General features: G+C 45.6%; 6 protein-coding genes and 1 pseudogene across 6 annotated transcripts in view; 4 read left to right on the top strand and 3 right to left on the bottom strand.

The window, feature by feature from the left end:
* Positions 1-15,031: 15,031 nt before the first annotated feature.
* LOC129354269 (N-terminal Xaa-Pro-Lys N-methyltransferase 1-like) lies at positions 15,032-17,063 on the top strand. Its single transcript, XM_055023772.1, has 4 exons — positions 15,032-15,046; positions 15,139-15,441; positions 15,516-15,768; positions 16,575-17,063. Exons 1-4 carry the CDS (start codon positions 15,032-15,034, stop codon positions 16,829-16,831), a joined length of 828 nt encoding a protein of 275 aa, XP_054879747.1. The 3' UTR covers positions 16,832-17,063.
* LOC129354254 (NADPH-dependent diflavin oxidoreductase 1-like) lies at positions 17,045-22,510 on the bottom strand. Its single transcript, XM_055023760.1, is given in 15 exon segments — positions 17,045-17,335; positions 17,490-17,584; positions 17,662-17,780; positions 17,928-18,074; positions 18,626-18,734; positions 18,795-18,902; positions 18,978-19,189; positions 19,270-19,397; positions 19,560-19,732; positions 19,734-19,980; positions 20,064-20,162; positions 20,232-20,329; positions 20,508-20,585; positions 21,650-21,829; positions 22,395-22,510. Coding segments are annotated over 14 exon segments (1,893 nt in total). The 5' UTR covers positions 21,785-21,829; positions 22,395-22,510; the 3' UTR covers positions 17,045-17,190.
* An 815-nt stretch (positions 22,511-23,325) lies between these two features.
* Positions 23,326-34,611, bottom strand: LOC129354255 (E3 ubiquitin-protein ligase LRSAM1-like). The gene is given in 26 exon segments (XM_055023761.1): positions 23,326-23,922; positions 24,144-24,410; positions 24,928-24,992; positions 24,995-25,058; positions 25,131-25,229; positions 26,443-26,538; positions 26,787-26,867; positions 26,990-27,064; positions 27,133-27,220; positions 27,404-27,503; positions 27,716-27,786; positions 27,916-27,960; positions 28,032-28,171; positions 28,719-28,841; positions 28,917-28,946; positions 29,015-29,124; positions 30,246-30,336; positions 30,485-30,501; positions 30,504-30,605; positions 30,672-30,756; positions 30,827-30,895; positions 30,956-31,033; positions 31,111-31,155; positions 33,026-33,082; positions 33,183-33,393; positions 34,375-34,611. Coding segments are annotated over 25 exon segments (2,193 nt in total). The 5' UTR covers positions 33,255-33,393; positions 34,375-34,611; the 3' UTR covers positions 23,326-23,799.
* On the top strand, positions 34,203-42,184 carry LOC129354256 (LIM domain transcription factor LMO4-B-like). Its single transcript, XM_055023762.1, has 6 exons — positions 34,203-34,255; positions 36,866-37,120; positions 39,165-39,372; positions 40,830-40,926; positions 41,005-41,148; positions 41,668-42,184. Exons 3-6 carry the CDS (start codon positions 39,167-39,169, stop codon positions 41,674-41,676), a joined length of 456 nt encoding a protein of 151 aa, XP_054879737.1. The 5' UTR covers positions 34,203-34,255; positions 36,866-37,120; positions 39,165-39,166; the 3' UTR covers positions 41,677-42,184.
* A 13,691-nt stretch (positions 42,185-55,875) lies between these two features.
* LOC129354285 (cyclin-dependent kinase 9) lies at positions 55,876-59,265 on the bottom strand. Its single transcript, XM_055023788.1, has 7 exons — positions 59,122-59,265; positions 58,873-58,986; positions 57,600-57,681; positions 57,400-57,490; positions 57,162-57,328; positions 56,916-57,087; positions 55,876-56,705 (listed from the first exon to the last, which is right to left on the bottom strand). The coding sequence occupies exons 1-7, from the start codon at positions 59,160-59,162 to the stop codon at positions 56,191-56,193; spliced, it is 1,182 nt and encodes a 393-aa protein (XP_054879763.1). The 5' UTR covers positions 59,163-59,265; the 3' UTR covers positions 55,876-56,190.
* An 869-nt stretch (positions 59,266-60,134) lies between these two features.
* Positions 60,135-67,466, top strand: LOC129354287 (folylpolyglutamate synthase, mitochondrial-like; annotated as a pseudogene).
* A 576-nt stretch (positions 67,467-68,042) lies between these two features.
* The window catches only part of naif1 (nuclear apoptosis inducing factor 1), a 2,464-nt gene continuing 1,364 nt past the window's right edge, over positions 68,043-69,142 (top strand). Inside the window, exon 1 of the mRNA XM_055023789.1 lies at positions 68,043-68,727. Coding sequence (XP_054879764.1) covers positions 68,283-68,727 — 445 coding nt within the window. The 5' untranslated portion in view covers positions 68,043-68,282. The remainder of the gene's footprint in view (positions 68,728-69,142) is intronic.

Consider the following 69,142-nt stretch of genomic DNA (forward strand, 5'->3'; position numbering starts at 1 on the left):
AGAAAGAAAGAAAGAAAGAAAGAAAGAAAGAAAGAAAGAAAGAAAGAAAGAAAGAAAGAAAGAAAGAAAGAAAGTAAGAAAGTACACCCCTCTGCTCCTCCAGCACTGAATGCAGAGAAAACCAGCGACTTAAACCTGAACTAAATACATAAATATTCATTATTCAAACACAGAGTTAGCATCTGGAGAAAAACTAAGTACACCCTTCAGTCAGTTAGTGCTGATTCTGACGTCACCAAAGACCTTAGAAAACTGTAGGGGTCATAAGGTCAAATAACAGCAACAGGATCAGTTAGCGCTTAGCTCCTCAAATTGTTTCAATAATTTAATACCAAATAAAGTCAAACTGTGTGATTGTTAAAGTACAAAACATAAATTATATGAAATGTTATTTATATGATTATTATCTCAAACATTAATTGAGTGGACAATAAAAAGTATAAATATATTATGAATCTGCCTTTTAAGATTAATGTTACTGAAAATTTAAAGTTGTTTTAATCATGCATTTCCTGTAGAGGCTGTTCTTCTTCTGATTGGTTGCTGTATTTAAGCCCCGCCCATCCACTTCCTGTCCAGGGTCAATGGTTCACCCTGAGCACCAGGGGGCGGTACTGTAGATCTTCCAAGTTGATGTGAATGTTGTTGCCATCAGAGACCCGACAGAACCGATCAGAGAATCCGACACCGGACCGTTTCCCCGACCCAGACGGCTCACCTGGAGGTTCTGGTCACCAGGTCAAAGTGATGCTGGTTCCTCTCTTCTCTTGGGAGGAACCAACGGCAACGTAATAAATGCCCTTCACCTGCCCCGCCTGCTGGTGGCGCTCTGGAGGTCAGAGGTCTCCTGTCCATGGAGTCTGAGGCAGGTGAAGCTCTCCTGTGACCTCTGACCTTTGTTCCTCCACTCAGTGACCGGATGAGTCTCCTCTGCGGGGCGTCTCCGGTGGAGGCGGACCGGTTCTGTGCTGACTGGACCGGACTTATGGAACAGCTGAGCCACATTCATCCATTCACTCAGATTCATCCATTCACTCTGATTCATCCATTCACTCTGATTCATCCATTCACTCAGATCAGGAGGCAATGGAGGGCTGAGAGCTTTGGTCGGGGGGATACGGTGGAATAAGCTTCTAGAACCAAACTCTAGATCTATAGTTCTAGATCATTCCTCTTTAATAACTTCAGTTTCTGTTCATCCACTGATCTGTGCATCATCTGCGTTGTCATGGTAACTAATCTCACCTGGGCAGGTGGGAGCAGGAGGGTCCTGGGATTGAGCCTTGAGGTTCTCCAAGGATTCAGCTGCTTTCAGACGTTTCAGAGTCCCAGAGTGTGTGTGTGTTGGTGTGTGTGTCTGTGTGTGTCTGTGTGTGTCGGTGTGTGTTGGTGTGTGTGTGTGTATGTGTGTGTGTATGTGTGTGTGTTGGTGTGTGTGTGTGTGAGTGTGTTGGTGTGAGTGTGTGTGTGTGTGTGTGTGTGTGTGTGTGTATGTGTGTGTGTTGGTGTGTGTGCGTGTGTGTGTTGGTGTGTGTGTGTGTGTGTTGGTGTGTGTGTGTGTATGTGTGTGTGTATGTGTGTGTGTTGGTGTGTGTGTGTGTGTGTGTTGGTGTGGTGTGTGTGTGTTGGTGTGTGTGTGTGTGTTGGTGTGAGTGTGTGTGTATGTGTGAGTGTGTGTGTGTGTGTGTGTGAGTGTGTATGTGTGAGTGTGTGTGTGTGTGTGTGTGTGTGTGTGTGTGTGTGTGTGTGTGTGTGTGTGCATTCCAGAGAAAAGACAAAGAGAAGGAATCATTATAATGGCTGCATGCAGCCTGATCCTCTGCATACTGAATTTTCCCCCAGAGGGTTTTTTCCATTATCCAGAATGAGGGAGTCGTTTAGCTGATCCAGCCCAGCTTCGCCTTCCTTTATTCCTTCTTTTTTTCCACTCTCTCCCTCTTCTTTGCCGGTTTCTCTTTTTCCTCAGACACATTGTGCAAATGTAACCTTTTGCGAGGCCCGGCCCCCTTCCCCGCCGCTCCCCATCCCCAGGAAGTTGGCTCGCCACTTTGCTGCCAAGAAATATGAAAAACTGGCAGGCTGCCCGTTTCATCTGCAAACACACGGCGGAAAAAAGGGAAGGGTGGATGGAAGCAGCGGGAGGCGGAGGAGGGAGGAGGGAGTGGAGGTGACAGAGGCGAAGGAAACGCTGCTGCTGCTTCGCCACGAGGAAGAGAAAGACTCTGAAGCAGAGAGAAAGCAGGCAGCAGGGAGATAAGGAGGAATTTCACTTGCATGAAAAGAGGCCACATTACCGACTCCAGATAAATCTTCTGTGGACGTTTTCTGAGCCGCAGCTGGAGATGAGCTGGTTTTCGCACACATGCAAATCAGCAGCCGCCGCCGTCCCTCATCTCAGCTGCTCCATGGACACAGGATTTATTTTACTGACAGGAAGACGGAGCCTCAGCTGGATCCAGTTTACAAAAACACTGGATCCCGTTTACACCAGCATCAACACTGGATCCAGTTTACAAAAACACTGGATCCAGTTTACATAAACACAGGATCCAGTTTACATAAACACAGGATCCAGTGTTATCTTGTAAAAACCAGAACAGTCGTGGTGCTGTACAGCACCGGAACCAGAACAGAACCAGCCTTCGTTATCAGATTTATGATTCTTTCACAGGTTCTGTAGGATCAAGAGTCACATCAGGAGTTTTCTTCAGACTCGCTGTTAGGAATCTGAAACAGCCTCTGACTGAAGACAGTCTCAGCAAAATGGCTGCCACAGAAAGTTTTCACAGGAAGCAGAAATCCCTTCATGTTGTTCTGAAGCAACAGATCGAATCGCTCTTTGCCAGCCTCATGGATCCTGTGATGTCGTTCCTCTGTAGTTTGTCCTCCAGCCTCTTCCTGTCGCTCTGCTTTCCATCTCTAATCTTGACCCTCAGCTGCTTCCGTACCGTCCGCAGTAACTCCAGCCGGGAACGGATGAGACGCTGGTTTGACCCGTGAGGTCAATGTTTGGACCGAGGCAGGAGGGCGGAGCTCCCAGACATGGATGAAGAGGAAACTCAAAGTTCACAGGCAGCAGATTGGATCAGCCCATTCCAGCTGGTCCAGTCAATGCATCAGCTTCAGTTTATTGTTAAAATTAGTTTGAAAAGTTTTCAGTCTAAGAAAACGCAGCAGGGTTCATCGAGTCATTGCTAATCTGGTTAGCTTAGCGCAAAATGGACGAGTTTCTGAGAAGACGAAGGAACCAGGAAACTAAACAGACCGACTGATGTCAGACAGTATGAAGTGACATTTACGCTACATTAATGTAATAATTACTGAATAAAAAGGTGAAACATTGTAAAAGTTTATGTTTGCATATTTTGTAGCGTCGGCTGTTTGGGGTTTTCCATGTTCAAACTGGTTCTACTTTTCTCTTTGTTGGATGTTTTATTTTAGGAAAATCCAGGAAACTTTTAAATGATCCAAATGTTGTAAAGAAAAGAAATAAATGGTCACAATCTAGAGGCTGGATCTACTCTGGGTCACATATTCTGACACTGATCCCTGAAATAAATCCGATCCGACGCGGAGAAGCTCTGTGTTCGCTGAGCTGCCAGAATAAACACTCTGGTTGCTTCTGCAACAAGGCAACGTGGAAAACAAACAGAGCAGCTGAGCAGCCAGAGAGCCCAGGAAACTGTTTACTGAATAACATCCAGTTCTTTAGTTCAGGAACTGTTCAGTTTGGCTCCATCTGTCCCCACTGAGGGACAGGATCATTGTCCTCCTCATCCTGCTTGATGTTTTATTGTTTTTCAGCCTTTAAGCTCATAAAGCTCCTTCAGCGCGCAGCAGGCCGACATGTTGCTTTTCCAGGTCTGTTTGTCTGCAGCCTGAAGTGTCTTCCTGTGATGCTCTTCCTGTCGGTTGCCTAGCAACAGAGGAGTGAAGGTGATCCCGAGGGAGTTTGGAGGAAGAGCGAAGAGACGCTTCCTGTTCAGACAGCGTCTCACAGATTGTTCAGTTTCTGTTCAGAAAAAGGAAAATAAGCTTCAGCAGAGGAAACCCATTCAGAACCCACTCAGAACCCACTCAGAACCCATTCAGAACCCACTCAGAACCCATTCAGAACCCATTCAGAACCCACTCAGAACCCATTCAGAACCCATTCAGAACCCATTCAGAACCCACTCAGAACCCATTCAGAACCCATTCAGAACCCATTCAGAACCCACTCAGAACCCATTCAGAACCCACTCAGAACCCATTCAGAACCCACTCAGAACCCACTCAGAACCCATTCAGAACCCATTCAGAACCATAACCATCACAAAAACAATATCGTTTGATAAAGTGGAAAAAAACTGCAGAAAAAAAAGATTCAATTGACTCAGAGAATGATCAAAGTTTTCACGCCTCCATGCGACGCTGTTCCACTTTTCTCTCAATGGGCCCTGAATAGACATATTAGATGTTAGCTTCTGCTGCACATGTTAGCTGCAGATGTTAGCTGCAGATGTTAGCTGCAGATGTTAGCTTCTGCTGCAGATGTTAGCTGCAGATGTTAGCTGCAGATGTTAGCTTTTGCTGCAGATGTTAGCTGCAGATGTTAGCTGCAGATGTTAGCTGCAGATGTTAGCTTCTGCTGCAGATGTTAGCTGCAGATGTTAGCTGCAGATGTTAGCTTTTGCTGCAGATGTTAGCTGCAGATGTTAGCTTCTGCTGCAGATGTTAGCTTCTGCTGCAGGAGAGCTAAGAAAATATGGATAATAAAAGATGATTTTCCATATTTTCATCCATCCTCAGCAGATCTTCCATACTGCTTTTCCCAGCTCTGGGATTTACTTTTAACTGTAGCAAAGCGCTAAATGTTTTACGTTTGTGATGGTAGGACAGTTTCACTCATCGCCTGTACATTCAGGGAAGTAGCCATGTTGTTGAGGTCATCTGTTTAATGTCTTTCCCATTTTGAAGAGCGTCTGTCTTCTCATCTTTTCCCTTAAAGGTGCAGTACATCAGTTTTATATAAAATATATTTTTTAATATATTGGTGAAATATGTCACCATGTTTGTTATGAGACAGATAATCTGTGAACAGATTAATCGCCTCTGTTTTCTCTGTAAAACAACCAATCAGAACCAGGAGGCGGGTCTTTGTGCTGTCAATCAAGCTCTGCAACTAGCATAACCTGCTAAGGTTAGTTAGCATTGCTACCGATGACAGCAGATAAATGATCTCTCTACAGCAGTAAGGTGTTTCTGGACCATTAGCACATTTAGCAGCAGATCTCAGCACTGTTGATGGACAGCGCTGAGACCCGCCTCCTGGTTCTGATTGGTTGATTTTGGTCCATAATAGCAGCAGAGTGGAGGTGGAGGAGATCAGTCTGCTCACAGATCATCTGTCATGACATGGAAAAAGTGACTTCCTGCAGCTTTGCCTGCAGATAAAGGAACCAATCGGATCAGGATCTGATCGGCTCTTAATGTTTTATCTGTGATATTGGTTATTAAAGTTGTTAAATCTCCAGGAATGTGATACGTTCAGGATTGTGATGTGGGTATTGGTGTGTCTGGGCTGCAGAGCGAACAGCCGCAGCTTCAGCAGCCATAAAGTCAGAGATCAGATTAGATCAATAAGTGCATCACATAAAGTGTCAGATCATTTCTGCTTTGTGTAGCATCAGCAGCGCAGCAGAACGCTGAACTCAGCAGGAATATTTCTGGCTTCATGGCCAAATATTCCATAACAAGCTTTTAGCGTTATTATAGCGTCAGACAGGAAAACGGCGTTCCTCCTCCTGGAGCGAACCGGGATCCAGGAGATCCAGGACAGGAGGTCAGAGGTCAGGGATTCCACCAAAGAGGTCATAATGATGTTCGGAGGTGGACACATGTCCGCTAACACGCTAAAATCAGAGCTAACTTAGCGCATTAGCATTTTTGCTAACTTTAAAACATTTAAATTTTCATATAAATTCCAAAGTCTTGCTTTACTTGGAGGTTAACATTCAGCTGAATAAAGTTTAACATCTTTTATGTGTTTATTGATAGATATTGTTTTTATGTCTGATATCTTGTTCATGTTTTGATCAAATTATCTCAGTGTCTGGAGGAAAAGGAATTAAACAGCTTTCATTCACTTCAAAATAAAAGCATGTAACTACTTAAAGAATTATTAACAACACAGATAAAAAATTAACTGAAGGTTTATTGAAACCTTAGGATTCATTTGATTTCAAGGAAGCTAAGGTCGCTACATGATTTCAAATTAGCAAAGACGCTAAAGCGCTAACTGAAAAATGAGCTTCACTATTAGCATATTAGCAGATGTGTGCCACCTCTGAACATCAGCATGAACTCCTCATCTCTGATTGGCTGCACTGTTGAAGTTTTGATCCTACAAAGTTTGATGCTCTTATTTTGAAGTGGAATAAGACTGTTTCATTATTTTCCTTTAGCCATTTTTGGATAAATTATTCATACAAATTACACTACATATCAGTAATATGAACAATATTTATTAACATAGTCAGAGTAAACACATAAAATGGTCCTAATTATAACCATTATGTGAATGTGGTGCTGCTGGTGCAGCTCCAGTTCTCCCAGTCACGTCTCACTTCCTGTTGGTGTGGGAGGAACCAGTGATGGAAGCCAGGACGCATAAATGAGAAGAATCGCAATTAAATGGATCCCAGGAGTGACAGAGAGAAGGAGAGAAGGTCTAAATGAAAGAGAAGGGATCACCAGCGTGGAGCGCCAGCGCCGGGCGGGAGAGGATCAATATCTAATTTCAGTGCTGAGCTCACGCTGGACGCTTTTCCAATAAGGCCAGGATAAAAAACACCAAGCATGAATAGGTGTGTGTCTGTGCTGTCTGCAGACCACACATCCATCTGCTGCTGCCGCCGGAGAAACCGTCAGCTTCTGCAACGGCCAGTGAGCCGGGAACGGAGCCGGAGCCGATTTAAAGCTCCACAGTTTGGAGGTTTAATCCCAAAACAATCCAACAATTAAAAATTTTAAATTTACCAACCCTGAGCTTCACCAAACGCCTGCAGACGCAGTTAGACAGCGGCTAACAGCAAATCAGGATGTCTCAAGCTAACTAGTAGTTAGCATGAGACGGCTAAAGGACCAGGGAATCTTGCAGCTACTGAGTGAAACAAGAGATCATCTGTAGACCAAAGTGCTGCAGAGTTTCATCAATGTAATAACCAGTAATAACCAGTAATGTTATGTTCTGCTAGTTGCTAATTATTAAGTTGATATAATTTATCATTAGCTTCAACATAGCAGAATTAGCTTCTGCTCATTGCTATGTTGGTGTAGCCCTTTAGCACTAGCTTCAAATAATTGTGCTATAGCGCTTTAGTATTTTCTTTAGCAAATTATGCTTTAGCATTAGCATACATTAATTACTATGCTAGCGCAACACTTTAGCATGAACAGAACTAATATTCATGATTAATGCTTTACGTTTACCACAGCTAGTCTTTATGCTAGCACAGCTTTAGCCGTGCTAGCATAAAGCAGATCCATCCTGAGCACTGAAGCAGAACAGAAACTGGATCATGGAAGGAAAAATCTGAGGTTTATCAATTGTTTATGTGAATCTGTTTTCCTACAAAATAAAAAAGCCCTGAATGACTGCTCTAGACAGGGGCGTCGCCAGGAATCTTGGGCCCTCTGATAAAAAATTTAATTGGGCCCCCTTTGCAGCTGCTGTTACAATTTTCTGAGTCTTAATTTCCCTTAAGAGAGGAAGGACTAGAGCTGCTGCTGACCGACTCTCCTGTTGTTAAGTGGTAAAAGGTACAGGGACAAGTTCAATCTTGCTAGTTTTTTCCTTAATTCGTCAGATGCTAAGCTAACTATGCTAAATGGTATAATCTCACACAGTCTATCCTCCTCTAGGAGAAAAACAAATTGACAAGCTTACCTTTTCTCTCTCTCTTTATTTTTTTCTTTTTATTGTTTGAAACCCTGATTTTATCGTTTTTCTTGGCAGCACAGTAACAGCCACAGCTGTTCTTGTCCTGCACAGACTGATGCTGACCAGCGCAGAGCGCTGAGCAGGAAGGAGCCGTTTCCTGCACAGATCGACGTGTTTGTTGGTCTGGCAGTGGGAACATTTCATTTTACTGCTAAAAGCTATTTTAGAAAACACAATGTGGTTAATTTTGTAATTGATAGGGCCCCAGTTTTTGTTTTTATTTCTATGAACAAAAAATAAATAAATAAATTGTGGAGGGGCCCCTGTCGGCCAGGGGCCCTTAGACGGGTCATCACCTCCCCCCTCTATACGCGCCCCTGGCTCCAGAACAGCTGAGCTGATTTTATCCCGCAGGAACACAGCAGATTATTTTCATCTCCATTAACATAATAAATCTTTGACTCCAACATCTTCAGTCTGACTGAGAATCCCCATTTTTCTGTTTTTTAGGATTTTCTCTCCTCCCGGGATGAAAACTGAAGCTTTATTTATTATTTTAGCAGTTTCTACTTCTGCGTTGGAGCACCCCTCAGTGGACGCTGCCGGGAATGACACTCAGAGAGGAAGTCCAGAGGTTCAGAGGCGATAAACCAGGCAGGAAGTTCAAACCTGAGAGCTGAAACAGGAAGCAGCAGGCTGCTAGCTGCTGCTATCTACTGCTAGCTGTTGCTGTTTGCTATCTGTTGCTATTTGCTGCTAGCTGCTATCTGCTGCTATTTGCTGCTAGCTGCTATCTACTGCTATTTGCTGCTAGTTGCTATCTACTGCTAGCTGCTGCTATCTACTGCCATTTGTTGCTAGTTGCTATCTACTGCTAGCTGCTGCTATCTACTGCTAGCTGCTCCTATTTGCTGCTATCTGGTGCTATTTGCTGCTAGCTGCTATCTACTGCTAGCTGCTGCTATCTGGTGCTATTTGCTGCTAGCTGCTATCTACTGCTAGCTGCTATCTACTGCTAGCTGCTGCTATCTACTGCTAGCTGCTGCTATTTGCTGCTATCTGCTGCTATCTACTGCTAGCTGCTGCTATCTACCTCTAGCTGCTGCTACGTGCTGCTAGCTGCTCCTATCTACTGCTAGCTGCTGCTACTTGCTGCTATCTACTGCTATTTGCTGCTATCTACTGCTAGCTGCTGCTATCTACTGCTAGCTGCTGCTATTTGCTGGCTATCTACTGCTATCTGCTGCTATCTCCTGCTATTTACTCCTACCTGCTGGCTATCTACTGCTATCTGCTGCTATCTCCTGCTATCTACTGCTACCTGCTGCTATCTACTGCTAGCTCCTGCTATCTACTGCTACCTGCTGCTATCTACTGCTAGCTGCTGCTGCTGCTCAGGTTTCTGAGTCTGGTCTCAGCAGCTGCCAACAGTTAAGAATCAAACTCAAACAGTGACAGGAAATCAAACCGCCAGCAGATCGCTTCAGCTCGGAGCTGCCCTGCCATCATGTGGCCAGATAGTAGAACTGCAGTTGCAGACTGAACAGGCAGAACCAGAACCTTTTGCTTCCAGATGGAGATGCAGAAGACATTATCAAGGATTGCAGCTCATAGCATCAATGAGCTTTATTTACTTCATTGTTTTATTTTGCCTGTTTTTGTTATTTTTGTAATTTGTGTATGAATTATTGTCATTTTAGTTCTTAAAATACCAACATTTCCAATTAACTTTATATTCTGGTCCATCTGATGGTGATAATTTCACTAGTTTTTCCATATTTGGGTTGACTTTTGGTGTTTTACTGTTTCTTGAATAATTTCTTGGGCGGATACTTTTTACTTTTACTCGAGTAAAAACATGTAGTGATTTATTCTTTGAGTAATTAGTTAAATTAACTGTAGCGTCGTACAAATAAACCGTCACTCACATGCAGTATCTTTCCCACCACTAGGGGGCCCCGCGGGCCGCCAACGGTCCGGTGACCAGTTGTGTTGGACGGATAGGTTCTACTTCCGCTTTTCAAAATAAAACCTGGAAACCAACAGAACGCAGGAAGAAGCAGCATTAGTTTGAAGTGACACGTTTATTTTAGTAGATGACTTCCGGTTTTTGCTCTACGTGTTTCCAGGAAACTTGACAAAGTTTTGGACCGTGAGAATTATTGTTATTGTAGCTTTTTACGGAAAGCCATATCCGCTCCTGCAACATGAATAAGTTCTTCTTGTTTTATGTGTGCCGGGAAATTCAGACGCTAAACTCAAATCTGCACCAAACCACATGTTGAAAAACATAAATAAATATGTAAATAAGTGGGAGGTTTGCAGATTTAATTTGAATATAAATGAACTTTTTGATTTCTTCTAAGACAAATGATAAATAGGGTGAAATGTGTGATAAAAGTAATAAAACTGAAACTAACATATCTGTTGATTCTGATGGGATTTCATGATGATTATAAAAATCTATTGACTGTATTATTAAAGCATCACTTATATTTGTAATGTGTTGGTCCAAAGTGGTATATTTCCAGAAAAAATGAAAGTAGCAAAATTAATTTCAATATTTAAACATAGTTTTGATGATTAGCGGCTCCCCAGTTTTAAGAAGGAAACTGGTTTGTTCAAAAATGTCCAACTTTAAACTGGTTCAAAATACTTCATAAGAACATTTATGAAGTTTGATATGCTTTGAGGGAACAATGAGGAGAATGAAATATTATGAATCACAATATCAGAAACCAAACCTGAAGTTTTTGCCTCCGTCTTCAAATCAGACAACAATGGTGTCAAACATTTGTGCTGCGTTTGTGCAACAATAATTCTTGTTTGTGCTGCTTTGGCCTTAAAGAGATTAATGAAAGGTTAAAGGTCATTTTGATTTTGTAAAAGTGGAGGGGGCTGTTTGACCTTTTGACCTTGAAACTTTCATTAATTTCTTTAAAGCCAAAGCAGCACAAACAAGAATTATTGTTGCACAAACATAGCACAAATGTTTGACACCAGAATGAAGACGGATCAAAGTAAAGACAGAAATGAGAAACACAGGAAGACAAAGTTTACTGACTGATTTTATTAGTTTGTTTAATTTATTAATATAAACCCAGATGTTACAGCTGTGGTTTGGTTGTCAGAGTTTATTTTTATTTATGTCTAATTAGATTCTAAATGGTTTTTGATAGGAAAAACCGGAGAACCCGGTGAAACCTAAAGTCTAGATATAAAAGACCTGATGACCTACAAAGTATAACAATAATAATTATAATAATAAATTAATAATACGTGTATTCCTGTATTTTGTCTGGTCTGTCCAAATTATTTCTCCTGTTATCTGTTTACCCTGCCAGAGCCTGTGTGTGTGTGTGTGTGTGTGTGTGTGTGTGTGTGGTGTGTGTGTGTGTGTGTGTTGTGTGTGTGTGTGTGTGTGTGTGTGTGTGTGTGTGTGTGTGTGTGTTTTACTGGAAGACAGACTCCCCCTGCCGTCCGATGAGGATCCTCAGAGTCTTCCTGACCTTTGACACGGTTTTCTGCGCTACAGTTTTCTGGTTTTTCTTGGGGATGTAACTCTTTAAATGCGTCACTAAAGCTTTCTGAAAAGCTTTGCCGTTCAGTGACATCGCCGCCGTCTGCAGCTCTTCTGCAGAGCCAAACTGCTCTTTCAGATCTTCGTAGAGGTTTCTAGAAAAATGCGTGTTGTTGTCGTTGTCTATGCTGACAGAGAAATCTGTGATTCGTATTCTCTCCCCTGACAGATAACGTAAGATTCTCCTCATCTCCTTTTTGTTGAAGGGTCCTCCATTTTCCTTTGAGCAGTTTAAAACGGCCCTGAACACAAAGCACGCCGTACCGATCTCAAGGTCTCTCATCTGTTCTTCTGGGGTTTCTGCAGGCTTCTCAGTTTGACTCCTATCGATTTCTTGATAAAATGTGACAACTTTACTCTCTGGTTCCATTGACCCAGATTTGTCTTCCGTGGTTGAGATGGATGAGCTGGAGTCCCTGGGGATTTGGGTCTCGTACGTTTGTCCAACGAGATCGCTGATCTCCGAGAGGACGTTGGACACCCTGTCGCTCTCACTGATGCGATTCGTTTCCTCGTCTCTGATCCAGAGGAAGATGTTTTGGAGGAACCTCTTCACCTCGTCTTCTGTTCTTGCGTAGAAGATTTCAGGGCAAATCTCTCTCTGGCCAGAAAGGTCACTAATTTTCTCACTGGAGAGAACAGACTCTGAAAGGTTTTCAGGGGGAACAGGAAGTTTATAATGATGGCTACTGGTGATATCAGTATATAATTTATCTGTCAGTTCCTTGGAAAACTGCTTGATCCTGTCACTCAGCTGTGGGTTCTCCATGAATTCTGCACAGAGCCTGTCAAACTGAGGTTTGATGGACTGGAAGTCCAGTTGAGGGGTTTGGTCTGTTTTGGTTTTGCCGGGTGGTTTTGACCGGACCTGCTCCACTGAGTCCTCTGGGACACACCCAGGAAACATGAGGCGAGCCAATCTGTTTGACAAAGATCTGCCTCGTTTCAGTTTCACCACATTTGTGTCGCTCGGATCCCAGACTGAGCTCTCCAAAGAAGACGTCATGGTGGTGAACTGGTTCTTGGCGAACCTGGAAAATTGTGGTTTTTTGATAATTTCTTCTTTGCAGGAGGAACAGTTTTGCTCTTTGAGCGAAAAAGGTTTCTGATATCACCAAGAATCTTTTTCAGGTTAAAATGAGGAGCGCATGAGCAGCTTGGGTCTTTCTGTCCCACCAAACCTTCAGCCTTACAGTAATGAAGGTCGTCAATAATGGTTTTGCTGATCCCATCTGCAACCTCGTTTACTTGGACATGATCTATGCCAGATTCTGCATCCTCTGCGCCTTTGGCGTCGTCTGAATATTTCTCGATGATCTCAGTGATGCTCTCGCTAACTGAGGCCACGGAGTAGAGAGATTTGACAATAGGAGAAACGCTTCTCCCTGTGAGGTCGAAGGCAGTTTCTGCTTCTGCTGGAGACGCGCCTGATGTTCGCTTCTTAGTGAACGCGCTCCAGTACCTTTCGATGCATCTTGATCTGGGTCTGTTTATGTGTTTTCGGAAACACTGAACTGAGTTGGAAACCATGTTATTGAAATTTCTCAGGTTAGAAATGCAGCCACTTGCAAACACTGCTGGTGACGAAGGAAAACTGGAGGTTCTCCTGATGCCATTTACAATAGATGTTACCTTTTCAGAGACTTCCTGCTCCATCAGGGAGTTCAGCTCCATGCTGCTGTCACAGACCTCTTCCGGTGGAGACACCTCGAGGACGGTGGCCATTTCTGTTGAAATCATGTTGGTCAAATGCACACTGATGTTTTCATCTGGTATTTTAGTCTTCATGCACTTCACCATGTTTTCTTCCAATATTGGCACAAGGACAGTCAGTGAATTTTCCACACATTGTTGGAAAATGTTGGTGAGTATGTCAGCCATGACGCCTGTTATATGTGAATCCCTCAGACCCTGTGACAGCAAGGTCCACTGTGCTGGGGTCAAAGTGCTCAGGCGGGGCAATATGATGTCCTCCAGGTTGTCAATGGAGATGCTGATGCTCCTGTTCATTGGCTCCTCTGATTCTGACATTGTTCAAAGTTTTTATCTCCTTTTTCTCAAAGTTTCAGTGAAGAAACGACGTTCTGCTCACGACGGCTTCTCTTCTCGAAATGACTTCACCTGAAACTGAACTGACCCGCAGCAGGAAGCTGCCTTTGATCCTGGGTGACGTCATAAGCCGTTATGACGCAGCTGTCCCCGCGCGAACCCAGAGACACGCCTACGAGTATGCGCATGCGTAGACACATGACTTTAAGCTAGCGGAAGCTAACTGGAAGAGCTAGGCGTCAACTGTCACGTGATCTACTGAGCTCTGTAACCATGGAAACGTGAATCTGAAGAAAAGTTGTAATTTAAAGTTCTTTTGGATCATTTAATGCATCACTTTACATTATTTACGCACCAAACTGCAGGATTAAGCTGAGTGGCTAAAGTTAGCACTAAGCGCTAGCTGTAGCATGACTCCTACGGAAGCTCGTTAGGGCTTTGCGGGCATGCAGCGTTTTATAGCCGCAGATATAATAACTGCATGTTTGATTCCAGTACATATGCTGGTAAAGTATTAAAGTCTGAAATGTTTTTATGTCAGGAGAATCTCATTTAGCAGCTCCTGGACAACAGATGTGCTAAACAGTTTTCCTGATCTATGTTGTGTTTACATCAGTCACTTCCTCTGTTTGTGTTCAAGCAGATCACTTTGCTAAAGGTTTATGATTTTTAATTTTTAATCTTGTGTCCAGTGAGGAGGAACCCTAGAGAACACCTCTCTAGTGTCTATTTGCAAAAAGTTACATCAACATCTACTGGATTTATAGAAGAATTTAGTTTGAATCCAACATTGTTTTGTTAAATATTAAATAATTGTTTCGTTTCTTCTTAAAGTAACATTTTGTATGAAAAGTAAGTTTCTTACACCAAATCAAGGCGGGATTCAAACCCAGGACCTTCCTGCTGCAGGGCAAAAGGCTTTTATTTCCCAAAGTTTTTAACTGATTTTCTGTTGATCTTATTTCACCATGTTCGTTTCCAGGCCAACAAACCAGGACGCTGTTGATTCTGTACTTCTTCAAATCTACCAGCAGGGGAGCTACTTGCTGGCCATTCCCCAGCAAACCAAATAAGGAAATGACGTGCTGTCCGTGTGGCGAAGTCCTCAAATAGAAAGTGAGTGAAACACGCTGCGGAGGTCTGCCAGAGCTCCAGCGGACACGAAACCAGGTCAGTCCTCCAGTTCCAGCGGGCTAAAGCCGCCCGGAGCCGGGCAGAGCTGCTGCTCTCACCGACGGGAGGGAAGCTAACGGCGGCTAACGGCTAACCGGCAGTTTGCTGCTAAAACAGGAGAAAGTTGAGAGGTTTGGGTCGTTAAAGTGACTTTTTAAAGCAGGTTTTGCTGTGAGGCTATAGACCTGTCAGAAGACAGAATTATGTCTGATATTTATGTTGAGTTTCCTGTTTGTGAAGATTCAGACATTTTATAAAAGCGACCGAAGCTCAGGTTAGATCAGAAATATAAGCTAGAAGTCAGGATGACTGATGGTCACGTGACGTCTGAAGACCTCTGAGCTGCTGCCAAATATGGTCATGGTTACTGCCCCCACTTCCTGGAACTGACAGGTTCAGACCCACCTGTTAGAGGGCGGGACGGACAGGAAGTGGACCCGAACCGGGTCAGAACATTGACACAGCTGGATGCAGTCAGTCATCTTTCTGTTTGTTCATCCATCCAACTATCCATCCATCCATTGTGTCCCACCTCTCCCTTCGTCTCTGTGGACAGGATGGGGACGTGGCGGAGGACAAGTCCAGCTTCTACTCCAACGCGGAGGACTACTGGAAGGAAGTCCCGCCCACCGTTGACGGGATGCTCGGCGGCTACGGCAGCATCTCCAGCATCGACATCAGCGGCTCCAAGGCCTTCCTCAGGAAGTTTCTCGGGGTAAGAGACGTTAGCGTTAGCTCAGTACGGAGCGCCGTGGCTGCTTCCTGTCCTACGTGTGGCGTCCCCCGCAGGATGGCGAAGGGAAGACGGGAACGGGCCGCGCCCTGGACTGCGGCGCGGGGATCGGCCGCATCAGCAAGCGGCTGCTGCTGCCGCTGTTCCGGACCGTGGACCTGGTGGACGTGACCCAGGAGTTCCTGGACAAAGCCCGGACGTTCCTGGGCGACGACGCCAAGCGGGTCGGGAACTACTATTGCTGCGGCCTGCAGGAGTTCGTCCCAGAACCGGACCGCTACGACGTCATCTGGATCCAGTGGGTCATCGGTGAGTCAGGCCGGATCCGGCCGACGTGTGTCCAAAAATATCTAAACTATTTAAAATGTCCATAGCATCAATATTATGGACACGACCAAAAGGAAATCGGAGTTTTTTCTCCTAATTTTGCCTCTACAGTCGTAATAATTCAGAGGAATCGTTCCTGAAGGATCACGAGTTTCTACCACTTTTTTAAAACATGATTTTATTTGAAATCATGTTTATATCCTCAATTTTTTCTCAGTTTTCTTCCTGAAATTTTCTAATTTTATTCTGTTATAAATTATTACAACTCGTTTTATTTCTTCATATTTTTTCTGGAATTCTGACTTCATTTTACAAAATGTTGCTTTATTATGTCTTTTTCCTGGTTATATAACTTTATTGTCAAAATAAAACATGTTTCTTAGCTTTGCTCTAAAACTCAGAAACAAAGTTTTATGGATTTTATGAGGATTTATGACAGAAATTAAAACAATAAATAATAAATGTGGATTTAATTTCAGAATATTAATGACATTATCTGGACTCTTCCAACCAATAAAATCCTAAGAATAAATTGACGTTTTGGTCCAGAAACATGACTTGATGAACGTTACGACCTTATTTGGTCAAATATTTCAATCTGACAGACGGGCCTCATCAGAACCAGAACCGTTCTAAATGTGACCCAGATGGATCAGACTGAAACGTCCTCCTCCTTCTTCATTTCACGTTTAGTTTAGAACGTGTCTGCCACACTTTTCAGATGTTTCATCCCTGTCCTTCCTGTTGGCCTGGTTCTGGTTCTGTGAATACTTTGGGTTTTTCTGCAGGTCACCTGACCGACGACCACCTGGTGGCGTTCCTGCGGCGCTGCCAGAAAGCCCTTCGTCCCGCCGGCCTCATCATCATCAAAGACAACGTGTCCTACGAAGGCGTCGTCCCCGACGACGTGGACAGCAGCGTGTGCCGGGACATGGACATCGTGCGGCGCCTGGTGGGCCGGGCCGGGCTGCGGGTCGTCCACGAGGAGCAGCAGCTCAACTTCCCCAAAGAGATCTACCAGGTGCACACGCTGGCCCTCAGGTAGGGGGCGGAGCCTGTCGCCACGGCGACGCCCTCACCTGGACAGGTTTTGATCTCCCATTTCGGGCCTGATGTGGACCTGACCAGAACCAGAACCAGAACCGTTCTGTTCTGTCATTGAAACATGAAGCCAGATGCAAGACAAACACATTTATTGATGGTCAAGCTGGAACCATAGGCTCCGGGTCAGAACCGGGCTCCGGTCAGAACCGGGCTCCGGGTCAGGACCGGCTCCGGGTCAGAACCGGGCTCCGGGTCAGGACCGGGCTCCGGGTCAGGACCGGCTCCGGGTCAGAACCGGGCTCCGGGTCAGAACCGGGCTCCGGGTCAGAACCGGGCTCCGGGTCAGAACCGGGCCCCGGGTCAGGACCAGGTCTCGCTCTGCAGGCGCCCCGTCTTCTCCATGGCGACCAGCATCTGCTCCGCCTCCGCGGCGGACACGCCCCCTTCCTGCTGGAAGGCGAACTGCAGCGCGTCGCGCACGGCGGCCGGCATCTGCTTGGCGTTCCTGAACAGAACCAGAAACCGGGTCAGGAACGTTAGAACCAACGGGTCGAAATAAAATCAGCAAAAACACAAAGTTCTGTTTCTGGTCTCTTCATCTGTAGAAAACTAGAGCAGAACAGCAGGGCTGGTTCTGGAGGTTCTGGTTCTGGACTGACCCGGCGATGTAGAAGCAGCCATGTTTGTTGTTCATCAGGTCCCAGAGCAGCGCTGCCCTCTCCCTCACGCGGTGCTGAACGTACACCTTCTCCTCCTGAACACACACACAGCTGAGGATGCCGCCACACACCTCACCGGGTCAGAACCGGTCCGTTCGGGTCGGGTTCTGACCTGGTCCCTGGAGAAAGCAGTGAAGAGCTGCAGCTTCCCGGCCGCCAACATGGCCGCCCACTCGGAGCGGAAGTAGAAGTCCTTGGTCTCCGAGCGACAGCCGAAGAACAGAACGTTGGCTGGAGGGAAGAGAGGGAGCAGGATGACGGGTCGGACCGGGCCGGACCGAACCGGCCGAGCTGGACCGAACCGGGCCGAGCTGAACTGAGCCGGACTGAACCGGGCCGAGCTGAACCGGGTCGCACCGGGCCGCCGCAACAACTCACCTGCTTTTCCCTCAGCCAGCCTCTCCTGCAGCGCCGCTCTGAAGGGAGCCACTCCGGTTCCGGGTCCCACCAGAACCACGGGCGTGTCCCGGTCCGGAGGGAACCGCAGGCCGCCCCGTTTCACCCACAGCGGAACCAGAACCTCACCTAAAGAAACGGGAAGTACCAGGTGTCAAAAACTAGAAGCTGAAATCAAGTTTTTATAAGAGTCCATCAACATTTCTTCCTTCCACATAACTTTCTTTTCTTTTTACCTACAATCAAAATTTCTGCTGAGAAACGTTTAACTTTATCAGCAAAGTAAAAATTCAATGTAACTAAATAAAAATTAACATTTATTTCTTTAGTATAAAATGAATCATCTGCATTTAATAAAGATTAAAATTTATGTAACTTTTTTTAAAATCTGAGGCCATAATTAAAAAATATTTAGAAAATAGTCAGAAAATCCACAATACATAAAATTACATAAATAAAGTCGAAACAAATAAAAGTTAAAATGTTTTGACTTTTTATTATTTTTACTCTGTGGTAAAAAATAAAATCATTTAAAGAAATAAAACTCATTTTTTTCGCTTCAGTTTTACGGTGAATTATTCAGACGGGTTGAACAGAACCGGGTCTGGGTCCAGATGAGGCCCGGTGTGGTTCTGGTTCTGACTGCACTGAACTGGACCCATACAGCTACCAGAACCGACCTTGTTCCGGGTCCAGAGAGGCCAGCCAGTTGGAGCAGAGTCCTATTCTGGTCGGTGCAGCTTGGTTCTGTAGCGGACCACCGCCAGAGAACCTGCATCCGGGCAGAACCTGCCGGCAGACGGACCGGGTCAGAGGTCAGGTTGCAGCTCGGCGGCTCGGTGGCGGTACCTTCAGAGACGAGGCGATGGAGAAGGAGCGCGGCTGGATCTCTGGGATCAGGTCCAGCAGCCGGTCCGGTTCCAGTTCTGCGGTGGTGAGAGGAAAGTCTGCCAGAACCTGGAACCACAACCAGAACCGGGTCACCGCGGGGAGCCCGGCTCGTCACGTCGGACGGCGGGCGTGACGTCTGACCTCCAGCGCGGTGCGGCGCGGCCGGCTGCAGTAGGCCTGCAGCTGGTCCTGACCCGCCGGCGAGCAGAACTCCAGCAGCTTGTCCCGCTCCAGGTCAGAGGTCGCCACTGCGGCCAGCAGCTCGAAGAAGGAGCGGCGCGGAACGGCCGCCACGTCCAGGTAACGCGCCACCAGGTGGCGCACCGAGCAGGGCCGAGGCAGCCGGGCCGGAACTGGGTCAGAACCACACAGATCAGCACCAGAACCTGCTGGAGCGGATCTACCTGGAGCGGATCTACCTGGAGCGGATCACCTGGAGCGTCACCGTTTGGCGTCAGCGTGAATCTGGAGTCCGGGTCCAACCGGAGCAGCTGGCAGAACCGCTGGACGTCGTCCTCTGAGTTCTGGGGACGGATCAGAACCACGTCTCCGGCTGAAAACCTGAAAAGAACCACAGAGTTTGGGTCAGAACCAGGAATCAGTTCTCTGAGAACGTTACAGATTATTCCTGAAAAACGGTTCTGCTAAAACCCGGAACGGACCGGCTACCTAGGACCCTGAAACCGGGTCTGACTGGGATCAGAACCGGACCGGAGCACGTACTGGATGTTGGATCCGCTAATGTCGAAGTCGAGCAGCCGGACGTCCTGGAAGTGGGTCGGGTCGGTGACCCGGCGATTGGACAGCAACCGGGCCGGGAATGGACTGGACTCTGAGGGGACGGTCCCGGTCCGCTCCACGTCGGTCCCGTTCCGCTCCACGTCGGTCCCGGTCGCTCCACGTCGGTCCCGTCCACTCCGGGTTCCGGTCCGTCTTCTCATCCAGGAAGTGGAGCGTATACGACGGCGGCAGTCTGCGGGACAAACAGCAGAACCTTCAAACCGGGCCTCAGAACCAGCTGCCGGGTCGTGTCGGGTCACTCACGGCGTCGTCCCTCAGCGGCTCCACCTCTGACAGAACCGGGTACAGAACCAGAACCTTCTCCCAGAATGACTTGAGCCACGGGTCGATCACGGCGTCCGGCCTGCGGCAGGAGAACATTTTGACCCGGTCCGGACTCCATCCAGTCCAGAGCCGGTTGCTACGGCGACGGCAGGAACGTCTCACCCCAGGTCGTGCTGGTCGTCCGCCAGACCCACCGGAACCAACATGGCCGCCCCGAGCTGGACCAGACGCTTCTGGAGCTTCTTAGCCACGAAATTAAACCTGCAGAAGAAGAAGAAGTTCTAAACGGGAACTGGACGGGTTCTGAGTGGGTTCTGGTTCTGGACTAACTTTGGATACGATGAGTCTCCCAATCCCAGAACCGCACAGTCCAGGCAGCTCAGCGACCCGGCAGGCAGAGACTTCCTGAACAGGAACCTCCAGAAGTTCTGGGGAAAGACGGGAAAATGACCCGGGTCGGATCAGGCGGGTCGGGTCGGATCAATGGGTCAGGTCGGATCAGACGGGTCGGATCAGGCGGTCGGGTCGGATCTAATGGGTCGGATCGGATCAGACGGGTCGGATCAGGCGGGTCGGGTCCAGAACTCAGAGTAAACTCTGCGTTACCTTCATGTTGTCTGGCGGGTCTCCCTGACCGGTGGTGGAGCAAACGAAGACAACCAGAGACTCTGAGATCAGGTCGGCCTGGAGGGGAACCAGAACCAGAACCGTTACTGGACCCACTGGGTCACTACAGAACCACCAGGTCCATTAAGCAGGATTACTTTCTAAAACCTTTTAGCACTATTATGAATAAAATGTGAACCTCAACAAACCCTCATCAATAAATAAGTCAAATAAAATTTTCACTGAACTCTGATCTAGAACCGCACAGCATTCTGGGAGATGTAGGCAAAGGAAAGGCTGTAGACGAGACAGAGGGTTACCTAGCAACAGCCTGTTGCGCAGCAGCAGTTTCAGGTTTCGCCTCAACTGCTTAAAAATAAAAAACGGAGCAGAGAAACTGAACAAACTGGAAAAGTTTGGAAGCATTTCAGATATTTAAAACAAAAAGGCAAATCTATAATTACCCCTAAACTTCTATTCATAACATCTGATATGAAACATTTGAATTTACTCATGTTAGATACAAACAAGCTAGCTGAGTAGCTAGGTTATATTAGCAGCTAGTTAGCATTAGCCTGAACCGACTCAAACTTTTGTCTCATAGAAAAGGAGATCAAATAGTTAGGTTCAAATAGTTCCAACACGACAAAATGTTGTATATTTAAAGCCAAATTTAATATTTTTTAATCAACTTTAAGGCTGTAATTTTATATAAATGAATCTAAGACTTTTTAAAGACGGATTGTCTAAAAATAACAGAAGGAAAATAAATGAACCTGCAAAACACAAAAGTTTTCACACTTCAAACTTTTTCCTTCAGAAATTTAAGCAAAAACAGACAAAAAAATGTTTAAGGAAACTGAATAAATTTTACTAATTTTTAACTAATAAAAATAGGAAAATTTTAAAATAAATTTGCATTTAGCCCCTTTTACTGCAATGACCCTGAAATAAAATCTCATGCGATCAACTGACATGGTCCTTAATGGAAGAATCAGAGGAGCACAGAGCCTCTGGAGGAGCTGCAGAGTCGCGCCGCTCAGGTGGGAAAACAAGTCTGGTCCCCAGTGAAGCACGGCAGTGGCAGTCTCATGCCCTGGGAAGGTGGATGAAGGGAAAACCTGCAGCAGAAACGGACTCACCACGTTGTATCCGTCCAGAGGCAGAACCCGGACCTTCAGCCGCCTCCTCTGGGCCTGCCGGCCGACCCGCTGGGCCGTGTCCTGGGCGGTTCCGGTCTGACTCCCGAACAGAACCAGCAGAGCGGGAGCCGCCATGATGTCTGACCCAAAAGCCTCACAGACGGAAACGATGCTCCTGATCTGCCCGGAAACAGGAAACACTAAAAGCTGATTCAGTTCCTGGATGATGGTTCAACAACAATGTGCAAATATTAATTATTTTAATAAACACCGCTAAACTGGGCCAGGAGAACCAGAACCAGAACCGACGCTAAGTGAAGACACGGAGATAAAATCAAGCCTGAATGTTAACTGATGTCTGCTTTGATTTTTCTATAAATATTAGATATAAAGACAAAACTAAATCATCTGATCTGAAGCTAACATCTAAACATCACCATCTGTTTATCCAACTTTGAGTTTCACCGATAAAGTTTAAGTTTTAAACAGAAAAACATTTCTATAGAAATTTGCCAATAAATATTGACCTTCCTTTAGTTTTATACTTCCTCACTAGATTAAATGCGGGTTGAAAACAGCAAACTGAGAAGGTTTTGTCATCAGTGCAGCTAGCAGTAGCTAAATGCTGCTAGCTGCAGCTAGCTGACCGGTAACATAAAAAATGACCAAATATTTCCTCTCGGGGAAAATTTCCACTCGTGTTAAACTCACACAAAGAAAGAAACTACACAGATAAAATATTTACCTCTGCTGTTTTTCTCAGGAACAACTTTAAACGACCTTAAAATTAGTTGAAGCTAGCCAGAAAACAGAAGCCAAACGAAACACTTTACGGCAAGCCGGCAGCGCGCTGCGTTCAAGGACCACACAGAGAGTGGGAGATTAGGCTTTTATTTTCTATAGTAGAAATTTAGATTTAATCCAGGAACTCATCTCTGAGTGAAACACATTATATGTATTAATTCCGCCCAGAATTTTATTTTAAAGCCTTTATTTCTGTTAATTATGATGATTTTCTGCTTCCATCTAAAGAAAAGGTTACATCAGATCAATAAAAATATTTTAAAACAGAAATGTGTTCCTAATGTGTCTTAGTACTTAAAGTCGCATTAAAGTTGTGGTTCATCAGAACCAAATTCTCATATTGAATTAATCAGTTTATGGTTTAGTTTTGGTGACGCTGCGCAGGTTGACCGGCAGATGGCAGTGTAAGCAGCGACATGCTGGAGTCTGACTCAGCGGTTCATAAACACACAACACATATTAATAGGAAACAGGTTTTCATAGACTGGCCGCTGTTTGCAGACTGGATCCAGAACTCCCAGTAACATTTAAACTGGTTCTGAATGTTGGTCTCTTAACGCTGAACAATCCAGACCTAAATACGGTTCCTGAACGCAACAGAAAGTTTCCAGGCCACAGGATGGTTACAGGTTTCATTTTATTGTCTTACAGCTTTAAATGTCATATTTAGATGTGGCGCAAATATCCTAAACATTCACCTGATGCAGATAAGAGCACTTTAGAGAAACAGCGTCGACATCCAGCTTCACATGGAGACAAACAGTAAATGATTGATTTAAAGAACTTCACCTGATCTGAAAAGAAACATGTTTTACCTTATTATTAACTATATGACAACAAAGAAATGAAGCTAAAATATGAACAAAAATATAGATTTACTGCATGTTTTAAAAATATTTTATATTTTTTATTAAAATCAATTTAATAAACAGATAAGTTTAAAGTGCTTTAATATTCTGACTCAGGCTGCTGATTGGAGTTAATTAAAACTTTTTAATTGTTTTAAAACTCATAAAGTAACAATAATAACAAACATGGAGGAATCCTTTATGCTAAACCCAGCCTGAGGGCGAGACGCCGCTGCGTGGAAACATCGACTCGTCTGCTGCTACTTTGGCTAAAAACACACAAAGCTTCACATGATGAGAGGCACCGACAGAACCGGCCCGGTTCCGACCCGCAGACAGAATCCACAGGAACCGAGCGGCAGACAGAAACTCGTCTCAAGGTTCTGTTGATGGATCTTTAAAACCAGTTGACAGTTTTTACTTGTTTCCTCAGCAGCTTGAGGATCATGCATAAATACACAGGGAGCGGTCCGGTTCTGGCCCGGTTCCGGTCCGGTTCTAGTTCTGGTAAAGCCGTATGCGCTGGGAGATGTTGCTGCGGCACAGAGGGCAGTTCTGCAGGGCGTCGCTGCAGACCTGGCAGCAGCAGACGTGACCGCAGGGCAGGAAGACGACCTGAGCCTGGAACACAGGAAAACCCGGTGAGACCCGAGGACTGGACCCGTCCAGAACCCGTCCGGGACAGGTTCCGGAACCCGTCCAGAACCTGTCCAGAACCCGTCCGCGACAGGTTCCGGAACCCGTCCTGGAACCAACTTGTCAGGTTAGTAAAACATTAAAAAACAAACTGAGGGGACTGAGGGCGCGTCCCTGAGGGACGCCACAGCCAACAGAAGTCTCACCCCGATCTCCATGCAGACCACACACTCTGAGCTGCCTGGTCCCTCCACCAGTGTGGGGGCGGAGGGCGTGACGGGGGTCCCAGGGGTCCCTGGGGTCCGTGGCGACCGCGGCGGGCTCGGGGTCAGCGCGGTGGCGGTGCTGGGCAGCAGAGGAGACGGGGGCGGAGTCAGACCTGTCGGGGTTTCTGCTTTGCTGGTTCCTGCAGGCTGGCGGTCCCGGGCCAGGTTCAGCAGAGCTTTCTGGATCCCGGCTTCCTGAACACCCAGCTGCAAAACAAGAGCCAGCTGCTGATTGGACGATCCACTTAAACCCGCTAAGCTAGCGGTGGTTTATTCTGTCGCTGCTAGCTTAGCAGTTAGCTGGAACTCAAAGGAGGAAACAACAACTAACAGAAATACTGAAAGTTTCAGACAAAACGGCTTCATTTTCACAAACACATGATTCATTTATCAATCTCAGTTTTAAACTAAATATTAAATTTAGCTTCCAACTTAAAGTTTTACTTCAGGTTAAATATGAAATTTTGTAACTAAATATTTAGTTGGCAATATAAACAATAATAAATCTTGACTTCCAAGCCACATATTTAACTAGCAAGCTAAATGTTAATCTTGCACACTCCATATTTAGCTCCAAGCTAAGTTATTAGTTGCTTTACAAACTACATATTTAAAGTTGATCTTTATACTAATTCATTGAACCTGAACTGGTTTTCCTACAGTCTGTTCAGTTTTAACAGTGTAACTTCAGACCCGGCGCCTGTGACCTCGGGTCCGGCCTGACCTTCTTGAGGTCCGACGCCGTCATGTGGCGCAGCGTTTCCAGGGTGACGTGGTGGTGGGCCAGGAAGGCAGGTGGTGCTGAGCCGACAGTTTGCAGAGCAGGTTCACCAGCTCCGTCTCCAGACCGGCTTCCTGCACCCAAACCCGCGTTACCTCATTCATTCACCTCATCAAACCTCACCGCTCAGCGGGCTTTGACTAGACCTGCATCCGGAGCGACAGCGGCTTGGCGTCCAGCAGCCGCTGGTACTGGATCATCCAGTAGTTCTGCTGGGTGGAGTCCGACTTCTTCTCTATCTCCACCTGGAAAACAGAACACTGTGACTGCTGAAGCTCTGACGTTAGCACAGTGCTAGTAGCTAACGTTGTGCTAGTAGCTAATGCTGTACTAGTAGCTAACGCTGTGCTAGTAGCTAACGCTGTGCTAGTAGCTAACGCTGTACTAGTAGCTAACGCTGTGCTAGTAGCTAATGCGGCGCTAGTAGCTAAAGCTGCGCAGTAGCTAATGCTGTGCTAGTAGCTAATGCTGTACTAGTAGCTAACGCTGTGCTAGTAGCTAACGCTGTGCTAGTAGCTACGCTGGCTGTAGCTAATGCGGCGCTAGTAGCTAAAGCTGCGCTAGTAGCTAATGCTGTGCTAGTAGCTAATGCTGTACTAGTAGCTAACGCTGTGCTAGTAGCTAACGCTGTGCTAGTAGCTGACGCGGGGCTGTAGCTAATGCGGCGCTAGTAGCTAAAGCTGCGCTAGTAGCTAACGCTGTGCTAGTAGCTACGCGTGGCTAGTAGCTAATGCGGCTAGTAGCTAAAGCTGCGCTAGTAGCTAACGCTGTGCTAGTAGCTAACGCTGTGCTAGTAGCTAAAGCTGTGCTAGTAGCTAATGCTGTACTAGTAGCTAACGCTGTGCTAGTAGCTAACGCTGTGCTAGTAGCTAACGCTGTGCTAGTAGCTAACGCTGTGCTAGTAGCTAATGCGGCGCTAGTAGCTAAAGCTGCGCTAGTAGCTAACGCTGTGCTAGTAGCTGACGCGGGGCTAGTAGCTAATGCGGCGCTAGTAGCTAAAGCTGCGCTAGTAGCTAACGCTGTGCTAGTAGCTAACGCTGTGCTAGTAGCTAAAGCTGTGCTAGTAGCTAATGCTGTACTAGTAGCTAACGCTGTGCTAGTAGCTAACGCTGTGCACTAGTAGCTAACGCTGTGCTAGTAGCTAACGCTGTACTAGTAGCTAACGCTGTGCTAGTAGCTAACGCTGTGCTAGTAGCTAAAGCTGTGCTAGTAGCTAACACAGTGCTAGTAGCTGACGGTGCACTAGTAGCTAACGTGGCGCTAGTAGCTAAAGCTGCGCTAGTAGCTAACATTGTGCTAGTAGCTAAAGCTGTGCTAGTAGCTAATGCTGTGCTAGTATCTAAAGCTGTGCTAGTAGCTAACGCTGTGCTAGTAGCTAACGCTGTGCTAGTAGCTAACGCTGTGCACTAGTAGCTAACGCTGTGCACTAGTAGCTAACGCTGCGCTACGTCTCCTCACCAGAACCTCCCGCAGCTCCTGCTCCCGCTGGTCCCTCTGCTTCAGCAGCTGCTGCAGCAGATCGCTGAGCGCCGTGCGCTGCTCCACCAGGACCTCCTGAAACACAGAGCATCATGGGAAATGAAGTTTAAGCCTGCTCCTGCTGAACAAAGTGATTTACAACCAAACATAAAACATCTGAGATGCAACAATAACATAAAACAGAAGATAAAACAGCAGCAGAAACACATGAAATGAAAAGTTCCAGGAGGAATAAAAAGCGTTGATGTCGAGTCACCATGATGACGGACGGCATGAGGAACTGAACCAACATGGAGCAAACAAAGTCAAGCGGCGCAACACACCTGCAGGCTCTCGGCGTCCAGGCTCCGCCTCTTGACCTCCAGCTTAGTGAGCTGCATGAGTTCGGCCTCAATGAGTTTGATCTGGGGAATGAGAGCCACATGCAGCTTAAACCGGCCGGATGGGCGATGAGATGAGCAGCTGGAGGACCTGCAGAGATGGTCAGCGGAAGGTCAAAGGTCGCCTGAGAGCAGCAGCGGCTCACCTGGTTGCGGATGTAGCCGTGGACGGCGTCCTTCTGCAGCTGCAGCGCCTGGAACGCAGCTTTCTGCATCTCTTCCTGAGGAGCACAGAGACTGTGAGGCGTCCCCTACAGGCCGGGACCGGCACCGCAGCACGACCTCTTACCTCCTGCAGGATCTGAGCGATGGCCTTGGACTTGTCCAGAACCTGGAGAGACAGCATCCGGTCGAACTTCCTGTCCAGAGACTCCAGGCTGGCAGAGAAGACGAGGTTAGCAGAGACGGCGGTGCGTTCAAGGACATCAGGGTGAGTATAATGACACGGCGGTGCATTCAAGGACATCAGGATGAGTATAAGGACACGGCGGTGCGTTCAAGGACATCAGGGTGAGTATAATGACACGGCGGTGCGTTCAAGGACATGAGTGGGGTCAAACCTGCGGTGCGCCTCAGAAACCAGGCTCTGCCGGCGGCTGTCGCTGGCCTCCTGCAGGAGGCTCATGGCGTAGCCGTCTGACAGCATCTTCTGCATGGCGGCTGCAAACACAACCGGACTCAGAGGAAACCAGAACCAGAACCAGGTGATGCAAACATCACAAGACGATGCAGAGAAACGCCCTGAACTGTTAGCGCTCAGGACTAACACCGCTAACTAGTTCTGCTAAGGCTAAGGCGATATGCTAAAGCTAAATACTGGGTTAGCATTTCCTGTCTAAATAGAACCAGGAGCGGGTCCGGTAGCTCGGTACCTGCCACCTCTCTCCTCCTCAGGGATCCGGCCTCCTCCTGGGTGACGGCCGTCAGCTGCTCCATGCGGATCCTGATCAATCAGACAAGTTTATATGTTTCAGACAGGAAGCTGAAGGATACCCTCCATGTTTTCTTTGGTTTCTCAGTGGAAATAATGGGATCGGTTTGACCAGCAGAACCGTAACGGATCAGAACTCACCGGTCCTCCTCCATGGCCTGGAGGAACTCTGCGCTCTTCTTCTGCCTGCAGAAACATCATCATCAACCTGTAGCTGCTAGCTGTTAGCGTTAGCGCTAGCTGCTAGCAGCTCGTACCTGCTGTTGGCCATCAGCAGGCTGCTGATCCGGCCGCTGATGTTGTCCTCGGCCTGCCGGACCCGCTCCAGAACCAGCTGCCTCTCAGCCTCCTGCGCTCTCTGCTGCTGGCTGAACCCGAGCTCCACGCGCTGCTGGTCCTGATTGGGATCAGGAACCGGACCAGGAACCGGACCAGGAACCAGATCAGAAACCGGATCAGGAAGGACAGTGATTCAGAACTGAACCTCTCTCAGTGTTTGGGCTTCTGGTTCTGGTTCAGACCAGCTACTCCAAACAATTCAAACTTTATCAATATGATCTGTTGATCTGCTTCTTCCATTTTTCTACAAAAAACATTTTTCTTCCACAAAACTTTCCACTAATCTGACCTCTTGGTGCTTTTGTCTCTGTTTAACATTAGCAGCTCTTATTTTATGTGATATTTAACTTTTCTGAGAAACTCTGATTTTGTTTTCTTTCTGTGTTGAAATACTGACATAAATAGTTTTTTATTATTTTGTAATAAATGAATTTTAATATTAAAGCTGACTCATTTTCCCCAAAGCTTCTTCAATAAATGAAGAACTTTATGTTCAACAGATTTTTGATTAATTAACTTCATGCTGGAAATCCAGAACAGAGCCTGGATTTCTCTACCACTCATTTCTCAGCCCATCTGGACCAGAACCAGAGGTTCTGTCCTACCTGTCGGACCGAGTTGAGGATGTTCTCCTTGTGGGAATTGTTCATGAGGAGAAGCTGGGTGTGCTCCCTGTGTTTCTCCTCAAGGTGGCGCTCGAACGCCAGCTTCTCCTGCAGCTTTTGCTCCTGAAGAAACAAAACTCAGAGAGGTTAGCTTGAAGCCGCTGCCGCCGCCGCGCTGAGGGTGATGACATCACCAACCTTCCTCCTCTCATAGTCGCTGAATTTGCTCTGCAACAGAAACAGATGGCGGTTAGCGGCGCAGAGGAACCTGAGCGGGGTCAGGCTGGGAGACCGACCTGCCAGGCCTCTTCCAACCCGTCCAGACAGTCAGAACCGGGTTTACTGCAGTCGCTCTCCAGAACCGGCAGCAGGTACTGAGACGGAGCGCAGTACTCCTCACCCAGCTCTGAAAACAACCAAACATTCATGTTCAGATTCCCAGCAGAAGAACGACGTCTGCATTCTAGATATCCTTTTAGCATGTAGCATTAGCATGTAGCTATTAACATGCAGCATTAGCATATAGCTTTTAACATGTAGCATTAGCATGTAGCTATTAACATGCAGCATTAGCATGTAGCTTTAACATGTAGCATTAGCATGTAGCCATTAACATGCAGCATTAGCATGTAGCTTTTAACATGTAGCATTAGCATGTAGCTATTAACATGCAGCATTAGCATGTAGCATTAGCATGTAGCTATTAACATGCAGCTTTAGCATATAGCTTTTAACATGTAGCATTAGCATGTAGCTATTAACATGCAGCATTAGCATGTAGCTTTAACATGTAGCATTAGCATGTAGCCATTAACATGCAGCATTAGCATGTAGCTTTTAACATGTAGCATTAGCATGTAGCTATTAACATGCAGCATTAGCATGTAGCATTAGCATGTAGCTATTAACATGCAGCTTTAGCATGTAGCTTTTAACATGTAGCATTAGCATGTAGCTATTAGCATGCAGCATTAGCATGTAGCTTTAACATGTAGCATTAGCATGTATCCATTAACATGCAGCATTAGCATGTAGCTTTTAACATGTAGCATTAGCATGTAGCATTAGCATGTAGCTATTAACATGCAGCATTAGCATGTAGCTTTTAACATGTAACATTAGCATGTAGCTTTTAACATGTAGCTATTAACATGTAGCTTTTAACATGTAGTTATTAACATGCAGCATTAGCATGTAGCTATTATCATGTAGAATTAGCATGTAGCTTTTAATATGTAGCTTTTAACATGTAGCTATTAACATGTAGCATTAGCATGTAGCTTTTAACATGTAGTATTAGCATGTAGCTATTAACATGCAGCATTAGCATGTAGCTATTAACATGTAGCATTAGCATGTAGCTTTTAACATGTAGCATTAGCATGTAGCTATTAACATGCAGCATTAGCATGTAGCTATTAACATGCAGCATTAGCATGTAGCTTTTAACATGTAACATTAGCATGTAGCTTTTAACATGTAGCATTAGCAGTTAGCATCCGTTAGGTGCTCTGAGTCTGGTCCTACCGTCGCAGAGGTAGCGCTGGATGCTCTCTGTTCCCTCTGCGCAGACGCACGCAGGTGGGTAGGTCATGCTGGCAGCATCCAGAGTGAAGCTCTGTGCGTGCACACACACACACACACACACACACACACACACACACACACACACACACACACACACACACACACACACACACACACACACACACACTTAATTAGAGCTGCATGGGCGCGGTGCAGCGCTGCAGCAGCAGCTGCCTCACCTCCAAGGTGCGGATGTGGCCAGATGTTTGGGCAGCTGCAGGACGTTGTTGTCGCTGATGTCCAGGGTTCGCAGGCTGCTCAGGGAGCCGATGGCCGCCGGCAGCTCCGTCAGGCAGTTTCCTGTCAGACACGGCGATGCGTTCAATGACCGTCAGGGTTTCTGAGTCTCTGAGATAAACGCCTCACCCTTCAGGTTGAGCGTCTGCAGCAGCTGCAGCCTGCAGACGGAGTCCGGCAGAACCTTCAGACGGTTCTTCTCCACATTCAGGATCTGCAGGAAGAAGCAGCCATGAGGAAGAGGAGGAGGATGAGGAAGAGGAGCAAGAGGAGGATGAAGGTACCTGCAGTTTGGTCAGGGTCCCGATCTCCTCTGGCAGAGAGCTCAGCTTGTTCTCATGCAGATCCAAAACCTGCAGAGCCAAAAACTGATCAATAATCAATAATCAGAGCAGCGGGTCAGATGCTGATACCTTTAAGGTTGCTAGGCAACCGATGTCACATCCTTTAGGCAGCAGAAACTTCAGCTCATTGGTGTGGAGGATCAGCACCTGAGGAAGGAAAAGGGCCAGAACCTCTGAACCAGAACCAGAACCGGAACCGGAACCAGAACCTCTGTGGATCTCACCTTCTTCTGCTGGACCTTGCAGATGGAGAAAACTTTGGTCGGCAGCTGCAGCAAAATAAAAACAGAAACATTGAAGAGACAAAGGTGGAGCAAAATCTGCTGGTTCAGACCGACAGAACCAAACAGAACCTAACAGAACCAAACAGAACCAAACAGAACCTAACAGAACCTAACAGAACCTAACGGAACCAAACAGAACCGAACAGAACTGTCTGGCAGTATGAAGCAGGTAAAACAAAATGTCTGACCTCCATCAGAACCGTCTCTAAGGTTCTGGACGGTTTAAGGAAAACTTCTGCTAAATGGCTAACAGCAGCGCTAATGTTTCAGTTAGCACTATAGCACTTTTGCTAACAGTTAGGAAACATTTACGACACTTAGCTTCTCCTAAATTAATTTTCCAGATAACCTCCTCTCCTCATGTTCTTCAGCTGCGATGAGGTGCAGAAAATAAAGTTTATTATCATTAGCTTTTGCTAATTACCATGTTGGCATAGCATTTAGCTTTAGCAGGGCTTTAGGATTAGCTCAGCTTCTGCAGCATCTTCATTAATTTTCCATTTGTTTCCTGTGTTTTTTCTCTTGAATTATGTTTCTAATATTCTGTATTTCCTTCAAACTTCCCATCAGAGCCGTGCGGTTCTGGACCGCAGTGATCCGTTGGATCGGTCCGTTAGGAGAAACAGAACCAGACCGGTTTGTTGGGTTGATTTACCAGCAGCTGACTGGGATTTTGGTTTCACTTCCTGGTTTCTGGCTCATCCTCAGCCACTGGGTCAGCTGATGGCTGAACCAACTGTCAGGGTCAAAGGTCACCAAGTACTGAACAAAGAACTTCAGAGACCAGCAGAACTACAGACAGGAGGAAGCTGGAATCAAACCCACAACTTCGGCTAGTAGCTAGCGGTTCTTCCTTTCTGCTAGCTCATAAAACTAACAGCTATCGGCTAGTAGCTAGCAGAGGGGAAGAACCGCTAGCTACAAGCTAACAGAGGAGAAGAACCGCTAGCTCATCAAGCTAACACCTATGGGCTTGTAGCTGGCGGTTCTTCCCCTCTGCTAGTTCATCAAGCTAACAGCTATCGGCTAGTAGCTAGCGGTTCTTCCCCTCTGCTAGCTCATCAAGCTAACAGCTATCGGCTTGTAGCTAGCGGTTCTTCCCCTCTGCTAGTTCATCAAGCTAACAGCTATCGGCTAGTAGCTAGCAGTTCTTCCCCTCTGCTAGCTCATCAAGCTAACACCTATGGGCTTGTAGCTAGCAGTTCTTCCCCTCTGCTAGCTCATCAAGCTAACAGCTATCGGCTTGTAGCTAGCGGTTCTTCCCCTCTGCTAGCTCATCAAGCTAACAGCTATCGGCTTGTAGCTAGCAGTTCTTCCCCTCTGCTAGCTCATCAAGCTAACAGCTATCGGCTTGTAGCTGCAGTTCTTCCCCTCTGCTAGCTCATCAAGCTAACAGCTATCGGCTTGTAGCTAGCGGTTCTTCCCCTCTGCTAGCTCATCAAGCTAACAGCTATCGGCTTGTAGCTAGCGTTCTTCCCCTCTGCTAGCTCATCAAGCTAACAGCTATCGGCTTGTAGCTAGCAGTTCTTCCCCTCTGCTAGCTCATCAAGCTAACAGCTATCGGCTTGTAGCTAGCGGTTCTTCCCCTCTGCTAGCTCATCAAGCTAACAGCTATCGGCTTGTAGCTAGCGGTTCTTCCCCTCTGCTAGCTCATCAAGCTAACAGCTATCGGCTTGTAGCTAGCAGTTCTTCCCCTCTGCTAGCTCATCAAGCTAACAGCTATCGGCTTGTAGCTGCAGTTCTTCCCCTCTGCTAGCTCATCAAGCTAACAGCTATCGGCTTGTAGCTAGCGGTTCTTCTCCTCTGCTAGTTCATCAAGCTAAAAGCTATTGGCTAGTAGCTAGTGGCTCCTCACCTCTGTAAGCTCACAGGCTGAGACATCCAGGATGTCGTCGGCTCCTTCCTGGTTGGACTGCAGGTCAAGACAGAAACCATAAGATTTAATCCATAATGAAACCAGCATGCTCTGGTCTGCTCTGGTCCGAACGGAGCCAGACCGACCCGGTTCTCACCCAGTACAGCTGATGCTCCAGCCTCTTCTTGGAATCCTCGCTGGGCTTCCTCCTCCTGGAGAACAGAGGCATCCTGAGGCCCGTCCCGTCCAGAACTGCTGCGCTGCAGCTGCTGGCCCCACCGGACCGACGGACTGGCTGGAACCCGACCAAACAGGAACCAGTTCAACCAGGACTTCCCTCACTGGAAGCCGTATGAATATTTTTGACCCTGTGTGTTAGAAATGGACCAATCAAGTCAGAACCAATTTCTGTGATTCTTTGAGGTCCAATGTGCCAATTCAGATTAAGAACCAGAGGAAGTTTGGACGCACCGATATCCAATATTTATCAATATTATTCATTTTCCTTACATTTGCCTGAGCTTTTAACATCATCCCACAATCCTTTGCTGCCTCACTGTCACATGACCAAATACTGACAAGATGGAGATAAACATCGTTTAACTTATTAAAACAATACGATATATTAAAAAATGACTGATATTGGACCGATACCGATGTTGATGCCGATATATCGTCAACAGAAACAAACTGAAAACAAAGCAGTTGCTGCTTCACTTTGCACTTTGGGAAATAGCCAAAGATTTCTGATTCAGAAATGAACAGATTAACCTGAACAGAATTTATTTATTGATCTGCCATGAACTGAATCTGATCAATCTGGGATTGGTTTCGGGTCGTAAACAGGATGGATGCTCTGGATGAAGTAATCTGATTACATGTTGATGCTCTGAGTGGAGGATGGACTCATCCTTTCCCATCAACAAAAATCCCACAAATCAATTCAGGTTAGAACTATAAATACTGAGAATAGAGGCTTAAAAAACTCATTCAAGCTAATACTGCAGCTGTTGCTAAGATATTATATTATGTTCTGTCAGATTTATCCATTTATGTTGTTACTATAATCTCATTTTTTAAGAAAGTATTGGTTTAACTCCATGCTAGCTGACTGTGGCTGTGGTTCTGTCCTGGTTCTGGTTCCATTAAGACCCAGTAAACGGATAAACGTCCCATCAGAACCTGACAGTAACTAACAGGAGGAGGATGATGCTAACCTTCATCATTACGGTAAACACCCGATGCTAACAGAGCTAGCATGTCAGAAATCCCTGAAAACATCGCAAACACGACATGTAGCTGATATTTACAGATATAATAATTAGATATAATAAGTATTTTCCACTCACAGGATCCGCCTCGGCTTGGCTTGTTTCCGGTTTCACTTATTTAAAGGTTGAAGACCTTAATTTGAAACAGCTTCTGAGGTTTGCTAACTACTACCTGCTTAATGCCGCTGTCAGAAAGGACATAAATCTCTCGAAAGTTATATCTCAGTTAATTATTAAAGCAACTTTTCTCCACTAAGCCCCGACAGGCTGAATCTCCTCACCCTGTGAAACCAGATGAATTCACTACGGCAACGCCGTCCACTGACAAACTGTGTGCGCCTCTGCTCTGGTTATTACGGGCACGTAAACGCCCTGTTCGCCAACTGAAACCATTCTTCCGCCATGTTCCGAGTGGCAACTGAAGTTTATTTTTGCTCATTTAACTTATTGCACAGCAAAAGCAAATCGTATGTTTGTGGTTATTCTCCTGTTGAGGTTTAGTAATGTAACTGATTCATTACTAAGTTCTATGTTAGTTACACTATTATTGCTGTTTATTGAATCGGATCTTAGCCTAAACTCCAATAAGGGTAATTGTTTAATATAAAATTTATTATCATTTTATTGAGTTAGACATTTTGACATATCATTGACACATCTATATAAATGATGATTAAAAAAATAATAATAGAACACTTATTGCAGTTTTATTTAAACTATTACTAATCTAAATATCTGTTCTTCATTGTAAAACTCCTGTTTTAAGAGAATGTAAGAGAATACTTAAATATTAATATCAGATTTAACTGGCAGATTCCTGGTTTGATCAATAAGCAGCTAATTCAGGGTAGTTTTTTAATTTACGGGGTGTTGTTGAATGCAACATGATCGGAAACGGCGACCGTAACATGGAGTATAGAAGCGCAACCAGTTCACATTTATTTTTATGGTTTGACTGGAGGTTTAATCAATCATAACGGATGCTGCTTTCAAGTTTTCATCAATCAACTCCAGAAGAGGGCATCTCAGCCAGATATCGGTTTAAAATAAAAAACAGTGTGAAACAAGATTAATTAAAATGCTTCATAATGTTCTGAGACAGACGGTAAAGTTTCAATAGAATCGATAGGAAGGTTTTTATAAATCGTGGCAAATTACAAAAAAACAAACAAGCAAACAAACCTTTTTGTTTTTCTGCTAGTAGAAAACAGGAGCTAAAAACTCTGGAGGGATGTGAAGAAAAGCTGCTTTTGATTTCAAGGTATAAATTTGACTTTCTGGATCATTATAAACGAGACATTTAACAAGAAATACCAAACTCCTACTTGGACATGAACGCACCACCGTGGACACTGCAGCCAGTCTTCTTCTCTCACATAATTAGGATGACGTGATGAACAGCGCCATCTACAGCCCGGAGTTAAGACCCGCTGTTTCTTTAAAACATCTGTAAACATTTTAATTCAGTTTAAACATGTCTAAAAAAATGTAGAGATATCGTTCTGTGTAAGAGACAAATATAAAAAACCTCCCAAAAACCCCAAAACAAATCAACAAAGTGAAATAAAGTAAAATAATAATAATAATAATAATAATAATAATAATAATAATAATAATAATAATAATAAATAATAATAATATAATAATAATCATGTTTTCACTGAAAGTATTTTGGTAATATTATTAATTAAAAAGATAGAATCATAAATGAATAGAAAATAAATTACAGTAGAATAAAACAATGCACAAGTCAAAGATATAAACCACAATAAACAATTAAAATAAAGATTATTTGAATTAAACTAAACAAAAATAGTAATAAATGGAATTAAAATGTTTCTGATTTAAAATGGGAAACATGAGCAGCCTGAAATAATTTAATATTTATAAATAAAACAATATGTATTATTATCATTTGTGTATGTAGTTTATTTTTTGAAAGTATCTGCACTGAACCGACCTTTTACAAACTGGAAGAATTGTTTGTCCAGCAGAGGGCGCTCTCTGCTCAGGGGGCGGGAGAAAAAATTCAAAATGCCACAAAAGAAGTAAGATGTTTGTTATATTTTTAATAAAAACTGGAAACAAAGAAAATAAGATCTAATATTACCAGCAACATGATGTTTATTAGTTATGTGTTATATTTGATTTAGTAAAATAGTATTAGTTTAAATAAAATAAAAAAGCATGATGTAAATTACATTGCATTTGAATAATTATGAAAAACATAAAATTATGACATCCATTTATTACAATTTTAAAATTTTATTAAGCTTTTTGTTATTTTTTAAAGCCAATTTTATTTAAAGTGGTTAGATTTATGTTTTTAATTTTGATTTTAATGTTCCATAAATGTCCAAATTCATCTGATTCATCTGATCTTCTCTTGGTTTCATAGTTCAATAAATGATGCAGATTATTTCTAAGGACAATTTTTCCAATACAATACAAAGAAAGTTTGGAAGCTTTTTAACTTCATTTCTACAATATTTGATATATGACAACAACATAAAATAATCATTTCTGCTCCGTATTTGGATTGAAAACATCTCTACCTTTGTGTCAATAGAGGAGCTAAATGTCTCCCTCTGGCGGCCAGGAAGGAAACCGCAGCTGGCGCGTCACCTCCCAATGGCGTCATAGGGGGCGTGGCTTCAGTCGGTTTTAAACCTCGGTCAGGAAGCAGCGCTGAGCAGGAGCGACGCGCCGCAGGACTGTCAGGGTCCGGTTCCGATCCAGGAGGAGTTTATATGGAGGAGGTTCGGCTCCGCTTCCGCTGAGCTGCCGGTTCGGATCCCTGAGGACCAAACGGAACCAGGAGGAGGTGAGTCGGAACCGATCCGGACCAGAACTTCTGCTTTCTGTCTGCAGGAACAGGAAGCAGAAATGAATTATGATCTGTTTAGGATTTTTCTGAAATAAAACCAAACATTTTATTTTACTGTAAACATATTATCACCTTCCTAATGTATTTTTTCTAAACTATTTATTTAGTTTTTTCCAAAATCACTTTTGAAAAAATGATTGTCCATAATTTTAGGAAGGTGATGATATGAGAATAAATACATTTCATCTTTATAAAAGCCAGAAAGACAAACTAAATGTTTGTTTGGATTTATTTTGTTGTTCAAAATGAATTTCATGAATATTCTCACAAATTTTAAAATCGTTTTTATTTGTTTTCTTTTAGTGTTTTTCTGTTTTTAATTTGAAACAGCTGAAAGTGTTCTGGAGGTCCGATCCAGTTCGGCCCGTTTCTGGCCCAGGGTCACAGGGGGAGTGGTTGTTCCTATACAGGCCACCAGGGGGCATCATTAGTGAGACGACGCTAGCAGGCAGTAACAGGAGCGTCTGACGTCACTGTGGGCTCAGCGTGAAACGGCTGGTTCTGACCCGGAGTCCCGGTTCAGAACCAGAGTCCCGGTTCCGGGCCGACCCGGAGTCCCGGTTCCGGGCCGACCCAATCAGCCGGCAGGCGCAAAAAAAACTCTGGAAACATTAGAAAAAGAATGAAGGCTGAGTCTGAGTGTTGCCATGGCGATTGCCGCCTTTTCCAGCTGAAACCAGGAAGTTGGAGGTCAAAACCTCGGGCCAACATCACAAAGGTCAAAGTTCTCACACGACTCAAACATTTAATACAAAGAAAAAACAAATGAAAACTATTTTTTCTATTTTTGCAAACAGAAACATTTTAATGAAAAACTGAAGCAGTGAAACGTTTGCAGTGATTATAAATTCAGATTTCAGCCTGTGACTCAATAAACAATTCCACTTCCTGTTTCTTCGCCGTCTTTGCCAGTAGAAACACGACTTGTATATGGGAAAATGTTTCTATAAAATTCACCTCATCCTCAGTTTAAAAACTTAATTTTTTACCAGAAAACTGGAGTTTTTTCAGGAAATTGTCTTGTTCCTCTGGAATCTGAACTCATCTTTAATCTGATAAATTCTCACATCATGTAAACGTTGGAACCATTTTACTGAAAACTTCCAGGTTCTGCCGAACTAAACGGCCGTTCGGTTCTGTCAGTGGCTCTAGCCCGGCCTCGGGATGATTGGACCCAGGTGTCTGCTCCAGAAGAACCGGGCCAGCTGCTGCAGCTGTTTGATGTTGCTGCTAATTATAACCCTGACCCGGTTCTGGTTCTGCAGAGGTTCTGACTCACTGCTGGGCCGGCCAGAGGCTGGATTACTCCCAGCTGTTCCTGGAAAGGAGCAGAACCCCGAAGAACCGGCTGGTTTCAGGAGTGAAACTGATGAGAAGCTCCGAGTTCTGGACGGGTCCAGGTCCAAACTGAACCTGGATGTGTTGAGCCAGCTGTACGGAGTGACAACAGTGGCAATAATTTAACTTATCCAGCCTGTCATATAGCCTGACAAATGTCTCAGTTTCTAACTAAATAGCCAAATGTTTAGTTAGCAAGCTAACTAAACTAAAGCTAACTAGCTTCAAAGTTACCGGTTAACTGGATTCTAAATATTTAGTTTGCTCAGTAAAACAGTTTGTGAGTATTAGCTTAGTGGGCTAACATATTTAGCTAATATGTAAAATCATTTGCTGATAACTTGAATTGGTAACTAAATATTTAACTTCCTGTTACCTGCTGTGAGTTTGAATATTAGCTAAATAATTACTTTGAAGCTAAATATTTACATATTTAGCTTCAAACTGTGACATTTATTATTTAATTTCATTAATTAGTTGTTTTATAAAAACTGTTCTCTTGTAAATAAAATCTTGTGTCTTAATGAGAAAACTTTATAACTACAAATAAAACATAAATGAACATCATGGTGAAAATATGACTCAACTTATCAAACTAAAATAAAATCTGCCTGTTTTATCCTCCATGTTGGGCGTGATGCAGACATGGTGAACAGCAGGGTGGAGGCGGCCGTCCGGGCGTGCGCGGGATGCGGCGGGCGCATCGCCGACCGCTTCCTGCTCTTCTCCATGGAGCGCTACTGGCACACCCGCTGCCTGAAATGCTCCTGCTGCCAGGCCCAGCTGGGCGAGTTCAGCAGCATCTGCTACAGCAAGGGAGGAATGATCCTCTGCAAGAACGACTACATCAGGTAGGCGGACCGGACCGGACCGGACCGGACGCTGGACCGGGCCGGACCACCGGGTCCAAACCACAGAATCTTTGACCTCCGGTTTGGTTAGACCTTCAACCTCTGAATTCAGTTCAATGAAACTTTATTGAACTAAATTCAATAAATTCAGTTCAGTTTATTTGTAGCATCAGTGTTATTGTTCTAGCATTTACTTTAATGCTAATGTTTTTAGCCTTTAGCCTGAATGCTGGCAGCAATTATAAACTAGCATCAGTACTAATATTTGTAGCATTTAATTTTTAATGGAATAAAATTTGATTTATGCCATTAGCATCTTTAAAGAGACACTGAAAGGATCTCCAGTAGCAGTCAGCTTTCCAACCAATCTGAAGAAGCCTCTGACTGAAGACTGTGTTAACAGAACATGCTAACATGCTACTAACATGCTAACAGCTCAACACTCAGGAAGCAGAGACTATATCCCACAGTAACATGTTAGCTAGCTCTGCTAATCCACCTCCTTGGCTCTTGCTGCTCCTGGTCAGAGAGATGCTGCAGTAAGGGATGTGATGCTGCAGAAGGGGATGTGATGCTGCAGTAGTGGATGTGATGCTGCAGTAGGGGATGTGATGCTGCAGTAGGGGATGTGATGCTGCAGTAGTGGATGTGATGCTGCAGTAGGGGATGTGATGCTACAGAAGGGGATGTGATGCTGCAGTAGGGGATGTGATGCTGCAGTAGTGGATGTGATGCTGCAGAAGGGGATGTGATGCTGCAGTAGGGGATGTGATGCTGCAGAAGGGGATGTGATGCTGCAGAAGGGGATGTGATGCTGCAGAAGGGGATGTGATGCTGCAGTAGGGGATGTGATGCTGCAGTAGTGGATGTGATGCTGCAGAAGGGGATGTGATGCTGCAGTAGTGGATGTGATGCTGCAGTAGTGGATGTGATGCTGCAGTAGGGGTGTGATGCTGCAGTAGGGGATGTGATGCTGCAGTAGTGGATGTGATGCTGCAGTAGGGGATGTGATGCTCCAGTAGGGGATGTGATGCTGCAGTAGTGGATGTGATGCTGCAGTAAGGGATGTGATGCTGCAGAAGGGGATGTGATGCTGCAGTAGGGGATGTGATGCTACAGAAGGGGATGTGATGATGGAGGGAAGAGACAGTTTGAACTTCGTCCTGGGACTTGGGGTCAAAGTTCATGTGTTATTCAAAGCTTTTGAAATGCTAATCAGCTAAAGAAGCTCCATGAATGATCAGGAGTTTCTGAAACTTTGATGGTTGAACAGGTTAAAAACTGAATGTTTTCTTTGTTGCTCGTGTGTCTGTTCATCTGATAACTTGCAAGCAGAAAACGTTTCTGGTTTTGTTGATTTAAATGTGATTAGTTCCAGCTGGTTGGGTTTAGGTTAGCTGGTCGCTGCTGTGAGGCTCGGTGGTGGCACCATGGTGATGTGGGACTCTGTGTTTCAGGCTCTTCGGTCACAGCGGCGCCTGCAGTGCCTGCGGACAGTCCATCCCGGCCAGTGAGCTGGTGATGCGGGCTCAGGGCAGCGTCTACCACCTGAAGGTTGGTGATGCGCATCAAAAGCTGTGTAGCGCCCCCTGCTGTCTGATGGGTTACTGACCGGTCACCGTCTGTCCCCAGTGTTTCAGCTGCGCCACCTGCAGGAACCGGCTGGTGCCGGGTGACCGCTTCCACTACGTCAACGGGACGATCTTCTGCGAACAGGACCGGCCCGGCGCCGCCCTGGTGGCGCTGCAGGGCGGCAGCATCATGGCCGACCAAAAGGTCAGTCAAAGTCCTGCTGGAGACCAGAGCAGTTATCAGGAGCTGCTGTTTTTCTCAGCTTCAGTCAAAAACTGAATTATTTGATCTTAATCGTCGAACATGAAAAACAAAAAGGAAATCAGGAAGGTGTGAATACTTTAGTATTCATAAAATACTTTAGTATTCATAAAATACTTTAGTATTCATAAAATACTTTAGTATTCATAAAATGGCTGCAGGTTCACAACATGGCCACCAGGATAAACACAGCATCCTGTTGTTTACAATTGATTTTTACCATACATTTTCAATGTGCATTATTTTAGGCACTAATGGCTTACCATACATTCTCAACTCTTTTAGTTTTTATTATTTTTGACACATTTTCATCTCTGCTTTGATTTGGGGTCAAAGTTCAGGTACCTGCTGCTTTTATGAGGATCGCTCCCAACTCCTTGTTGCCATGGTTACGGAGCATAACTGCTGTATGGAAGTAGATAAGAGCAGAAATCCTCCAACATGTCGGTGTTCTTGTTCCAGGTTTGCTGAGGAAGATGATGGAGCTAGACGTGCCTTCTTCTTCTTCTTCTTCTTCTTCTGATTCTTCTTCTTCTTCTTCTTCTTCTTCTTCTTCTTCTTCCTCCCCGTCTGTTGCCGTCCTTCGTCATCATCTTCGTCCTCCTGAAGGAGCCCAGTGAACCGGACAGCTGGTTCGGTTCGGTCCGGTCAGCAGTGGACGCTCTTCTTCTTGTAAATAAAGTTTATTTGGGACGCAACAGGAAGTCCTCCGAGGTTTACCAGGAAATGATGAAAACCTGAGGTTTGAACTTTGACTAGGCCACTGCAGCTCCAGCTGATGAACTCTGATTGGACGCATCCTGGACCAATCAGAGGCTGGCAGACGCGGGTCAAGTGACTGAAAGTCAAGCCCGCATCATGATTCCTCCTCCGCCGCAGGAGGAACTTCCTGTTCATCTGGTTTCATTTTTTATGCAAATTTGTCAAAAAGCTTCATTAAAAACAAAAAATCCTGAAAATAAAATGATTTTCACTGAAATATCTGACATGAATCTTCTGTTATTTAAGCAAAATTATTTGTATCTGCTGCTCAGAACCAGCGGTGTCCAAAGTGTGGCTCGGGGCCGTTTGCGGCCCCAGCAGAAGGAGCCGATAGAGACGGAAACTTTTTAATTTTAACTGGAGCAAAAAGATTAAAAACAAACTGAAATCTTAACTTATATTCATCTTTCAATATTTATCACAGTTTTGTTTGTATTATTAACATTTGACAAGTTGTTTTTTCTTAAAGGGAAAATCTGCAGAATAACTCAGTTTTGTTTCCAACTGAAACGAAAATATTTAGTTTTATTGAACTGTTACATCATCAGATCGTGAAGCTGCAACGTGGAATTTACTGCAGTAAAACATCTGAATAAATCACCAAACTCTGAAATTCAGATTTTATTTTCTACGTGATTCAAAACTAACAAAAAGCAGAAAAATATTTCAGAAATGAATAAAACCGATATCTACAGACATTATAAATATATTTCACTGAACGCCGAGTCACCGCTGTTCGACTTAAACGTCCCACAATTCTTTGCTGCATCACTGGATCCAGTTTTATTTATTGGACTGATTCCGATATTTGTGCCGATTTATCGTATAATAAAACTTCAGATCAGGCTTTAGATCTGTAGTTCCTATGATAATTTTTGTTTTTATTGACTTGAGTTCACATATACATCGTATTTATTTCCAGATGTTTCTTGTTCTTCTGCAGATGTTGCTCTTTGCTCCTTTCTCCAGCAGCTTCAGGAAGTTTCTATTGACAACCCACAAAAAAAAAAAAAAAAGATTTTTATAGAGAGGAAAACAAATCCTCTGTGTCTCTATATTTTAACCTTTGACCTTTCCTCTGCATGGCTTCGCTTTGCTGCTAATTATTTCTGAGCTGCGGGAGACGAGGCGGTCCGTTAGGCGGCAGACCCCCGCCGTCAAAACCAACACATGAAGATCGCTGCAGCTAAACTGATTAGCATGCTGCGGCTAAATCGATTAGCATGCTGTAATGAATTTGTCTTCTGCTTCTCCTGAGGCCAACATGTGTCATGGCCTGGCGTTGCTTCAGGTCACCAGGCGGAGCGCGGAGAGCAGAGCGCTCAGAGCGGTTCTGAACTACCAAACACATCCGATCCGGTTTCTGGTGATTCTTCGTCTCTCTGCTGCCTCAACAAGAAATGATTTAAACTGCATCTGTAGAAATCAGTGTCACTTCCTGGATAAAGAGTCAAAGTTTCACCCAGAAAACTGCTTTAAAAGAACTGAAGGAATGATTCAGCTAGCATGCTAACTTAATGTTTAACAATTAGCGACACTTAGGATGCTAACTAAATATTTAGCCTCAAAGTACTTAGATTGGTCACTAAATATTTAGCATACCAATTATTTAACTTCAAACTCATAACTTTAATTGCTAAAAACATGATTAGTAAACTAAATCTACTAAACTGTATTTAGTCATGTTAGTTAACACTAACTTAGCTGGTTAATATTAACTTTGCTAACATTTCGTAGCATGCTTTTTGAAGTTAGATATTTAGCATGCTAGCTAAATATTTAGCTTCAAACAGAGTGCTTAAAAATATTTAATTTGCAGCTAGTTAGTTAACATGCTAACTTCATATTAGGTACCTAAATATTTAGTCTAAAGCTAATATCAGAAAGTAATGAATCCTAAATAAATAAATGATAAATTCATATTGTGTTGGAGTGAAACAGTTCTGGATTTAAAGGATCCATCGGTCCATGTTTCCGAACAGAACCGTCTGGTTCTGGTTCTGTCGGGTTGAATGGATCCACTGGGAATCATAAAAAGTCTGAATCAGTAACTCCACCATCCAATCAGAACACTTTGAATAATTCAACTGATCAACTTAATTAGCTCAATTAAGCTGATCTGACCGGAGAGCGCAGCCATATGGAGAGAGAAACAAAGGAGAGAACTAATTAAAAGTAAAATAATGAGGATTTTAATTAAGCGGTTCCCCAACGTCAGCAGGCCGGGACGTGGAGTTGTAATTAAAAGTCCTGTAGTGCTGGCAGCATCTCCACACACACACACACACACACACACACACACACACACACACACACACACACACACACACACACACACACACACACACACTCATACTCACACACAGCGACCGGCTCCATCCGTCTCATTAAAGTTGAAAATGACTGAAACATCAAGAATCCCTGCTGGAGTTTGTTCTGGGGCTCCCAGAGCCAACAGTCCGGTCCGACCCGGTCCGACCCGACCCGGTCCGACCCGACCCGGTCCGACCCGACCCGGTCCGACCAGCTGCTCTGGTTTTGGAGAACCGGTTCCTGTCTGGATCTGGATCAGAGGACATGAACAGTTCTCTGTTTAGAGTACGGTGGCCTGCAGGGCCTAAAACCTGAGTGATGCTAACTAAATAATTCAAACAAACAAAAATGTTCCAACTGCAGGAAATAAAAACAAGAATAAACACACAAAACGTCACGTTAGCCTCCAGGCCACCAGGGGGAGTCAATCGCCACACGTCATGTTTTAGGAAGCAGCAGATTTATGTTATTAAATTTTAATTTCAATACAGAATTAAAATCTAATTTTTACGTTTGTACATTTGCACAATTCTTAATGACTTTACTTGTTAGTATGGCGGCTTATTAAAGTCATTATAGAAAGAAAAAGATAAAATCTCTGGAGATTTTGTAAAATTCCAAATATCAGAAATCACAACTTTTCATAGTTTCTGTCCAGATTGATCAGTTTAACTCTTGGTTGCTCTGAATGTTGCAGTTGCTGCAGGTTGCTGGAACCGAAGCAACATGCGGTCGACCAGCCGACCTTCAGCCGCTGAGCCGGACCGGCTCCTCTTCCTCCTCTTCCTCCTCCGGAGCGTCATGGCGGGCCGGGCGGCAGCGGGCCCACCGGGCCCACCAGGAGAACGGGCTTTCATTAACACTCTTTAATTAGGAACAGATGCAATTTGCAGCTCTTGACTCTCGCAGTGAGTCACAGAGAAAAGTGCAGATTAATGCCAGCGAGTTCAACAGAACCAACAGAACCACAAAGCTGGTTCAGAACCAAACATCAGAATTTACACAATATGGAAAATAATGAGATGCTTTCACTAAGATCAGTTTAAAGCTAACTATTTAGCTCGTAACTAATATTTAGTTCTGTCATTTTGTTTTTCTCCAAGCTTGTAAAATATTAATTTGATAAATATGTAATTTCCAAATTCAAGATTTAGCTAGCTTGGTACTAAATATTAAGCTAGCTCAGAGTTAGCTTAACATCGGCTTAGAGCCAAATATTTCCAAGTTAAACATTTAGTTTCTAAACAAAATATTTAAACTGCTAATCAGATATTTATTGCTTTGTCATGTTTTCTCTGCAAACTGCAAGTTAGCAAAAGCTCTAAAGCGCTAAGCTAGGAATTAGCTCCGCATTAGCATGAAAACAGACAAAGTTTTCCCAGCTTTTGTGAGTCTGCTCCATAGTCAAGACTTTCCCTGTGATGCTGTTTCTCTGCAACCCAACACCTCTGTCCTTTCTCTGCCCTCCACTTCCCTGAAAACCTCCCGACAGTCCAGATACAAAATCCCTAATATGTCTAATTGCCTCATTAAAGTGACACACAAGCCAGGGCCGGGCCGCGGCGCCGCCTAATTAGACATCCAAACACGCAGCCCGGGGCGATTTACGGCGGCGCTTTGGGGAATGTTTTAATGAGCTGAGAATAACGCGCAGCCATTTGTTGACGTAGATGCTGCACCTGGTGCAGCAGAGAGCCGCAGAGTCCAGAAACGAGCCGCAGAGTCCAGAAACGAGCCGCAGACGATCTCTGGAATATCTGCTGAATGAGTCTGAGGGGTCAAATCTGCAGCAGATCAAAGATCCAGAAACACCTGAGGACAAAGAGCCGCCTCGGGTCAGACCTCCAAACCTCCAGACCTCCAGACCTTCAGACCTCCAGACCTTCAGACCTTCAGACCTCCAGACCTCCAGACCTCCAGACCTTCAGACCTTCAGACCTCCAGACCTCCAGACCTCCAGACCTTCAGACCTTCAGACCTTCAGACCTCCAGACCTCCAGACCTTCAGACCTCCAGACCTTCAGACCTTCAGACCTCCAGACCTCCAGACCTCCAGACCTTCAGACCTTCAGACCTCCAGACCTCCAGACCTCCAGACCTTCAGACCTCCAGACCTCCAGACCTCCAGACCTTCAGACCTCCAGACCTCCAGATCTCCAGACCTCCAGACCTTCAGACCTCCAGACCTCCAGCAGCTTCTCTAATGACATTCGATGTTTAATGAACTGGAAGCAGCAGAAACCAGATATTATTTTTACTGCAGATCAACAAAACTTCCAACAGTCTTTTCTTTTAGTCACTATTCAACAATTATTGGTTGAATTTGGAATCGTGACTTCATCCTCTCAGAGCGGCACTACAGGCTGAACGATTCATTTCAGGCTGAACGATTCATTTCATTTTTTGCAGATCCTTCAGCGTTTCCTCCAGGATTCATTCACACGTTTCAAACCAGAACCGGCTCGTCTCTGGCTGATGGTTCTGGTCTCTGTGATGTCACAACAGGAAGCAGGAAGTGTGTAGTTTTCTTACACCAGATCCTCAGAACTCGGGTCGTCATGTTGGAAACATTTAAAGTTAAAAATAAGGATATTATTTATTTATAAACTATTGATCCGGGTTCTTTTAAACAGAAGCCCCTCCTTCTGCCACCGCCTGACCAATCAGGATGCAGGAAACGATCTGAACTGTTTCTGCAGCAGAAAGTTACTAGTTACTAGTTAACTTGAGTAAAACCAAAAACAAAACACAGATATGTTTAATAAGTTTTACATTGAAATAATTGATTTGGAAAAATGTTATTATATGAATTTTTTTATTTGGTCCTCATTCAAATTACCAGATAATTTTCTATTTTGGTCCATCTGATGATGTCATTTCTATAAATGTTTTGATCATCTTGTTTGATCGTTTGGTTCTCTGCATGTAAACAGTAAATCAACAATATTTATAGATTTTGGGTTCGCCGCCCCTCTCATGCGCCCCGCTCTCATAACGCCCCGCTCTCATGCCGCCCTGGTGACTGAAAGAAACTGAAGGAAATACATTTATAATTTTCCATAACGATGATTCATGTCCGACCTGCTGATCACTGGTGAGTCTAACGGGTCTGAAGAAGTGAAGCTTGGCCGCATGGCGACCAGAACCGGGCCCCCATGGACCCCAGCGGTCCAGACAGGCTGGTGTTTATGATCCAGGCTGAAGCAGCAAATCGGCAGGAAGAAGTTTCCGTCTGCAGACACAAGAGTTTTGTGTGAGAGGAAGAGAGGAGGATTTCTGGGCCGGCCGTCCAGAACCACCGTCTGATTGGACCGACCCGCAACACCAAACAGGAGATAATCAGGAACCTTCACTATTTCCACTCCTCCGTCTTTATCTCAGCCCACACACACACACACACACACACACACACACACACACACATACACATACACACACACACACACACTCACACACACACACACACACACACACACACACACACACACACACTCACACACACACACACACACATACACACACACACACACACACACACACACACACACACACACACACACACACACACACACACATACAGGTCCGGAGGCTTCGGCCACAAAGAGTTCATTCACTGGAGGGAAAACAGGAGCTGAGCTTCGCGTTTCCTGGAGCAGCTTTTCATCCCACAGAGTAAAAACTTTCCCTCTAGATCCACAAACCCCGATTCACCGACACTCAGCCCTGAGGGCCGCCGCCGCCGCCAAGACGGACACCATGAATTCAAATTCATCTCAGAAAAACAGGAAAATTCTGAGCTTAAAAAGTCAAAATAAAAACCTTCATAGATGTTAGATTTAACTCAAGCCTTGACATTTTCTATGTTTCAAAAGAAAAAATTAAACATTAGAAGTTTTTTCTGTAAAAAGTTTCCAAGTAAAAAACATCTGACATTAATGTCAGTTATTGCCTTTTTTCTCAAAAAAAATTATTTTTTAGAAACTTCCAAGATTTTTTCTTGAAAATTTCAGTTTAGTCTCAAAATCACTGAGTTTGTTTTTTTTGACATTTTTTTTTACTTTTCAAACTCAGATTATTTTTGAAAAATTATTCAAATTAGTTTTTTGAACAAAATTTCACTTTTCCAGCTCAGATTTTTTTTTTTTTTTTAAATTTTGAAACTAATCCAGCATTTCTAATTTTTTCTGGCTGCTGTAGTTATTTTGTTCCTCCAGTCGCCGCAGAGGATCCTGCTGACTGAAGCCTGGCTCTGACCTCTGGAGTTTCTGCTCTGACCTCTAGAGTTTCTGCTCTGACCTCTAGAGTTTCTGCTCTGACCTCTGGAGTTTCTGCTCTGACCTCTGGAGTTTCTGCTCTGACCTCTCGAGTTTCTGCTGTGACCTCTAGAGTTTCTGCTGTGAAATCTGGAGTTTCTGCTCTGACCTCTAGAGTTTCTGCTCTGACCTCTGGAGTTTCTGCTCTGACCTCTGGAGTTTCTGCTCTGACCTCTAGAGTTTCTGCTGTGACCTCTAGAGTTTCTGCTCTGACCTCTAGAGTTTCCGCTCTGACCTCTAGAGTTTCTTCTGCTGTGACCTCTAGAGTTTCTGCTCTGACCTCTAGAGTTTCTGCTCTGACCTCTAGAGTTTCTGCTCTGACCTCTGGAGTTTCTGCTCTGACCTCTAGAGTTTCTGCTCTGACCTCTGGAGTTTCTGCTCTGACCTCTAGAGTTTCTGCTCTGACCTCTAGAGTTTCTGCTCTGACCTCTAGAGTTTCTGCTCTGACCTCTGGAGTTTCTGCTCTGACCTCTAGAGTTTCTGCTCTGACCTCTAGAGTTTCTGCTCTGACCTCTGGAGTTTCTGCTCTGACCTCTGGAGTTTCTGCTCTGACCTCTAGAGTTTCTGCTCTGACCTCTAGAGTTTCTGCTCTGACCTCTGGAGTTTCTGCTCTGACCTCTAGAGTTTCTGCTCTGACCTCTAGAGTTTCTGCTCTGACCTCTAGAGTTTCCGCTCTGACCTCTAGATAAACGCGCGCCGGTGGTGGAGCGGAACCTGCGGAGCCGCGTTTCGGCGGGATGAAGCCGCCATCTGTTGGGTAAATAAAGTTCTCCGCTGGCTGTGATGACGCACTTTAATTTGATGTAATGTGAGTCAAAAGGCAGCGAGGCGTCAGGAGGAAGCAGCTGGCCGAGCAGATGAGGTTCTGCTCAGCTGCAGCGGTTCGGAAACGTCCCGGCCCGTTTTCGGGTTCGGTGAGTGATTACAGCTGGAAACTCTGAGGTCCTCTGGCTCAGCAGCGCCACCTGCAGGCGGGAATAATGTCATTACGGCCTCGACGTAACCCTGTGATGATGATGATATTTGGACTGAAAGAACCAAACAGAACCGAGTCTGTTATGAGTCATCATAACCGAAAATATGATGAGTCACTTTTATTTTTATATCAGTTTGTGAATCTCGACAAAATTAATCACAGAGAAACGAGGAGGAACAGGATACGGCAAGACATTTAGAGCAATAATGTACAACAAGAAATTAACTGGATATGGCAAGACATTTATAACTATAATCAAGTACAATAAACTGAATGAAGCAAAACATTTATAACAATAACAAAAACCTGAAAACATGAACCGAGTATGGCAAGACCTTTCTAACATTATACACCTATAAAAGAACTGAGTATGGCAAGACCTTTCTAACATTATACACCTATAAAAGAACTGAGTATGGCAAGACCTTTCTAACATTATACACCTATAAAAGAACTGAGTATGGCAAGACCTTCCTCACAATAATTTGGAACTCAGAAGTTCATGTGTCCCATGTTGACCTTTGGTCCAGACCGGATCTTAATAAGCCGCCATACTAACAAGACGCAATGACTGAAAAAGAGAAGAGTCAAAGTGCTGCAATGGCCTAGTCAAAGTCCAGACCTCATCCTGAATATAATCAGCAGCATTTTGACTAAAGTACTTTAAATGAAAATGATTTTTAACTCTTCCTGGTTGGAAACAATCGTTTAAATAGTCGAAGTTTGGATCTAAATGTTTCCATGACGCCACGATCAGAGAATTAGTTTTTCCTCCCAGACCGGCCAATCAGGACGGAGCTTCATGAAATCGCCTGATGATGTCATCAGGATCAGACCTAATTGGTCCTTCTGTCCTCCAACTGCCGTCAGAAACACAAACGTATCTCATGTTTCCTGTGAAAGCAGGAAAATGTCAGAGCAGATGTTTATCAGTCGAGCCGGGCCGCAGCAGAACCGGATCAGAACCGGCAGCAGAACCGACCCGGAGGAGCCGCTCAGCATTCAGCTGGTGAATGTTTCCCAACCAGGGACCAAACCAGAGGTCAGCAAAACAAACGCTGCTCTTATCCTGTAAAGGTCAGCGTCTTATCTTCATCTTTACATGTCCATCATCTCCACCGCTGGGGTCAAAGGTCATCAGACAAGGAGGAGAAAATGTAAACATGTGAATATGGTGAGAGGATGAAATCATGTCTGAATGTGGCCGTTAGCATGGAGCTAAGCTAATGGATCAGACCAGTTTCAACCTGTTTGGATCAATAAAGTCAAAGACTAAAACCAGAGCGGCGGCCATCTTGGATTTTCTAAATGAAATCAGCTATTTATAGAGGCAGTGAATGGAAGTGGCTAAAAGTCTTAATAAGGTAAAATTATTGCATTAATCTGGGTAGTAAGGTAACATTTTATTCTCTGTTTTTATTTAACTGTAATCAAACTTCATTTATTTAGGTAAAGATTGAAATGAAACTAATTTAACTGGAGAACGTCTGAAAACACTGAAATGATTATAGTTACACTTTGTTCCAGTTAAAGTGATGTCTGCATTTCTACTCATTTTTAGCTTAGCGCCTTGATAACTTTAAAAACATGTTTCACACTTAGCTTACCCTAAAAAAACTTTTCTTGATAAATTCTAAAATCAGGGTGTTAATTTATAAAATACATGAAATATGAATCGTTTCATGACCTGATCGAGGGCAACATCATGCTGTAACTAAGCCCTTTAGCATTAGCTTTATCTAAATACTGCACTGGTACAACACTTTAGCAATAGATTTAGCTAATTACTATGAAGGTTTAGTGCTTTAATGTCAACTTTCTTTAAATTCTGTTAGTGTAGCACTTTAGCATTAGCAACCCCTAATTACCACATTGGCATAGCTAACTGGGATAATTAGTGCTTTATGGTTAGCAGTGCTAACTTTCTGGTTAGCAATGCTAACCAGAGCCCAGAGACATTATTCTTCTGATCATATTCAATGTCTTTGAGATGAAATATAGTCTAATAATTACTAACGTCTTTTCTGCAGATGCATCGTTACAGTCGGTCGTCATGGAAACACAGTTATCAGCGACTGATAACTGATGGATCAATATTTTACTGTTTCAAGGCTTCCCCAGACTGTAATGCTCCTGTGTTTGTGTTGAGCAGAGCGTGTGGGGTCACGCCGGGCGCTCCGTGAGCCCCCGGTCCTCCAGCCTGCGGCAGGAAACGGGTCATTAAGCTGCGCAGGAAATCGCGGCGCCGCGTTAAACCGGATTCCTGGGAGCGATCCGACACGCGGCGCCGTGACGGCTCCGCCTGATGGATGCGTCTCGTCTGAATGTTTCATCAGAGCAGCGGGAGGCTGAGCGCAGCCGCATGCTAACACCAGCCATCATCATCATCATCATCATCATCATCATCATCATCACCTCTGGGTTATGTTCAACTCGCCTCATATTCTGACATGAGTCCATCCTCAGAGTCTGGAGCCGATAATCTGCTCAGATTATTGAGTTTGTCAGTGAGAAGATGAGAAATGAATCCTGAGAGGAGATTAATAAAAGACAATAGAGGTTATTATGTGTCTCATTACAGCAGGTCCAGTTCAAACACTGATGTTATTACATCACAAATAACCTGAAGTGATCAGTTTTCTAAGAAAATTGGTCATTTTATGAAAATAATTCTCTTCTAACAGAAAAGATCCAATCAGCTGATCTCCTGCAACAAGGCTGCTGTAAAAACCGGACATTTATTTTAACTATAAATGTTTGTGATCCATTTATAGTTAAACGTGTTTATTCTTCTTTCAGTGGAGGAACTGGAGGTGGGAAGTTACCCATGAAAAACGGAAACTTCAAGACAAACTCAAATACCAAAAACTTCCAGCGTAAACCGCTGAACTCGCTCCACCGCTGAAGTCCTCCAGACCACTAGGGGGAGCGTTTGTGAGTGTTGCCATTTCCATCATACATGTTTTTGCAACATTTTTATCCGTTTCCTGCTGTTAGCATCGTCAGCCACCGTAAGGCAGAGCAGCCACAAGCTCCAGTCCTCAGAGAAGAGCAGAAATATTCATCCTGAGATTCCTCCAGCAGATGGAAATGTCTCTGGAACCGAAGCGGAGCTTCAGTCTGTTTCCATCTTCATAAATAAAGTTTTTTTCGTCTCTACAGTCTGGTTGTTTCCTGGTTGTTTGCTCTGCTCTTGTGATTTTCTGCTGAAACTGGTCCTGTGGTTCTGTTGGAGCGGTTGGGCCGAGCCGCCAGCCAGCAGCATCGCCTGCCGCCGCCGGCTGCTGCTGCTGCTGCGCTCCTAATGTCCTGATGGACCCTGACTGCGCTCGCTCTTCCTGCGCCTACTGGGCGGCTAATGCAGTTACACTGTCAGATCAGCAGGGGGCTCCCTCCCGCTCTGTGTGTGTGTGTGTGTGTGTGTGTGTGTGTGTGTGTGTGTGTGTGTGTGTGTGTGTGTGTGTGTGTGTGTGAGAGGCGGGACTCCCCTGCTGCAGGTTTACGGTTAATCAATCATGGAGGCGCCTTAATGACACCCTGCTGCTTCCCTAATGTCTGCTGGCAGCGGCCGCCTGCAGCTGGCTCCCGCCTCACGCAGGCACGCAGATGGCCGCCTCGCTGACTGACGGGCCCGCTCACACACTTACACACACTTACACACACACACACACTTACACACACACACACACACACACACACACACACACACACACACACACAACGCCGCTGGCTGGAGGTGAAGAGGAGGAGGATTCTTCGGCCTCGCCTGGCTGCCTCTGCCCCGCAGCTTTCCAAATGCAGAAGAAGAAAATCCAGAAAGTTTGTCTGCAAACACCTGGAGAAGCAGCAGAAACACAACAAGCTGGAAAGAGCAACACGACGCCCAGCTCAGCTCACGCTGATGTTTGCATCAAGGTAATCTGAAAAGTGTGGCATGCATCTGTATCCCAGAGTGGCTGACAGACGAAAATATCCCAATGAATGATGCAAAACAGAAACAATGCAACAGAAAAGATGCTGCAAACAGAATGAAAATAAAAACCTTCAATTAACAAACTAATGGAAATAAAATGTTTTTGGATCCAGACTGTAGAACGTTTGCTTTGTTTACATGAAACCACAGAAGAAGAGTTTCCTTCTTTGGGTTTGAATTTGAAACTTAATTCAGATTCTGAAACCTGAATGTTTGGACCTGCTTTGAGTCTGTTTCCTCTCCAGGTCTGTGGGACGTCGTGCCGACGTGGTTTTATGTTCTCTGTTTGCAGAAGGTAAAATCACCTCCAACACAGTGAGCTTCGGTGAGTTGAGTCCATTTGGTTCTGCAGAGACGTTCCTCCCATCCGGACCGCCAGCGGCCGCAGTGTGAGCTGCAGGTCCATTAGCATGCAGGTGGCTGCGGCTCACAGGCCCATCTGTCCGTTGGATTGCTTTCTAATTTCTGCTGCTTGTTGTTGTCACCCTGTCGGCGCACACGCTGCCTCCTCTTCAGCCGGACTGACAGCCGAGCCGCTCTGGAACTAAAACAGCAATCCATCATCCGGGGACACGCGGCGAGGGAGGGAGGAGAAGCTCAGGTACGGAGACGTCCCATCTGCAGGGGAGGAATCCTGCCGTCAGGAAAACGGTCGCAAGTTTCCAGAAGGAAAACTTTCTGAGAGAGAAGTCCAGCTGTTGGACTGAGGGTCAGGTCAACTGTTGCCAAAGCGATTATTTTTATTAAACAACTGGGTCAGCAGAATAAAAGACTTTCAGCAGGTATTAAAATACTTAGACAAATGTTTCTACTCAGTTGAACTCGTCTACTGGTTCACTGCTATAAACCAGCAACTGTCATAGCAGCGGGCTAACAGTTAGCTCTTTAGCTGGACCCGGTTAGCTCACTAGCTGGACCCAGTTAGCTCACTAGCTGGACCCGGTTAGCTCTTTAGCTGGACCTGGTTAGCTCTTTAGCTGGACCCGGTTAGCTCACTAGCTGGACCCACTAGCTGGACCCGGTTAGCTCACTAGCTGGACCTGGTTAGCTCTTTAGCTGGACCCGGTTAGCTCACTAGCTGGACCCACTAGCTGGACCCGGTTAGCTCACTAGCTGGACCTGGTTAGCTCTTTAGCTGGACCCAGTTAGTTCACTAGCTGGACCCGGTTACCTCACTAGCTGGACCTGGTTACCTCACTAGCTGGACCTGGTTAGCTCTTTAGCTGGACCCAGTTAGCTCACTAGCTGAACCCGGTTAGCTCACTAGCTGGACCCAGTTAGCTCGCTAGCTGGACCCGGTTAGCTCTTTAGCTGGACCCAGTTAGCTCTTTAGCTGGACCCGGTTAGCTCACTAGCTGGACCTGGTTAGCTCTTTAGCTGGACCCAGTTAGCTCACTAGCTGGACCCGGTTAGCTCACTAGCTGGACCCAGTTAGCTCACTAGCTGGACCCGGTTAGCTCACTAGCTGGACCCAGGATGCTGCCATTGCTGGTCTTAATGGTGAACAGCAACGGCCTAAATAAAGTTGGACCGCCAACCACACTATTAGAGCAGCTAACGATATTAATGTTTCTATTTCGGCCGCTAATTATTTACAGACATATTTCCCTTCTCACATGGAGAAATACCTTTTTCCTGAAGCAGTATTTGGGTGTACTAACTGCTCCCACCAGTTTGGTTTATGAACGCTAATCTTCTTACCTTGCTGTTGGCTGCGAAGCCGTGAAAACCGGCGGGCCGCCAGGCGGCTGAGGCTGCGTTCAGCGCCATCTTCTTTCCTCATCGAAATGTTTACAAAAATTGACGTTTGGTTTTCCGACCCACAGAACTCAGACCATTTCTACACTGAAATCTCCAAATACAAGCCATATTGGGCGAAAGCCGTTTATCGATAAGCATTTTAAAGTTGAGGCGCACAGCTTGTTTTGACTTCCGGTGTCATGGCGGCTGGGCCGCTGAACAGCGTGACGTAAAGAGCGAAAATGAGTATTAAGTAATGCTGCCATTGAACTGGTGGATAGTTTGCAGCATTTGTGATTTGTTCTTCACATTTCAACATTTGAGTCACATTTTACCTTTAAAGAGCAGTGAATCTACCATGATCTTATTTCATTGAGTCGAGGAGGCAGTATTATTAAAGTTTAATCTGTGTCCCTGCCCACAAACTGTATTTAATGTCATCAAACCGCTAAAATACATGAACATTAATTTCTGATTGTTTCCTAAAGTTGTCTGCTGCCATCTAGTGGCCAGGCGGCGCTATTGCAGCATCATAGACCCGGTTCAGGTCCAGAATGTTCTTCTTTGGTTCCTCAAACAAAATAACAATCGAGTTTATGAAAAACACATTTTATTAGTGTGTGGTTCCGGCCCAGCGGACCGCTCAGAACTCATTCCTATAAATAACTTGAGGCGGGTCCAGCTGGAACTGATCAGAACCAAGAGCCCTTCTGTACAGATCTGGATCGTTAAACTGAACGCCTTTTCACGGAGCGTGGCTGTCGGACCGGTCCAGCACTAGCTCAAAACTGGTCCAGAACCGGGTCAACCCAAACATCAATAGGACTCCGGGTCGACCCAAATGTCCTGACGTAACAAGCAGGACGATCCTGCAGGAAATGTCATTCAGAGCGTTTCTCTGGATCTGGCTAGAAGACCCGGTCGAACTCGGTCTGGCTGGTGGTGGCCGGGTTCCGGTTCTGGTTGGGCTGCTGCTGCGGCATGTGGCCCCTGCGCCGGGGCGGGGCCAGGTACTCGAACATGGACGTGTTGTGCGTGGACAGCATGTTCTTGAGGTCGGACGGCATGGGGTCGGACCAGAAGAAGTCGTGATTGAGGGCGTCGTCGCTGTCGACCCGCTGGGCCGGGTCCAGAACCAGCAGCTTGTCGATCAGGTCCAGGGCGTACGGGTCCTTGACGTAGGCCTTTAGCCGATCCTTGACCTTCCTCTTCTGGCCCTTGGGCAGCTCCATCTTCTGGTACAGCTCGTACTTCTTGTCCACGGCGGGCCAGGCCTCAGCCGTGATGGAGCCGCACAGCTGGCTGATGAGGGTCAGCTGGTGCTGCTCCGTGTTGCCCTGCATGATGGGGCTGCGGGTCCACATCTCCGCCATGATGCAGCCCGCCCCCCACAGGTCGATGGGCGGCCCGTAGTCCCGCTCGCCTGGAGGGGAAAGAGCCAGAGTCAGCAAACACAGCTCCCCCTGCTGGACTAATGACCAAAATGCAGAAACTGCTCCCCCTGCTGTTTCTATACACTCAATACATCAAAACCTGGCATTTAATCCAGTTTTCCACCACAACAATAAACATTTCTGTGTGGAGGTCAGATGCCGAAATTATTAGGAACCAGAACCAGCATGTGGTTTCTCACCCAGCAGCAGCTCTGGCGGTCGGTACCACAGCGTGACGACCCGGTTGGTGTAGCGGTTCCCCTGGCTGTTCTTGGCCAGGCTGAAGGCCCGGGCCAGGCCAAAGTCGGCCAGCTTCAGGACTCCGTCTCTGGTGATCAGGACGTTGGCCGCCTTCATGTCTCTGTGCAGAATCTGAGGCAGAACTGGAACGTTAGCAGACGTCAGACACAGAAGCAAAAGCAGAAGCAGAACCGGATCGGGCTCACCTTGTTTCGGTGGATGTAGTAGAGGCCGTTGAGCAGCATCTGCATCACCTTCTTGATCTCGGCCAGGGTGAACTTGACGTTGGCGTTGCTCAGCAGGCCGGCCAGGTCATGTTCGCAGAAGTCAAACACCAGGTAGATGGAGCCCTTGTAGCGGTTGAACTGGGTAGCTGGGCAAAACACAAGGAACCGTGAGAGCTCTGAAAGTAGGTCGGGCCGGTACCATACCTGGAGGACCAACCTTTGGTTCTGCAGATCTCGATCAGGTTCACTACGTTCTCATGCTTCAGCAGCTGCAGGATCTTGATCTCCCTCAGAGCCGTGATGGGGAACTGGAGGAACCAGGTCAGAACTCATTTCAGGTCAGAACTCATTTCAGGTCAGAACTCATTTCAGGTCAGTAGAACCCAGTGGGACTCGGGTCAGAGTCCAGTTTCTTACCCCTTCCTTCTCGTTCTCCATCAGAACTTTCTTCAGAGCGACCTTCTTCCCGGTCTGCCGGTGCTTGGCCTTGAACACTTCCCTGTCAGTGAGAAGCAAACGATCACAGATCGTCCTGAGACCGGACCGGAAGTGTAGCGAACGCAGTCAAGCATTTTCTTTATGTATATTTTGGGAAATACTGTTTGATTTGGTTAATAACGTTATCTGACCACTTCAGCAATTACGTCATCACTTGGTCACGTGATGCTTTCGATAAAGGGCTGTAAGTTTCGTTTCATACTCAGTTGGGTTTTGCAAGCGGTAATAGGAAAGACAAAGAACTGAAATTTGGAAGAAATGGACTTCTAGCAACTCCTAACCTTCTGGTTGGAGGGGCATACGGTATGGACAATTGAATGGAATATTCTTGTGTTTGTATATGTGTAATAAGTTTCATTTGAACAATTTATATATAAGAGAACATGACGGTTTAACTGATGTATATTTGCCACTGTGTATTTTATTGCAGTGTTCACGGTGGTCTTGGGCGTTTATGTGACAGAAAATTCCTTTAATAAACGTTTGGAACCATCAGTCGGAGCGTTGCATCTTCATCAACCAGTGGAAAAAGTTGGGAGCAGCTATAGTGAACACGTATGCCCCTCCAACCAGAAGGTTAGGAGTTGCTAAAAGTCCATTTCTTCCAAATTTCAGTTCTTTGTCTTTCCTATTACCGCTTGCAAAACCCAACTGAGTATGAAACGAAACTTACAGCCCTTTATCGAAAGCATCACGTGACCAAGTGATGACGTAATTGCTGAAGTGGTCAGATAACGTTATTAACCAAATCAAACAGTATTTCCCAAAATATACATAAAGAAAATGCTTGACTGCGTTCGCTACAGGAAGGTCCGACAGAACCTCTAGGAAAATACGAACACAGCTCACCTGATGTATGGATGAGTTTTATATGAACTAAAATGTTTACAAATACATCTGTTAAAATGGAGAATCTGTGGCCTGAGCTAGATCTGATGTTCTACCTCTAACTTTTATTACAGTGAAAGTAGCAATTCTCTCTGTGGTTGTAGGTTTGATTCAACCAGGATTTTCTGTTTTTGAAGGTTTAACTGATCAGAAAACGCACTTTAAAAATACTGGCTAAGTTCAAACCGAGTTAGCTCAGGTCTATAACACCTAAAACAGCGGAAGCGGCCTTCAGGTTCTGGTTCGGAAGCTAATTCCAATCATTTTCTGAAGCCAACAAGGAGAAGCTGATCGTGTTCCTCACCCAAAGGTTCCCTGTCCGATCTTGGCCATCTTCTCATACTTGGAGAACTCGTCGCAGAACGGGAACTCCACTCCGTCGTAGTATTTGGACATGATGGCGGCCTCACGGTCGGGCCTGCGGAGGGAAATAAAAGCCGTTTTTCACCTCCATCTGGAGAACAGAGAGCTGGGCGCGATAAAAACAGCTCCATTGACGAGCCAGGTAAATAACTGGAGAGCATTATTGAGAGAAAATGAGAGAAATTCTTACTTTTCAACCGCGGTGGCGTTGCTTGTTTTCTCTCGCTGCATCTCGGCGCCGGAAGTGACTCTTCTTTGGATTGATCCAGCAGCTGATCAAATAAAAACCCGGAGCACTACTGCCGCCAGCTGGAGACCGGCTGCAACTACAACCTGTTGAAACTACAGACATATATGTTTTTCCTGTTACTGCTTTGAATTAATTTTTTTTATCGTAAGAAGTTAGTCCTTTAAATTGGTTATGATGAATAAAGCTTCTTAAAGTATTCTGCATACTGTTTCAGAAAAATAGTTACATTGATTTAAAAAAATCTAATTATCTATGTATTTGTTGAATTTATTCATTAATCATTTAACCCATTAATTTAAAGAATTCATTTATCCTTATTGACAATTCTGTTGTTTAATCAAGTAATTTTAGAAATTCCATCCATTACTTTATGCATATTTTTATTCTTTTGATTTATTTAACAGATCTCATTAGGAATTTGTTTTTTATATATATTTTAATTTATTTTAATCAATTTTTGTCATTTTCTCCATCACTATTATTTAAAATGTAAATTTTAAATGATATATATATATTATTATTGTGTTATTTATTTATCGATTTATCACATTTTAGTAAAATTATTTATTTACTAAACTGTCAAGCTTTTTTATATCAATTTTTAAATCAACATTTGTCCAGGTATCAAATTGTTTAATACTTTATTTATTATCCAACTTTCAACTAGAGTTGCAGAATACGTATTGTCCTTCTTTAGTAATTTATTTATTCCTTTTTATTATTTAATTTATTTATCATTGTTGTAGCTTTGGAATTAAATTTCGCTCAATAAAACATTTTAAATGCGCAGTTCATTCACAGAATGTCTCTTATATTCAATTTGCTTTTTGTTTTTGTGAATCTGTTCAGTTTGAACGTAAATGTTATACTTTATGGTTCATATTTTGACTGTTACGCGCTTACAACCAGAAAATAAACAAAAGACGTGACATGACGTCATCACGCACCTGAAAGGACCCGCCCATATTTGGTCGTGGCCTTATGATGGCGTGTCTGCTGCGCGTGCTGCAGCGGCACTCGGCGTTTCGCGCCTCGTGCAGCGACCGGGACTCGGTGTTCAGGTTGGCGGGCCGGGCCGTCCGGAACCACAGCACCCAGGCGGCTCCTCTCTTCCCCGGAATGGAGTACCAGGTAGGGCGGCAGGAGCGGCGCGGCTAGCCCGTTAGCTCGGCCAGCGGCAGGTTGATAAGTTGGAACCGAACCGTAACTTTGCGCCAGCATGAGGAGACAAACACGGGCCCAGTTAGCGGTACTGGGAGAACAGCAGAGAGCTAATGGAGGCGGCTGGAGCCGCGGTCCACTGGGTCAAAGTACAGCTGGTCAGGTGGACTCCCGGTCCCGATCAGTAGAAGGAGGCGCTGCGACAGAACCGGTTGCTGCCAGTCAGACTAGATGCACTTTGACTAGGCCACTTTGTCACATCAACACCTGGCTGTGTTCATTCTGCTCAGGTGTTTAGATTTGGTAACTTCAGGTGAAAACAGGTTTATTCGATTTAGTGAAACCCTGAGCTCCATCTGCAGAAACATTTTAAATCATGTAGCATAATTGTTTGACCTCTGCTATTTCTATATTTTACGTTTTAAACATGATTTAAAATCTAAAAACTGGGTCCCTTCCTGGACTCAGCCTGTGAGAGCGATTTTATGTAACATGAATATAAATGTGTGTAAACAAACTACACAACATGGCTCCTTCTGGTTTTTTAACAGACTTTTTATTTCAACTGTTTATTTATCTTTCATGAACAATTCCTGGAAATCATTGTTAAGATCTTAAGTTGCGTAAATGTTGTAGTGAAGCCAGGAGGTTCCAGCTGGACGTCCAGATGACGCTGGGAACCAGAGCTACAGAAACATTAATATTCATTAATGTGTTTAATATTTTCAGTATGACGACTAAATTAGCACAGCGGGTCTGACGCACATTAATAAGTACAGGTATTAATTTGAACTCTGAGCGTCATGGTGATCAGAACCGGTTGGGTTTCTGGTCAGCAGCACCAGAACCAGCTGGTTGTGCTTCATTCCCTGCTCTGAGCTTTGATGCGGCACAAAGTTCATCCTGAAATGCTGCAGCCGGCTCACCTTTGAGGAGTTACCATGAAAACAGATTCAGGTGCGCCTATCGTCTCTCCTCCCAGACAGACAACCGGACCAGCTAGCGCTAGCTTAACAGAGCCTGCTGCTTTTGCCAGTGCTGCCTTCAATGAGCGTGGGAAATTTCAGGATCTGTCAGATGAACTAAACCGCCTCTGCTGCTAACAGGGTTCAGCTCCAGCCCTCCTCCCCCAGCATGATGCTGCCACCACCAGTGGCCGAGCCTGTGGGTTAGTTCAGGCTCAGCTCTGCTCCATGTTGGGTTTGGGTCGATGGTTCTACCTGTGTTTCCGGGTCAGGATGTCCTCAGACCTACTTCCTGTCGCAGGACGCGATCTGGACCCTGAACACGCAGAGCAACGCCAGCGTCGTGCAGCAGGCCCGCAGCGGGCAGAGAGACCCCAGCAGCAGCTGCTGGCCATGCCGGGCTTCCTGGAGCGGGCCGGGCTCACGGTGGGTCCGCCAGAACCAGAACCAGAACCTGAACCTGCTCTGCTGCTTCAGGCTGACCCGCTGTGTGCTTTTCAGGTGGAGCAGCTGGATCACCTCAACATCATCCACGTTACAGGGACCAAGGGCAAGGTGAGGCTCTTAAAGGGCCGGTACGCCGACCTGAAGCAAGCACCTGGAACACAGGTTTGACCTCTGACCTCTGACCCCAGCCGCTCTGTTTTCCAGGGATCCACCTGCGCGTTCACAGAGCAGATCCTCAGAACCTACGGCTTCCGGACCGGGTTCTACAGGTGAGTCCGGTCCAGTGATTCCAGTTCTGGCTCAGAACGAACCGACTACAACTCCATAAAACTATTTTGTTTTCAAATCATTTTAATTTAACTTTTACTGCATTTTAAAATTGTATTTTTGATCTATTTATTGATCTATAATTTTATTTAACAGTTTATTTACAACTTTATTTTATTTATACATTTATGTACTTATTTATTTATTTATTGACTTAGTTCAGCATTTTTTGTCAATATATTTACTTTATCATTTAGTTCATCTTTCTATTTATTTAACAAGTTGTTTATAAATTTATGTTCTTCAAAGATTAATTGATCAATTTATGAGTTAGCATTTTATTTTTATCAGTTTATTTGCTTTCTATCATTTATTAGTTTAGAACTGGTCCAGATGTTGAATCATGCTGCCCACAGCATGATGCTGCCACCGCCAGGATTCATTCTGACTCCAGAGGTTCTTCGGAACCGTTTGGGTTCACAGCTGTGGCAGAACCAGTTTAAACCAGTAGACCAGTTTAAACTGGAGCAGCAGCTCCAGGTCTGACTGGTTTCCAGTTTAGGTTTCGGTGAAGCAGGTTAACGTTTCGGTTTAGCGTAGGCGTCTGATTGGACGATGTTCTGCTCTGACTTCCTGTTTCCTGCAGCTCGCCCCACCTGGTCCAGGTGAGGGAGAGGATCCGCATCGACGGCCGGCCAATCAGCAACGAGCTTTTCACCAAGTACTTCTGGCAGGTTTACGGACGGCTGGATAAGACCAAGGTGAGACCGACCAGAACCAGAACAATCAGAGCTGCTGGATGATGCGTTTACAGACCAGAGAGAAAGTCAGACTTTGACCTGCAGATTAGAATCAAACGGTCCGATTGGTCCGGTCCGCACTGGGCCCAGTTCCAGGCAGGAGGAACCAGTTAATGAGTGCTGTGATGGGGCAGAGCGTGACCTCCATGTGACCTCCATGTGACTCCACAGACTGGCTTATTGGAGACGTTCAGGCCTCACTTTGCGTTTTGATGGTGACTGTTTGTCACGTATGGCAAACCCAGAGGACCAAAAATCTTTATATGCAAATGAGCTGCTGCTGGCCACGCCCCCAAACTCTGTGTTTACTCGTCATACAGGTGAAAATGGCTACAGTTCAGTAAGACTGAAGACAGTCAAAGATGATGTCAAATATGGCCAAAATCCCATCAAAACTGTTTTTTATGCCTGAGGCTCGGTGGTGGAGGGTTGATGGTGCGGACGTGAAGTCATTTATTGTACTTGGTAAGTTGATTCTGACCTCTGACCTCAGGAGGCTCATGGAGGGACGATGCCGGCGTACTTCCGGTTCCTCACCATCTTGACGTTCCACGTCTTCCTGCAGGAGAAGGTGAGCTCTCGCCACGCAGCGTCTGATTGGCTGCTTCCCATCGTTGCATCTGATTGGCTGCTTTCGTTCAGGTGGACTTGGCCATCATCGAAGTCGGGATCGGAGGAGCGTACGACTGCACCAACGTTGTCAGGTGGACGTTGTCACTTTAAGGCTGGAAGCTATCCCTCTCCAGCAGAGGGAAATATTAGCTTAGTTTCATTTAGCTTGGTGTAGCGTAGCATAGCTTAGCACCTATTAGTGTCAGGACTGGCTAGATGTTTGGTTCTGTTGTTGAGTTCTGGAGTTTGTTGCTTAGCTTAGCTTAGTGCAACCTGGTGTAGTTCAACGTAGCTTAGCCTCGTATAGCTTAGCATACCTTAGCTTGGTATGGTTAGTTTAGCTTAGCATAGTTTAGCTTAGCTCTGTCCAGCTTATTGGGTAGAAAGTAGATGTCTGGTTTCTGGTTCTGTCGGGTCCTTGTTTTGGGTTCTGGTTCTGGTGTCGCGCTCCAGCCGCTCACTGACCCGTGCGTTCCCAGGAGGCCGTGGGTCTGTGGCGTCTCCTCTCTGGGAATCGACCACACCCAGATTTTGGGCGACACCATCGAGAAGATCGCCTGGCAGAAAGCGGGAATCTTCAAGGTGCAACTGGTTCTGGTTGGGTCGCTGTAGGTCCGGTTCTTCACCCAGGGTTTGACCTTTGACTCGTTTGTGCAGCGGGCGTTCCCGCATTCACGGTCCGGCAGCCTCAGGAAGCCATGGCGGTTCTGAGGGACCGGGCCAGAGAGATCCGGGTGAGTGTCCCGGTCCGGCAGGTCAGCGCCGCCGGCCATCATCCTCACGTCTTGCTGTCTGCCGCTGCAGTGTCCGCTGCGGGTCTGTCCGGACCTGGACCGGTACCAGACGGAGTCCGGCGCGCTGCAGCTGGGCCTGGCGGGTCAGCACCAGCGCTCCAACGCGTCGCTGGCCCTGCAGCTCTGCCACACCTGGCTGCAGAGGAGATGTGGCCCAGGTGAGGAAACGTTCACATCAGGATCAAATCTTCATCAACCGCAGGACTTTGATGACATCACAGTTTTTTCTCACTAAACCAGTTTTCTCGTAAAATTATAAATTTATTTTGCTAATTAATTTTTTTTACTTTTGCTTCACTCGGTTCTTCCGACATTTTTTCTTTTGTTGGAAAATTCTCTGTCAGCCTGGTCAGGTTGAGCTCTGCTGCCACCTGGTGATCGGAGGCCAGTTTACAAGCATAACTAAAGATCCCTGCACCCAAACTATATGAGAGGTTCTGATTGAGAGGTTCTGTGTGGAATAGCCCGTTTGGACTTTCTGTTTCTGCAGATTCAAGCCCCGCCCTCCCTGATCCGGACAGCTGCTTATCGCAGGCGGACTCCTTCCGGCCCGGCGCCGCCATGGTGAAAGGTGAGTCCCGGAACCATTCTTTCGGACTCGCAGAACCGGCACCTGGTCACGGTTTCTGCGTTTGGTACCAGGCCTGGCAGACACGCATTGGGCCGGTCGGAACCAGACGCTGCGGCGCGGCGCGCTGACCTACTTCCTGGATGGAGCCCACACCCACCGCAGCATGCAGGCCTGCGTCCAGTGGTTCCAGGAGGCCGCCCGCCCAGCCCCAGAGCGGCGCCAGGTGAGCCGGACCGGACCGGTACTGACCCAGGTCTGTGTGAAGCCATTTCTGTTGACCTGCTGCTGTGTTTCAGTGGCGCCGTGGCCCGGGTTCTGCTGTTCAACTCCTCCGGGCAAAGAGACGCTGCCGCCATGCTGAAGCTGCTGCTGGTGAGTCAGAACCGGGTCAGACAGAACCGGACCGGGTCCAGGTGGGCTAACGGCAGCCTCTCTGCTCTCTCCTCCAGCCGTGTCGTTTCGACTTGGCCGTGTTCTGCCCAACATCACCGAAACCGTCGCCTCCGGTAACGCAGGTCAGAGCCGCCGTCTGCTGCTGAGGGAACTGTTCGGTCCTGGAGGGAACTGTTCGGTTCTAGAGGGAACTGTTCGGTTCTGGAGGGAACTGTTCGGTTCTAGAGGGAACTGTTCGGTTGTGGAGGGAACTGTTCGGTTCTGGAGGGAACTGTTCGGTTGTAGAGGGAACTGTTCGGTTGTAGAGGGAACTGTTCGGTTGTAGAGGGAACTGTTCGGTTCTGGAGGGAACTGTTCGGTTCTAGAGGGAACTGTTCGGTTCTGGAGGGAACTGTTCGGTTCTGGAGGGAACTGTTCGGTTCTGGAGGGAACTGTTCGGTTGTAGAGGGAACTGTTCGGTTCTGGAGGGAACTGTTCGGTTGTAGAGGGAACTGTTCGGTTCTAGAGGGAACTGTTCGGTTGTAGAGGGAACTGTTCGGTTCTGGAGGGAACTGTTCGGTTGTAGAGGGAACTGTTCGGTTCTGGAGGGAACTGTTCGGTTCTGGAGGGAACTGTTCGGTTCTAGAGGGAACTGTTCGGTTGTAGAGGGAACTGTTAGGTTCTAGAGGGAACTGTTAGGTTCTAGAGGGAACTGTTCGGTTCTAGAGGGAACTGTTCGGTTGTAGAGGGAACTGTTCGGTTCTGGAGGGAACTGTTCGGTTGTAGAGGGAACTGTTCGGTTGTAGAGGGAACTGTTCGGTTGTAGAGGGAACTGTTCGGTTCTGGAGGGAACTGTTCGGTTCTAGAGGGAACTGTTCGGTTCTAGAGGGAACTGTTTGGTTCTGGAGGGAACTGTTCGGTTCTGGAGGGAACTGTTCGGTTCTGGAGGGAACTGTTCAGTTCTGGAGGGAACTGTTCGGTTGTAGAGGGAACTGTTCGGTTCTGGAGGGAACTGTTCAGTTCTGGAGGGAACTGTTCGGTTTTCATGTTGTTCCTCCTCTACCTGCTGATATTTGGTTCTGGACCGGCGGGTCCAGCAGAACTCTGGTGCTTCTATCTGAACATGGACCCGTCTCCTCTCAGACCAGCAGAACTTCAACGTCACAGTGGAGGCCATGCTGACCGGTTGCCTGGACAACGAGCGGAGCTGGCGTCTCCTGGGCGACGGCGGAGAAGAGAACGCGGCGCCGCTGCTGATCCGGGACGGACCGGCGCCGCTCGCCGAGAGGAAGGCGGACACGCTGTGTTCCCCTGCATCCTCAGCGCCCTCCGCTGGATCGCCCAGGGAAGAGACCCGGTTCTGACCCAGCCGGCCCAGACGGCGGCGCCCGTCACACCCAGCATGGCCGCCAAGGCCGCGGCGCTTCGGGACGCCGCACACGTCCACATCCTGGTGACCGGCAGCCTGCACCTGGTGGGAGGCGTCCTCAAACACCTGGACCCAGAGGACGGGTAGACTGGGAGCGTGGGTGATCTGGGACGGGTCGGTGCTGCTTTACTTCCAGGCTTGGTGAAAATGGACCTTCCAGGTGGAACCCGGTTCTGTCCCGGTTCTGAAGCTCCTCTCTCACCAGCCGGGTCGTCTTGTTGTTTTGGACTTTCTTTACTTTCCAGGTGGTTCTGATCAGTGATTGGCTGCCGGGTACCATCGGGTCACAGTGGTCCAAACCCAGTCCGGTCTGCGTCTAAACCCAACAGAACCGTGACCCAGCTGAGCTTCAGAACCAGAACCCGCTGAGGAGCCCCAGCAGGGGTCCGTTCTGATCAGACCGGGCCTCGAGTTTCCGAGTCTCACTTGAAGCTGAACTTGTTTACATGAACCGCTGGTCTCTGCTGGACGGGTCGGCGCTGCAGAACCGGACCCAGCAGAACCAGAACCTCTGCCTTCATGATCCCAGTCTGTCTGTGTTTCTGTCTCTTCCACTTTGTTCAACACTACTGAGGATGGTTGTGGTTCTGATCCGGTTCAGATCAGATTTAAATGAGCCTTAATGTAAATGATTACACTGACGCCTGCAGGCGGTGAGAGGTACTGCATCAACATTATTCAGCCTTTATCTGATCCAATCAATGTTGGTATTGATATATTAATTCCATGAATTTCTCTCTAAACCTTTGGCAGTCAGACTACAATGAAGGTGTCATAAAATGTTTAAATTATGGATTTATTTTGAAGATGATGGTGCCAATAATAAAAAAATTTAATAAAAAATGGTTTCCTGCTTCCAGTTTGAACTTTTCCTGTTTGAGTTTTTTCTGCAGCTTGAAAATGATTAAAAAAACGAAGGTGAAGCCATGAAGCCAGTCAGAGAAACTAAATTAATTAATCAATAAATGGATCATAAACAGTTTGATGTTGAAATGTATGTTCAGTAAACATAGTTTAATTTGCATGATACAGGTTTTGGAGGATTTGTTTTTCTGTGAAAATGATGTGATGTAAAGGATTTTAATGCATTTATGATGCGGACTTTATTAACTTCACAATAAGGTTGGGTCAATTTGCTCACAGAAACTGATATTTTATGATCTCTGAAAAACATAAGCTACAGTCATAATAATGGGACTTTATTCTAGGATTATTGTGACTTTTATTATTTTCTGGTGGAACCGGATAAACTTTTAATTGAATGATTATTATGCAGGAATAAGATTTTTTTTAAATTGTGTTATCAATGCTAAAATGAATTTCAATCTTTTAATTTTCCAATATTGAATTTTTCAATGAATTTTAACTGTGAGAACTGAGTTTTGACCGTGTTGTTGTGGAGAACATGTTTAGATCCTGCTTTGTTGTTCTCCAGCCCAACTGTTGAAAAGTTACTGGCATCTTCCTCAGCCAATAGGAGCACAGCGCTGTGAGCGTTCGCATGCCACCCAGCCAATAGGCGCGCAGTGGGCGGGGCTTCGTTCCCGGCTAACGTAAGCGTTGTTTGTCGGAAGAAGAAGCCGATTCTGGAAGCCATTACGCTGCGCTCAGAAAGTGAGCAAATCGTACTATTTTTGCGTACATTACGCAGGCTTACCTCCGCCAGGAGCTGCTCCCGCAGGTATGGCTTCGGCCGCCAAGAAGAGGAAGATGAATTTCTCGGAGCGGGAGGTGGAAATCATCGTGGAGGAAATAGAGAAGCAGAAGCAGACTCTGGTGAGCCACTTCAACGCGGGAGTCACGCACATGGCCAAGAACAACGCCTGGATGGACATCCTGAAGAAGGTGAACGCCGTCACCACCTGCCCGCGCGAGCTGCCCGAGGTCAAGAAGAAGTGGTCCGACATGAAGACCGAGGTCCGCCGGAAGGTGGCCCAGGCGCGGGCCGCAATCGAGGGCACGGCCGCGGACTGCGCTCCGGTCCCGGTCATCCTCACCGCCATGCAGCAGCGGATCTGCAACCTGCTGGGGGAGGCCACCATCATCAGCTTACCGGCCGGGGACCCGGAGGCGGAGGGCGGCCTGCCGGTGGCGGTGAGCGCCGCGACCACCGTGACCCTGGCGGAAGGTAAACACGCCGGGGTCAGAGGTCACCTGCCCCACAAACACTCAGAAGTTATACATTATATTAGAAATGTTATGTGTAAACATACCACCATAAATCGATTTAAAAACTTTGTCAAAATAAACTTTAAAATAAAAAAATACATTTAAAAAATAATTTTAAAGGTTTTTTCTTTAAAAGATACACTGATAAAAAAAATTAAAATAACTTGTAAAACTATTACAACAATTAACACTCATTAGTACGAATAAAGACTTAAAAATAAAAAGATGATCAGATGATGTTTTTAAAAAAACATTTAAATGCGATTGGGCTGTTTGGTAAGTTAACAAGTTATCACAAATTTATAAACTGATAAAAATGACACATTTAAATAGAAACAGGAATAAATTCAAGTAAACGCGTTAATAAATCAACA

Source organism: Poeciliopsis prolifica, unplaced genomic scaffold (assembly GCF_027474105.1).
Source record: "Poeciliopsis prolifica strain line A6 unplaced genomic scaffold, Auburn_PproV2 SCAFFOLD107, whole genome shotgun sequence".
NCBI classification, from domain to species: Eukaryota; Metazoa; Chordata; class Actinopteri; order Cyprinodontiformes; family Poeciliidae; genus Poeciliopsis; species Poeciliopsis prolifica.

Excerpts from the sequence above, each read along its gene's own strand:
- LOC129354269 (XM_055023772.1), top strand. Across the intron at positions 15,442-15,515 it reads TCCTCAGGAAGTTTCTCGGG|GATGGCGAAGGGAAGACGGG; the intron begins GTAAGAGACGTT and ends CGTCCCCCGCAG. Across the intron at positions 15,769-16,574 it reads CTGGATCCAGTGGGTCATCG|GTCACCTGACCGACGACCAC; the intron begins GTGAGTCAGGCC and ends GTTTTTCTGCAG.
- LOC129354256 (XM_055023762.1), top strand. The coding sequence starts at position 39,167 with ATGGTGAACAGCAGGGTGGAGGCGGCCGTCCGGGCGTGCGCGGGATGC. Across the intron at positions 39,373-40,829 it reads TGCAAGAACGACTACATCAG|GCTCTTCGGTCACAGCGGCG; the intron begins GTAGGCGGACCG and ends TCTGTGTTTCAG. Across the intron at positions 40,927-41,004 it reads GCAGCGTCTACCACCTGAAG|TGTTTCAGCTGCGCCACCTG; the intron begins GTTGGTGATGCG and ends GTCTGTCCCCAG.
- LOC129354285 (XM_055023788.1), bottom strand. The coding sequence starts at position 59,162 with ATGCAGCGAGAGAAAACAAGCAACGCCACCGCGGTTGAAAA. Across the intron at positions 57,682-58,872 it reads ATCGGACAGGGAACCTTTGG|GGAAGTGTTCAAGGCCAAGC; the intron begins GTGAGGAACACG and ends TCTCACTGACAG. Across the intron at positions 56,706-56,915 it reads ACCGCCAGAGCTGCTGCTGG|GCGAGCGGGACTACGGGCCG; the intron begins GTGAGAAACCAC and ends TTTCCCCTCCAG.